Here is a 72,089-nt window from a genome sequence, read left to right as displayed (position 1 = left end):
GAATAGTATTGAAAGGGGAATAATGTTGGATGGGTTGTTACATTACTGGTACCAACTACCAAACAGGTACAATAGCGGAATAAGGTGTTACAAAGGACATTGGCTGCAAGTTCTGTGTTTTGGGTTCAGATTTTGTCCAATTCAACTGTGCATCTCATGTTGGAGGCATCTTAAGGAGAAAGATACAAGTAATTATTTGCCATATTCCTGTTGTCATACATGGGCTTTTTGTACGATGGTAATTATTAGTTCTGCTGAGCATACCCAGGCTAGACTAGCTTAAATGGGAAATAATATTAAAAACACGTACGCCTAGCTTTAAAGAGGTAAATAAAATGTTGCAGCCGCACCAAAGTAACATTGAAAGTCAGCCTTAATACAATCAATTAATTTATAGAGTCAGGATAATAAAAATTCAAAAAGGTGGTGGCTCCACTATTCATGTATGCCACAAATACTCTATGTTCACTGGATTTTTCTAGCCATAACATAAGCTATGACTTGTACATACCTGCTTGTACTTACATACCTCTTCCTGTTAAGATTAAGATTTACTTCTTCCTGGAAGTTAGAATTCCCAATGCCACCAGAAAGCAGTCAGAGTTGAGCCAAAAGCTCTTATTTTCCTGAAAGATGGTAATGACAGATGTAAGCTGATTCTTTCATCTATAAATAATTGCAGACTTGCTTAAAGATGATGGACTTGAGACCATGAGTTCTGTATTCCCCCATCTAGCTTTATAGTATTTACTGAACAGTCCCTGATATTTTTTATTAAATATGGTGTTTACAACCTGTTGTCTTATATGCAGACTGATAAACAAGGAAAATCACCTCATCAGAGCCTCACCTCATGTAGCGTATGGGTGTTCCTCTGGTAGTTCTCCTTTCTCCATCATGATGATCTGTACCATATTCCCAGGCAAGTAGGCTGTTGTCTTGTTGTATCGAACTTCCTGCTAAGAGATCACCTCTTTGCTTTGTATGGAGGCCACCTTTATTTTTGCATTATACAAAGATATCGAGGATCAGTGAGGACATCTGGGCTATCAGATTATGTCTGTTTATTCTTAAAAACAGAGCTAGGGAGGTCCCATTTGAAGTTCTTCAGTTCTGTATCACATTTTCCACCTTCACACCTAAAATGTCACAGCTGGAATTTCATGATTTGGGGCATAGTGAGGAAAAGAATAAAATGGGGTTGGTCTTAGTTTCTCTGATCTGGGGAGATCATATGAATAACATAACTTTTGGTGTATTTTATTATATGGTGGGTTGACCCTGACTGGATGCCACATGCCCACCAAAGCCGCTCTATCACTCCCCCCCCTCACCTGGACAGAGGAGAGGAAATATAACAAAAGGCTCGTGGGTTGGGATAAGGACAGTTTAATAAAGCAAAAGTTGCATGCGAAAGCAAAGCAAACCAGAAGATTTTATTCTCTACTTCCCATCAGCAGGCAATGTCCGGCCACTTCCCAGGAAGCAGGGCTTCATTACACATAGCAGTTGCTCTGTAAGACAAATGTAAATCATTAATTCCCTGCCTTCCTCCTCCTTTCTCTTAGATTTTATTGCTGAGCAGATGTCATATGGTATGGAATACCCCTTTGGTCAGTTTAGGTCAGCTGTCCTGGCTGTGTCCCCTCCCAAGATCTTGCCCACCCTCAGCCTATTGGGGGCAGGGGGGGGATGTTGGAGAGCCAGCCTTGATGCTGTGCAAGCACTGCTCAGCAGTAGCCAAAACACTGGTGTGTTATCAACACCTTTCTAGCTACCAATGCAGAGCACAGCACTATCAGGGCTGCTAAGGAGAAAATTAACTCCATCTCAGCCAGATCCAATACAGTCATAAAATGTGAACATTTATCACAAGGCAATAAATTTAATGCAAGGGTTGATTCAAACGATCAATGTAAAATAGACTGACTTTTTTTCTGAATATACTGTCCAAATAAAGAAAAAAACAGAAATGTTTCTGTGTCTTACAAACTTACTCACAACTGTTTGAATTGTATACACATTTGTGTGTGTTTTACGACACATTTCTTTGTATAATTAACAACCTTTGATGGACGCTTTTTCTGAAGGCTTGTACAGTCTTCCTTTGAACTCATGTTAACTTTCAGCATCTGCAACACACTGTGGCAAGGAAGAGCATAGCTCAGATATCTCATGCATGGTGTATGGTTGCCTTTCGTTTGCTTTGACCTGGGTCCTTCTAGAAACATTTGATGCTCCCTGATTTCTTGTAATAGAAGACAAAGTGAACAATCCAACCTCTCTATTTGTGACGATCATGAATTTGTAGACCTCTGGCATAATGTCCCACAATTTTCTCTTTTCCAGATTTCTTCTTTGGTTCTTGTGGTAGGAGCCATTCCATACCTTTTACCAGCCTGGTTGTCCACCTCTAAATATTTTCTCAGTTTTACTTTGGCCTTTCTGAGACAAAGAACCAGAATACACACACAGTGTAAGTAAACCGAAGATTTATAGGTGGCAGAATTTGCTTTGTGCACTGTAGCTTGCTTCTCCATTCCTTTCCTACTAACTCCTAACAATTGGTTTGGGTTTTCTCTGACTGCTTCTGTGCTCTGAACTGCAGTTTCATGAGGCTGTTATTCACAGGCCCAACATCTTACTCCTGAGCGCTAATTGTCAGCTCAGAGCTTAATTTTATAAGTTACAATTGATTTTCTCCATGTGAATCATTATCTATTTATTTACATTGACCTTCTGCCATTTTGTTGTCCAGTCATGTAGCCCCTCTGCAGTTCTTCACTGTTAGCCCTCATCTTTGCCATCTTAGATAACTTGGTATCAATTCACAAGATTTCCAGCTCACTTATAACAGGAATAATAATGTTGCTTCTCTTTCCAAGAAGAAATGTGAATGTGATGATAATGGGGGCAGAAGCAATGTTAGAATTTCCTATACAACACACATGCCAGTTGACCAACACTAGCTGTGTTCTACATATTCTCAGCAGCTGCCATCTGCAGGCTGCCTAGGGCTCTGACCTCACTCAGAAATATTTCACTGTAAGTGAGCATCTCCTGTGGTGTCACCTTCACACTGCAAGAAGAATTATCTTGTCTTTAAGGTGGTGATGTGGGACTTCAAAGAGCTCAGATCAGTTTCTGTTAGTCCTGTGGGCATAAGTAAGCAAGTAATTTCATCTTTTTGTACCTTGATGTCTCATCCGTAAAACAGAGATAGCAACACTTCCACGTGTTTGGTCTGTCTTGTCTATTTATATAGAGAATCCCTTCGGGCAAAATTTTGTTACCTATGAAAGTATCTACTACAAAAGAGCTCCTGCCTCACATGGAGAGTTCTTAATGCTACTTGGTAGGTGAGGAACCTGTTCATTCCTACCATGATCTGTCTTAAAACCCCAAGATGTTACCATCCTAAGATACTGTAACCAAAATTAGTAAAGAATAGTTGTCCTCACATATTCACTGGTCCATATTAATTAGAGTACTGCAGCTGTGATCCGGAGAACCTAGTCCTTTGAGTAGAGGAGACTTTTGCATCTAGGGAAAATGTCCTGATGTCCTGGTTACAAATTCAGTCAGTTGTACCAGAAATGAAGTGGAAATTCAGTTGGTACTTGCAGTACTATAGGGAGATATCCCTTTTGTCTTTCTATAAGGCTCTGACATGGATCTGCAGCTATCAGTAGCTCCTCTAGGAAGTTAGGAGCTTTGCTGGAGGCTGGAAAGACAGTATTTCTTTCTTATGGTCTTCATATCCATGACACTTATCTTGTATTAGGAAAATATTCATGCAATCCAAATGGTGGTAGGAAAGAGAAGGTAGCGAATGGAAGGAGAAAAATGAGATAATGGCTTGGGAAGTTTCTATGGAATGGGAGGAGTGGGCTCGGCCTCTGTTCCTGTGAATTTTCAGCTATACAGATTGGAGCAGCTGGAAAATTTTGAAACATTTTATAGCCTGGAGTTAGGCCATTCTCTTCAGAGCTATGGTCTGAACGGTTCTCAGGTAGAAAAGGGAATTAGCCTTGATTTTCTCCATTCCAGGTAAATCCGTAACCACTGTGCTAATGAGTAAAAATGTGCTGCCACTGTTGCTTCTCCTTTGGGCATTGTCTGTAAATACTGTTCTGAGAGTTGCCTCAACAAGGGAAGTCTTCATTTGTTAATCTTGCTGGAGCTTTGGTATAGTACTGATGCCTGGCTGATCATCAAATATTTAGAAGACTCTATGGAAACAGAAGTGTCTTCCGACTACAGATAGAAGCATAACTAGGTGACAGATAAGTGTGATATTTTGAGCATCTACAGTTTGGACTTAGGTATTTAAAGAAGGAGATAAATGTCTAAGTTCTTTAATGGATCTATGGTGATTAGTCAATTCAAAGACTCCTGCATACTCGAGAAATGGTTAGGAAGAGTCCATTTTCCTTTAAGACAGTGGAAAGTAAGTAACTGAGAGTGGCCATGGAAGTAGTTAAAACAAAGAAAGTAGTTAACTCCTTTACCAAAGCTATAAGATAGTTTGATATGGAATGAAATATGTTGGCGAAGGCGCAGCTGTCAGAGATAAGATTTGAGCTGAAGTCACCTTGTGTCTCGGCAAGCTGTGCAAGTGCTGGAAGGCAAAATTTCGAGTGTGTTGCGTATTTCACCATTTGCATACTCAGCTCCTTCAAGGAGCTTGCTGATCTTTGTGAGGAGTGAACATGAATGTTTGCGTGTTCTGAGTCACTCAAGAAAATGCATCCACACTGCTGAGAGCTACAGAGAACTCAAGCCCAGTAAGTAGCATCTGGATCAGAAAAAGACTAACAGCGACTTGGTGAAGATTTGCTTTTCTCTTCTGTTGCTTTCATGCTGATGGCACAGCAATCCTAGCTGATTTTTATTTTGCTCACAGGAAGTGAAAGGAGAAATTCTGAATCTATCTCATACACCAGCTGAGGAGATTCTTTGCATCACCAGTGACACAAAACCATTTATTCAGACAATTTGCCATTCTCATCCTCCAAAGCTTATTGTCCATCAACTCTGCTTTTGACTGTACCTTTCCAAAGAGAGTGGTGACTGCCTGCTGAGTCACCCTTGGTAGCTGCCCATTGTGTGAGAGATGTCAGAAAGCAGAAGGGGAAGGCTGCAGAGAAGAGATGCCTACAAACCATGTAACATAGCAAAGGAAGTACACCTGTCCGCTTGTCTCCTGAGGAGGGATGAATAGCTTATTGGGAAGGCTTCAGTCCAGTAGGCTGATACTAGGACATGGAATTGGTTTCAAAGCAGGCATCAAAAGAGGTTTCCTTAATCGAAGAACTACCTCATACTGGAACATATGAAAGTATGGTAATGTTCTGATTAAAAGCCCAATAATAATAATAACAATAACTCCAGGATTTACAAAAGGATCCGCCTGAATACTGACCCATCTCCTGACACCTGACTTTTGTTCCACAATTTTTACTCCTGCAGGAAACTGAGTGATCACTGCCATCTATTGGTAACAAATAAGCTAACCTTATGTCCCACTAAGGTAATGCACTAGAAGTTACATAATTTACCTGAAATTGAACATGCTACACTGTTGAAGATGATGATATGTCTTCTCAGCCTACTGAGTCTCATGATGATTTTTTTTTTTAAATTAAAATATCACACCACATGAAATTGCACCCTTTATGCTAGCTTTTCTTGGAAGTTTTTGTCTGTTACAACACAGCTCTCCATTTATATGATTCATATGAGACCATGCTCTTGTTTTCAACAGAAAACAACCAGCCCTAAGCTCCAGGGCATTAACAAAATGGGATTCCAAAGTATGAGATAACTTGGTTGCCTAAAGGAGAAATTCCTTGCTTATGGCACAAATCTTGTGAGAAGAAGTACTGTGAGAGCTTCTCAACGAAAGGCACTGATTGCCACATTTTTGTTTATCATTATCACATTGGCCTGGATAGAAAAAAATAGGGAACCACTTGCGGCATGAGAGTTCTACCCATTTAAACATGTAAAGGAGAATTATCCCTACCAGCACCTATGAAATTAATCAAAGGCAAAGCAAAATAAGTGACTAACCTCTTATTAATACATAAAACATTTATCATCTCCAATGTCTGAATAGCCTTTAATGAGGGTACTAAATGTACAGAACTAACAAACTTAATAATGCACTAAGTAATTTTGTTCAATGTCTTTATTTTGATTGTTGAGCATCCAGAAGATTTGCATACCTACAAATAAATAATTCAAAACTAATTTTAAGCACACCTTCAATGGCTCAATGTCACTAACTTTATTAGAAGTTGTAGCTATTTATGCTAGAAAGATGATAGCATAAATTTACCATGACTGATGCCATAATTGCAGCTGTGTTATAACTAACACAAAAATAAAGTTTTTTGCTGTGTGTAGCTTTATACTTCAATGATATTATTTGGACTTTAGATTAGGGAATTAGGCATAACAAATTTGGAAGAAAGAACTTTTTTTTTCCATTTTTTAGTAAATAGCTTATAGACCTTCCTAAATACATCAAGAGAAGTAGGTTCTCTTACAAATTAACTGATGTATTTTGTCAGAAGCCTCAAATTTAATCCATTTTTGTGTTGCCAATTATAAATTGGGATTTGAATTACTTCAGCTGACATCTTTTTCTCTAAATAATCACTTTATAATCTAGATTCACCAAGATGAAAACTGATACTCTATGTAAAAACAGAATAGTGATTCAAATAGATAGCCTAAAATTCCATTTCTAATTCATTAAAATGAGTGTTTCCCAGGTCCTTGGAGCATTAAACAAACCTTTGGAAACTTGAACCCCCCAAAAAACTTCAGACCAATCATGAGAAATAAAATGTGTTTATTTACAGTTCAAAAAACTAAATGGATTTAAAAAAATTGTTTCCGGCAGTATTAAGCAGCTATATGTCATAAGAATATATGGAAAATTATTAGAGAATATTTATTTTATTCTTTTTTATATAGGAAAATCTATTCTAAAATAACTAACAGACTATTTCCACATATTTTGGGCCTGCTTCTCTCCTTTTTGTATCCAGGTAGAAGTGCACTAAGCTCCTACTTGACCCTGGGAACCGCAGTCAGCCCAGGGAAGATACTGACTCCACAGAGGCACCAGGGCTGCTTGTTAGAGCTACGGGCTGAGCAAGGCTTGCACATCCACAGTGGCACTTACTGCAATGTGTGTTTGTGCAAAACAAGCACACGATGTGATGTCACACTTGTAGTTTAGCAGAGCAAGAGATTTTTGGCATCACCTTGGAACTGTCCCCAGGAACTGCTGCTTGCTTGTGTGAGGAAACTGCTCAGCACAGACCCAGAATATCAAAGTAAGTCGTGCATCGTGAAAGTACAAGGCAAAGCAAAGCTGCCTGACAAGCTTTATGAATGTTTGTTTGAATTTTGTAAGAGAATATTTTCATAAAGTTGTAATCCTTTTATCTCAAAAGGATTGCTGCTTAAAGTACTGTTAACAAAATCAAGAGTGGGAGGCAACAGAGGCCTGCCAGTATTAAGAAGATCAAATCATGTTGGCATTGATAGTTATATTTATGTTGCAGGTTTACTGTATTAAATTATTTAGGTACTTTAGAAGAGAAGAAACATTTCACTATCAATACAAGGAATATTATATTGCTAACTTTAGTTTAAACTATTTCTTTTTTTCAGGAGAGTGTCTTTAATTTGCCATTATCTAATAAATAAGATTTGAAAAATTATTTCTTTAAAAGAAAACAAAATGTCATGGGTTTTTGTACTTGTTTAAAGCTTAGGGGAAAGAGTGGTTTCCACATCCAAGACAACAAATTCTTGAAATGAGGAGGCTTCCTGCTTCTTATATACTTCACTACTTTCATGTTATAATTACCCCTTGTCATATATACAAGGGGAGGCAAACAGTTTTTAAAAAGCATTAACTGTGGCTTTGTATTGTTTGTCCTTCTGGTCAGTCACCTGTGCTTTCAGGACACCCATGTGTCTGCCTCAGTCTTCTCTCTCTCCCCTACTCTGTACATTGGCCAGACGAAACCAAGAAGGTTTGGTTCAGCCAGCTGGGACTGTGTCCCTCAACACACTACTTGAGCTTTTGACCAGCTGAAAGGAACATCCTTAGCAGATTCATGTGGCTCTGTTGGCCACCTCCTTCAGCAGCTGTCAAGATGGGCAGCTTGCTTCTCTCTGCAGCAGTGATTCTTGTACTAGACACAGACCACAGTGTTTCCTGCTTTTGCTATTCTTTTCTTTAATCTTTCCCTTAATTTGCCCTTTGGTTTAAAGAACCAGGATCAGAAAGTCCTCAGAAAGAGCTCAAGATCTTCTCAGATCATGTTTTATCTTCTTTTCTGGAGACTGTCAAACTGAGGAATTTTTTTCTTACAAAGAATAAGAGCAGGAGAAAGGTAAGAACAAATATTGCTGACACAGAAGCCCTACTTTACATACATATATATTTGTAAATATCAATATATTACTTAAATTTATTTCTTCTTGCCTTCCTGTTTTCCTCATACTTAATATAGCTTTAAAAAGCATTCAGTGATGATTGGACTAAAAAAGCTACACTCTCTCAGTTTAACCCCATCTCCAGGATCATATTTAATTGTAATAATGTGCATTGACAATGTCATGACATTTCCTTTAATCAGCTGGGGTCCCTGAAATTAGCTTCCCTAATTTTGGCCTCTAGTTGCCTACTTAGAAACTTCATGGCAGAGGACAGCAACAATTCGTTTCAGCCAGTTGGAATAAGGATTTTGTTTCTCACAAGAAACAGCATTTTAAAATAGGTGTCATATACATAGGCATATATATATATATAACCTTTTTTTACATACATATAACTTTTTTTTACATATATATAACTTTTTTTTACATATATATAGACATACATACACCCACATGTGTATATATTTCCTCCTGGATCAGGATGAAAAGTCAGAAACTTGACACTTTTCATGGGAATGAGATCCCTCTAATGTCTCTCTTGATTTGCCAGCTGCCAAACTCCTTTGCTTCCCACCCCTCTGATTGCTTTCCTGGATGCTCAGCTGCCCAGCTGCCACGCTGGCTTGCTGGCTGCCCGAGGAGCCAGCTGCTCCCACAGGGAAGTGGAGGATCCCGGGGAGCCAGCAACCTGCCCACCCCGCTGCCGGCCAACTGGCTAGTGCCTTGTCAAGGCAGGCTGCCTGGAAACCTGTATTATTTCTGTTGAATTTTTTGATGGATTCCTGCAGGATCCATATGTCCTGTTTAATCAGTACTCTCTGATGGAGCAGTATTTCTTCAGGGACAAAAACTAACGAGCTTCAGTGTTTTTGTGTAGTTTATGTAGAAGTGCTCTTCTCAAATGTGTCCTTTAGCTATGACTGCAGTAATGCATGCTCAACACACTTTCAAGATGTGCAGATGTATCAGAACAGTATTCAAATAGGGCTCGAGAAAAATGAAGAGAGAACTGTGGAGGTACTGGAAGCTGATGACAGTGAAAGGCACTCAGGTATTGCAAAAAAGTCGCAAGCAGGGCATTTCAGAAGGATAGGAATGATCTAAGAGAATGGGGGGAATTTGGGGGGAATTCCTGACAAGCTAATGTCTTTAGCTTTTAGACATTAGAAAGCTATGAATGTGTCATGCTTCATAAATGCTCAGAGTCAATTTATAAAAGCTCAGGATTGTTACACGAGTAGATAATAGCTAAAGAACATCATCTGTGGTTATGCAACAGCAAAGCCAACTTCATCGTCTTGCACTTACCTCAGTAGCAAGCCAAATGCCAATATAATGCCCTATGCCAGAGAAAATGTTTTGCTTTGGGATTTTTTCAGCTAGTAAATAGCATAAAATCCAACTAACATACCAAACAAAATCTATTTTAGACAATTCGTATTTGAGAAGAGTGTATGAAATGTATCTGACTTATCTGTATGTGTTACAGGTATGTATTTGGTGACATTTTGTCAATGGTCTTTCTACACAAATTATTCTATTTAAAGCAGTATTTCTCTTGTAAATGCCCCTCCCCCAGTTTATAAAAGGTTGTTGGGTTTTTTTATTTCCCTTTTCTGTTGGTCAACTCCAACTTAACTCTTCCTGTGGAAAGACCCCTTTCTAAGAAAATAAGGTGAATGTAATATTTAGACCACTACCTATATCCCTCAGCTGCTGCTTCTCCATATATCAAACACATATTTTTTACTTTTTCTAATTTCCTCTCCTACCCCAGCTCAGTATCATTTCTTCTTCTCTGTCCAGTCTGTTCCAGTTCCTTCATTTCTTCATTTGCTTCAGTTTCTTCACATTATAGAGAAGGGGTGGAGTACAACTTCCTTCCTTCAGCCTATTCAGGATTTTCTCTGTCTTTCCATTTCTTTCTCCCTGCCCTTCTGATTTCACTGTAAGAAAATTCTTCCTTCCTTTTAACATGCAACTTTTTGATTTCTTCTTAATCACCTCCTCCTACTCTGCATTGACTCAGACTTTCTTTTCCTCCTCTCTTAACCCTTCTGTGCCTTGCATCTTTCCTTCTCCCTGCAACACTGCTTCTGCACTCACTCAACAGTCCTTTCAACAATTTTTCTACCTCCTCCACCTCCACTCAGCTTGTTATCTTTCCTACTTAAATTTTTTCCTTGACTCATTTAGTGTTATTATTGTTAATAATAATAGTAGAAAAGCAGCTTTCCACAGAGAGCAAAAGAGAAGGTCTCTGCCAATGAACTCAACAATATAAAAAGAGATTATAGAGACAAAGATGAGGTGAATAGGGCTGAAAAAGGCAATGGCACCTAATGGGACAATGAAGTCCTTGTTGTTTAGCTCTCCATCATTTTGTTGTTTAAGTAATCTTCTACTAGAGGAAGATTGAGCTATGGATTAAAGTACCTGCGAAGCTCATTTTAGATAGGTAGCTGCTTCAGATAACTGAGTGGGAGTGCTTCAACTGTGTCACTGGAACCATTTGTCAGAGACATCTATATTCTTCTTCCTTCTCAGCATTGTCTGCAGTATTTATTCTTCTGCCCTACAGAGCTGACACTGTGTCATACAGAAGGAAAAGGGGAGGTTGTTGGTTTTGTTTGTTTGGGTTTTTTTTAATCTGCATTACTCTCCAAATATTTAGTAGGGCTTACATCCAAATAAGTTAAACCTGCTCAGATCAGCTTTAGTAAAGGTCCATATGCTGCAGGCAGGCCGTGTGAGAGGCTATCCCTGCTCTTAGTCTTCCTCCTCAAACAGCTAAGGGTCTTTGTCTGGGCCAAGAAGATCTGCTTATCTTAGATCCACCAGCTTTAGTAACACATTTTTTCACAGTGTTTTATAAACTCTCTAAAGCATCACGTCTGGCAGCTGAAATCTGTTTTATAGTTTTTTATTTAGAAGGGGAGGGAAGAAAGGGCTTGGGAAATACAGCCTTTGCCTAGCCTTCAGTCGGGTTTTGCATGTCTTGGTGCTGCGTAGCAGGTGAGTGCTAGCACAGCTGGTGCAGCAGCCTTGTGTGGTTTGCCCAGCAACATATTCAAATTCCTGTGATGAAAATGAAATGAGAATTGTGGAGGAGGGAAAACAGGCGATGAGACAGGAGAGATGGAGCAGTAGCGAATGCAGTACTGGGCCCACCTCCTGCTGAGTCAATTCTCTCTTGAACTTCTGGGAAGGAGGGCAGAAAAGCAGGGCATCCCTCATAAAGATTTTTAGTTCATTTCACACTCCGTGCACTAATGAATTGCTCCCTCTGTCTTTGGCTTTTATGTTTAGAGAAATATGAGGATAACTTTATCTGTTACTACACATTGGTCAACATAGTTGAAATGGCCGCTGCACTCAAATGCTGTTAGGACGGGCAGAGGCCATCATGGTCTCATCTGCGGCTGCATATTTGTGAACACTCTAAGTCAGCATTGCTTCTGGAAGATGCAGTCCTGCCTCTCCCTTGCTACCAGCTCTTCACTGACATCTCCATGGTACAGGAGGAGTTGTTAGCTATACAGTGCGCTGCATGGGAAAACTAGCCATTAGGAACTAATTTCAGCTTGAATCAGTATCTTGACCCAGTCCAGCAAGCAACCACCTGAACTCCTGTACCAGCCTAACAGCTCAAGGGCAGAAATTTGGTGGCCAGAGGCATGCAGTGTATGGCATTGATCTTTTTGGCAGCCATTTCAAATTACATATTGGTTTAAATTGTGCATGAAGATACAGACAAATAATGTAATTGGGTGAGAATTCACTGCCTCAGGAAAACAGGCCAAAAAAAGAAAGATTTTAACAAGGTATAATAAATGTTCATGTTGCTTTCCAGTTATGAAGACAGGAGTAGTGTTGAGAGGCAAAACTGAGCAGTGGATAAATCACTGCAGGTGGACTTCGTAGGCTGTCCTCTCTGTCCTTCAGGTCAGGCACATAACTGCCATGGCCATTCTGGTAAAAAAGCCCTTCCAAATAGGCATTTATCATCCAAAAAGCACTCACCAACCCAAACCAATAAATACCCTTCCCTGTGTCTTGGGATGTTCCCTTAGACAGGGCAAGCCTCCCCTATCCCTGTGCCTTTGATTCATCATCTGGGAATCAGATGCTCTGGCCACTTGCCAGTGCCTACATTCTGCTGTCTGTCAGAGCAGGGTCAGCAGCTTCGCTGAGTCTGGGAAGGGGGCATTTGCAGGCAATACTGCTTCTGAGCAGCCGAGGGAGCACCTTTAGGGCTGTCTTAATCTCTAATGCAGCATCATGGTGTGCCTCATATTAATCCTGCCAGTGATTGGGAAGAGTTGATACATCTTTGGTTTTTTCTTTTTTTCTGCTCCATTTGGTCCTTTCTACGCTGTCTGAGTTCCCTTTTTGTTACTGGATCCCCAGTTTTAAGAGAGAGATGACACTCATGCAAAGTGGGTTACGTGAATTGAGAAGCCTCTTCACTGGCGCACAGAAAGGAATCCAATGGAAGCTATCAGATAGGCACAGCTTAGCTCCCATAGGGTCACACTGCCAGGATTTGCGGCAAAAGATGCAATCATTCAGAACATGGAATGTACAACCTCAGCACAACTTCCAGTTTTAATATTGGTTTCAACTAAACTGAAAATAATCTCCAACAACAATACAGCATGTAATTAACACAGCTTGATTTTCTGTCAGTCAATCTTTATTCCCTTAAAAATGTCCAAGTCAATTTGAAAAAAAGAACACCACAGAAAAAAGAAAATATACCAACAACAATAAAAAATTATTAAAATTTAAACATAAAACCCCATAAAAACTGTTACTTACTTTGTTTATTAAATTGTCATAGTTCATGTTCCAAGAAACAAATGTTTAGCAGAAATTCTGTGTGTGTTTATTATGGTTTGTTCTTCTTTTCCTTGGTAACAGAGAACTTTAGTATATGGCTTTCTGTTTGTTAAAAATACAAGGGACGTGTAAAAAACCGCATGAGTGAACGTTTGATATTTCAGCTGTAGTGTCATGTGTCATTTTAAATGAAAAGAAAAAGAACAGCATGGGGGATGCATGGCTGAAAAGGGGAAGGCAGGATCAACCAATGTGTACCAACAAGAAACTGAAGCTGTTGAAGTAACAGGTAAGGTGAGTATTTCAGATGTGGAAGTACCATGACAGAAAGGGAATAAGAAAAGACGACAAAAAGAGATACAACTGAAAAGAGTTAGGAAGATCAAGCTCTTTTTTGGGGGGTATTATTTTGGAGCTGGGTTCTGCAATGATTCAATCTTGCCATACAGGAGAAGGGAAAGCAAAACAAAATGTTTGTTCTTTTCAAACTTATCAGAAACAACACATTTACATCATGTGTAATTTATTAGTGCCACTCATGATCATTAAAAGCTTCAGTTGGGACCACAGATATGGCAAGGTCTTTAAAAGGATTTGAAATCTTTTAATTTCAAACAAATTAAACAGTTTATTTCTTTTGTTTATAAGACCCAAAGACATTGATATAATTTGTTATAATGTGATTTTCTTTGTCATTGGCTATAGACTTTTACAAATTAACTCTTATTAAAGGACGGACATCTTAAAAATAGACAAAATCTACTATCAAATATTCTTCCAAATGGTTATTTGATTTTTGAGAATTAATAAAAAAGCTGGGGGGGAGGGGGGAGATAAAGCCATTGGTCCCACTGCCTCTGTTACCAGAACTGTGCTGCACCTAGAAGTAGCCCGTTAAAAATAACCAGTGGCTGTATCCAAGTGAATTTGGAGGTTATAGGATCACTGCTCACCTATTACAGTTCTATTGCTTTAACCCCATGTTTTTACTAGCCACCTGATGAAAATAGGGACCATTCCTTAGGATCCCTTTGATGCCTTGTTTGCTTCAGGAGGGGGAGAGGAGGAAAGGATTGGTATTTTTCCCTTCTTTTGAGTCACTGGAGACTTTCACAGCTGGAGACAGTATGTCAAAAAGATCCATTAGTAATTCATTAAATTCTCAGCTGCTTGGCTAGTGTATCATAATCACACGCTCAGATATAAATCAGTCACCAGGGCTGGAGTCATCATGAAATTTTTCCTCTAGATCAGGTAGGCAGAAGCATTCTGACATTCATAGCAAGGGGATGACCTGCTTCCTCAGGTCAGTTTATTTTAAAAATTCCCTATTCCTGCAAGGCCTTAAGGCTTTGGCATTGCTCTTGTTTTTTTTCCTTTATGTACCTTCAGACATTATAGATCTGTCTTTTTGCCTGTTACAGGCTTTTTAAATTTGCTCTAGACTATTTAAAAATATTGTGTCATCCAAAGTCTGTAAGGGCATGTAGAGTGTATGTTTTATACTCTGTTTGAATTAGGTCTCTATTGCACTCTTACTTGCAATATCAATTTTATCAACTGAATGACCATGATGGTCTTTTCCAAATTTATGTTCCTAAATTAAAGAGTTTCCTAACACCAAATTTCTGTTTTCTGAGTAGATATTTTTAGGCTAAGCTCAAGGGTCTCTTTGATAAGCTTGAGTCTCTTGCTTTAATATATTTTTTCCAAACCTAAAAACATATTCCTTATTTGTCTCTAGTTTTCATTATTCTTCCTAAGGTGTGAATTGGTGATTCAAGTACAAGACTTGAGCAGCAGTCTCAGTGAGAAATAGTATTAGTTGAGATTCTTCTTTCTGGACACCAACAGCATTGCTTTGGCCAGTTATGACTTGGGGGTTTTTTTTCAGAGCAACTGTTTTTCAGGTAGGAACCCACCCTCAGATAGCTTCATTCTCTGCATCTGGCGGCATCCTGATTGATTTTGTCCTTTTGGTCCCAGCACCCATATTGGCCTGCAACAGAGACCAGTTTTCTTTATTGCTTGCCAGTCTAAAAATCCAATCCTGCTGAAAATCTCTTCCCAAATCAACACTGATATGCATGTTATTCAACTAAATGAGGTGACCCCACAAACATTTTTATTATGAAGCTTCTCAGTGAACCAGTTGTTAATCCACTGAATTCAGGCCAGGTTAACTTTTGAAGTTTGTGACTAAACTGTCACGTGGCACAAAGTCAAATGCTTCTTAGAAATCTCTTGCATTGACACCATCAGTGTGCAGCAGGTCTGGAAACTTTGCCAGCCTACTGAGAAATCAGACAAGAAATCAGAGGTCAATCACAAGAGCCCACTGTGGAAATCTCCTTTATGTAATACATTGTCAGAAAATGTCTTTGCTGTAGGGAATGACATCGAATGTCTGAACTTCTGCTCTGGAGGTGGCAGGAGCCTGAGCTGGCTGACTTTCTCATTTGGGGTGGTCCCTACAGTTCATTTTTCCTAAAACTCTTCAAGCCCCCTCTTTCATCACTGACAGAACATTTCCATCAACATTTTCTTTCTTTTAAAGACGATTATTTCAGCAGAGGGGGTCAGTGAGCTCTAGACTCAGGCCACTCTGATGCAGCACACCTGCAGTGACTCTCCATCTGCTGTGAAGGCTGCCATTGAACCTTTCCCTCCAAAAATCCCTAGGTCCAGGTTCCCCTGATTGAAGGCTGTCATTGTGAAAGGAAATCAAACTTTTTTCTTCTGAGTCAGAGACTCCAAGATATGAATGTAAGGTCTTCTGCTTGACATTGCCCTAGTAGCCAAGCCCTGAAAATGCCACTCAGTTTTTGGTTTTGTTGAATGGAAACAGATCTGTCTGTTTAGATGATGGTCCTCATGGTGGCCAGACAGAACTCTTCAAGGAACCCATGTCACGTGCACAGTTATTCTGGTCACCAGTCAGCTTTCTGGTGGTGTCACTAAGTTGCTGTCTGCTGTCATGAATCTGCTGTCATGAAGGGCGCATGATGAAGATGTCTTCTGTGTCAGGCAAGAGATTCATTTTTGACCCACGGCATCTGTAAATTAATTCTTTTAACAGCTATAATGACAGGTGTAATAAGCTGTCATTACCTTAGAAACAGGACTTTGTCTTCTGCGCTACATCCAACACAGCTGAGAATCCAGGATTGGGTTCAAAAGAGAAAGACTCAAACCAGCGGGACTATTTGGTACCTATTTTTGATTTGATGATGGGGTAAGGTAACAGCAGGTGCCTGCAGCAGGACTCTTGAGGGGGTGTCTGCTACTTCCTTCTTAAATGTAATTCTGGTCAAAATCAGAAGCTGACAATAAACCAAGCAACTATTGGAGATTTTCTAAGATAAACTGTCAGTCTTCAGAGTCATGGTAATACAAATAACTGCTTTCAAATCACCCATGTCACAATGTTTGTGAAGGACTGCAAGCAGTTCAAAAGGGTCCCTTGGTCAGACTGCTATTGCTTGGCCCTTGACACCTGTTCTCTTCCATACACCACTCTTGAGTCCTGCAAAATCTGTCAGGGTTTTAAAGTCTTTCCATTTTTCTTCTTTGGAAAGTTTGCAGATCTTGTCCAGGGGACAATTTAAAAGGCAAGCAATATTCATTTCTTGCTATTAAGTTCCCAATATCAATTGGCCTAAGAGAGAAACTACTTGGGTTAGATTCTTGTGAAATAATATCTATACACCCAGACTCTACTTTTGAACGCAGTAGTTTTGTCCCATATGCTGCCTTCAGCTGAATAGTCCCAGCTGTAGACAGTCAGTCAGATGGTGCAGGAACAAAACCTTCACTACTGAAACTGTTTCAGGAAAAATAAAAGTAGGAAGGACTATTTCACAGTCCTACAGGACTCTGCTCCTCCCAGCTTTCTCCCCTATCCCCTCTTTGCTTACTGCTGAACAACTTGTAGGTTAGTTTTTGGGTTTTTGCTTGAAATACCTCAGCCAGAAGCTGCTTCATGTTTCCGGCTGAGCCTTCCAGGGTGCAGGGGAGCCAAAGGTCCTCCAAAAATGACTCGCTGTGTCTTAACTGCAGGTGCAAAATGCCCCCCAAACCCACATGGGGATGACTTCAGGGTAGAATTTCTTAATGATAAAGCCAGTAAAGATCATTATAGCTCTGTAGTACAAAAAATATTTAGAAATGTTTGTACTAATAAAACTAAGCTGCTATTTTTAATTGGAAAGACAATGGTCTTTATTTTATGGAATAAGCATTTGAAGCTGCTACCTAAAATTCACTTAAGAACATGCCACAATTCTCTGCTGTGCTATTTCTACAAAAAAATGCTGAAAAAATAGCATCGAGTTCCAAGACGCACTAAGTTTTAAGTTATGATATGTATATGGCACACTGATTCTCACATCTCTTTTAGTAATACTGTTTTACTTCTTTAACTGTATGGCCTTCTACTGTTTGCCAGTTCATTAGTGTGTCCTGTGCCTTAAAAGCTGCTTGCAAAAGTACTATAGATTCATAGAAATAAAAGACTGTAAAAGGTATTCAAGAGATCATCTGATCAAGTCCTCTGCACTGAGGCTGGACCCAGTATAACAGCCTCAACAGGCATATATACATATGGCTGTTTAAAACCTCTCATTTTAAGGAAATAGTGTGATCTGAAAACCAGCTGGAATCCTCTGTTACTTATCAGAAATTACAGCAACCATCTATAAATTACTGCCTTGGCTAATACATTCATATTTTTGAGGTAATTTTTCACTTCCTCACCTCTCCTTTAGTAACAACCCTGCATTAAATCCCAGCTCAAAAAAGTCAACAGGAAATTTCCCATGGACTTTAACAGAACCAGGTTTTCTCACTGTTTTTCTTCTTGATTTAGATGAGTGGCCATGGAAATCTTTGGCTGACAGATTTATTTAGAAACAGTGAGACACCTAAATTTTAAATCTTTGCTTTAGCCTGTCTTTTCTTTGAGTGTGTGCTTTGGGAATACATCTAGATAATTTTTATATTTCAGTGTAAATCCCAAAGTAAAATGTCACTACTAACCCATCATTTACCAATTTTTCATTTAATGGATTTGGGTTGAAGTGTTGAGCTTGATCGGAAAAATTAAAAGTTAGGTTTTTTTACTGAGCCCTGATGACATAGGTACAGGTGGCTCTGCCTTGGGCAATGGAAAGCCCTAGATCATCTCTCCAAGTCCCTGTCACCCCTATGACAATTTAACTAGTTTGCTTTTAACTTCAGTCAGACATAGACTTGTGGCTAAGACAGATCAGAAAATAAAAAGAACATGCCACATGAAAAAAATGTGATGTATAATCCATTGGCTACAAGAAGCAAATAACGAGACTTATTTAGGCTCACTATGAACAGATTTTTAGTTCCTAAATAAGATACTGAGTGCAGTCTTAAGATGTTCTCTTTGATGTAAATCTCATGCTGAGGTTCTTTCTCCATATAATGATGAGGAGGGACATTAGAGCTACTAACAATAGGGCCAATGTAACTGTGACCCGAGAATTGGTTTTCAACTTGCCAGAATTGCCTGGGATTAGCAAAACAGTCATCTTCCTCTGGTTGCCATTCTTTCAAATGCTCTCTGAAGAATTCAAATATCCAAACAACTTAAGAGAGACAACGCTTTGCACAATCATAGAAAATAAATCTTTTGTTTTGTTTTTAAATAAGTCTTTATTGTTCTTGGGCATAGAAAGAACCTGAAAAAGCTACTTAGAACTTGTGATTTAGATGTGCTGTGGCTCTAATTTTTTCTTTTCATTTTAAGTCTTGCTCCAACTCCTACAGCAGTGAATGGGAATCATTGCAGTAACTTCAGGGCCTGACAGATCTGCCTCTCAAGCTGCTCTGCAGGGACACCCGCTCTCTTGTTTCCTTGACTTCTTGTTTATTCTTTCAAAAATACACAAAGAATAACATTTAAAAAATTTAAAAAGTAAAAAAAAGTTCTGGTAACAAATGAAGCAAATAACCTGTCAGTTTGGTTTAATTTAAAACAATAATTAAAAAAATGTTTGTTGCCCTCTGGATGGGTATAATGTCAATCCAAGGAAAGAAAGATGCAGCTCTTCCAAAGGAGGCAAGTGAGTGACAGTGGAGATAAAGAAGGGTAAAACTGGATGGCTCTCAACGGTAAAGAGCCTAGCAGGGTTCCAATACGGAGCTTTAAAACCTTAAATCCTCATCATGTAAGCTAAAGAACAAAATTTAGTGACCTTAGTGTTTGCAACAGTATTTATATCTTAGAAACCCACTAAATGTAAGTGACATATTAGACAATCTTTGCTTAAGGAGTGACAAACTTTCTCAAACTAGCAGCTCCAGGATGTTGTTTATCAAGCTTGCATAGTCTGTTATAGCAGTTTGCAGACCTCTTAGATCTTTTGGGGGGATGTAAGGAACAGGAGAGGGGCTATTTACTTGCCCTTGGCAATATTGCTTTTAATTCTTGTGAGTATTCTGCTACCTGCCTCAAACAGACACCCAATGAAGACTTTGATTTTTTTATGAGCAGAAAAATTACTCTGTCTTAACAGTGCCACAGATTTCCTTCCCGTGTGACCTGCTCCAAGGGCTAGAAGAAGATGTAAACCTAATCCATGACTAGTTATGAAGGTGGGCAGAGGAGCTCGAGTTAAGGTAACAGTTTGGTCATTTCTAGAGGAGAATTCAGTCTGATTCTGTGGTGGCAATATGTGTCTCTGAGGACAAAATAAAAGGAAAGAAACAGAAAGCAAATGGAGAGAAGCTTTGGGATTTGTTTTCGAGCTGGTAAATTAATATCCTGCTTTATTTCTCAGCTTATCACTGCTCTCTCTTTTCCTCACTCAACCGAACCATCAGCTTGACCAAATAAAACTCCTTATATGCCCCCAATAAAGAGGTAAAAGCAGGAAATCATTTTGTGAGGAAAAGACTGACACTTCCCTTCTGTTACTCTGAGAATCCACAGGTCAGACTAGTTTATCTAGTGCGGTACACTGACCTCTAAAAAAAATTGTGTGATAAACCCCTTTGTAACCCTTCATTAGTTAAATTTGGTTTGATCCCTGATCTCTGTGGTATCGTCCCCCGTCCCCCTTCAAGGTGAGTGAGGATGGCACAAGAGTAGGAGGATGTGGGGAAGAAGCTGGCTCCCATCACCAGCGATGATGCAGCCCCTGTGAGATACGGCCCTGAGTGTGCACTGCCTGAGATAACCAGAGAAGGGTACGAATGTACAGTTTTGGGAAAGAGACAGAGTTTGTAGGGAAATGTCCTATGTCAGACAGATCCAGAATAGTTTAAATCTCTTTCAAATCTAAATTCCCCATTTTCACATCTTCAAGGATAGCTCAAATCCTTTTTCTTTTTCTCCCGCTCTTATTAAGTAAATATATCAGTGGTACCTTCTGACAAAGAGTTATACTTGCAAATTTGGTCATAATGTGAAATAATGTCTGGTATAATTCTAAAAATTTGTATTGCTTTTCAATCTACCCAGACCACCTGTATGCACTCCTCTCTGAAAGTTGCGATCTCATTCAATAATTGTTTGCTTACATATTTAGGGCTCTAGGAGGCAAGTTTTTTAACCTATGGGTTCAATGGTTTCATTAGGTCAGTACCTTTTTTGCTAGCTTTTCATTAAGTCTCACTGTCAAAAATTTAAAAAGCTGCTTTGGAAAAACAAACTTTGACAAGGTCCCTAGTTTGTGAATTCACCTGCCAAAGAGAGTCTACCACCTTCCTTGCCATCAAACCAGAACCAAATTTCTAGACACTTCAGACTTTGCTCACAGCTTCTTTGTTCAATGAGAAAAGGGGGGGGGGGGGGGGGGGGAATAGTTCTCTTGCTGTATTCCCAAGGGAATCCCGCTAAGTTAAAGCACATTTTAATCTCTTGAGCCGGCAGCTTTATTACTAAGCGTTTCCCAATCTTCAGGGAAATCTAATTTCACAGATAGATCAGAGCCACTTCAAACGCAGCTTTCAGTTGCCATCCACCGGGGGACAAACGGGGAGGAGGAAGTTTGTCAGAAGAGACCTTCTCTGAGCCCAAGAGTGATTACCAGAAGTGTCTCCATCGACTGCCACCCACCTAAAGTCGATAGTACTCAAATGAGTACGCCGGTGCGGACTATATAAGAGAAGCGCATGGCCCTGGAGGGCGCATCCCCCCTCTCCGGGCGCAGCACCGACCGCCCCGCTCCGCGCCCGGCGGAGCCTCCGCGGGGACACGGGCTCCGCGGCGGCGGCCGAGGACGTCCCTCCCCACCCCGCACGCACTCAGCCCGACTTGCCTCCGCCTGAAGGTAAGCAGCCGCCCGCCGGCTCTCCGGAGGGGGGCCCGGGCGTGGAGCGAGGGGGTGCCGCTGCCCCTGCGGCGAAGCCCCACGGGTCGTTCCCCGGCTACTCGCCGGCTTTGCCCCGCGCCCCGGCGGCGGCGGCGGCGGAGGGCGGGAGGGAGAGAGAGCCCGGAGCCGTCGGGGAGAGCCGGCTCCCTGGCGGCTCCGATTAACTCTTTCGCCCAAGAGGATTTGTAAGGGAGGCCAAGTATAAAACAGTTCGTAAATAACAGAATTTTCCTCCCTCCCCCTTAATCCGAACCGTTTGCTATAATTAGAATAGCTTACTTAGGGGCATTAAGCACTGCTCGCGAAGCCTCCGCCTGTTGTAACTGTTTTTGCCCTTTATGCCCCGATTTGCAGCAGTTCCCGATGCAACTCGCCCCTCACCGAACTCCGTCCAGCCGCCCGTCCGCCCGCTCTCGCCCGAAAACCGCCGTGCGGCACTGCCCGGGCGGATGGCGGGCGGGCTGGCCGGCCGGCCGGCCGGCCCGCGGGGGGTCCCCCGCCGCCCCGCTCCGCCGGCGCAGGCAGGAGGCAACCGCAGGCGCGGGAACGCCGCGGGCACAGGGAGCCGAGCAAATCCCCCGCAAAGCCCTGGACCGCAAATATGTGCGGCGGGGTTAATACCCTTCCCCTAATCCGCGTCTATAAATGCGCCCTCCGGGGAGCCAGCCGGGAGAACGCGGCGGGGCTGCTCGGGGGCTGGCGGGGAGGCGCGGCGGGGCCGGCCGGTGGCGGCCCGTCGGGTCTCCGCGCCGCCTCCGCCGGCGCTCTGCGGGGCTGCGCCCGGCCCGGGCGTGCGGGAGCGGCGGGCGGCCGCGCACCGCCTCTGCGCCCGCGGGGGTGGCCCCGGGCGCGGCATGGGGGGCGGGCGGGCGCGGGGCGAGCCGGGCTCGGCGCTGACCGCCTTCGCTCTCTGCCTCCTCCTCCTCCTCCCAGCGCCGCAGAGATGCGAGGGGCGAAGAAACGCCAGGCGCTGCCCGCCATCGTGCTCCTGCTGCTGGCCTCGGCCCCGCCGCCGCCGGGCGCCGAGGGCAGGGACGTCCCCGCCGCCGGACCCGAGCGGGGGACGCTCCTCGACCTCCTCCTCCACGCCCTGGGCGACGGCGGCCGCCCGCTGCCGCTCCGCCCGCCGCGGCGGGAGCGGGTGATCTCCCGGCGGTACAGTGGCAGCGGCGCCCCGCCGCCGGACCCCCGCGCCATCGCCGCCGCCGTCGCCGCTGCCCCCCGGCCGCCCCCGGCCGCCGCCGCCGCCCCGCCGCCGCCGCCGCCCCGGCTCTTCGCCGCCGCCCGCCACGGAGGTAAGAGCCAGCGCGCTGCCCCGCGCGGGGGGAGCCCGGGGATGCCGCCCCCTCCGGGTCCCGTCCCTGCTTCTCCGCCGGCGGCCGAGCCCGACGGCTCCTCCGCCGGGGCGGCCCGCTGCAGGCGGGAGGGGGGCGGACGGAAAGCGGGGGCGAGGGTGCGCTCCCCGTCCCCGAGGCGGCGGCCCCCGGGGAGGTTTCCGCCGTTGCGGGGGTCGAGCCCCGCTGAGGGCAGCGCAGCCCAGCCCCGCGCCCCGGCAGGAGTTCAGCTGTGGGGGGTACCCGAGACGCAAGGGGGGCGAGGGTCCCTCGGGCTTCAGCACCTTCTGCTCTGCTGGGAGGTCGGTTGCCACCGCAGTTGACCTACAGGCAGGCCCTCTGAGCAAGCCTCACAACTTCCCTGCGTTGCAACGCAGCCAGCACTGAGGGAGCCCCGTTTCTCCCCAAACTTAGGACTGCTCCTCTAATTTGCACCAAGAGGCAAAATGACTAATCTGAGAGACAGATATCCGGACTTATTCCTTTAAACTTCCTCTTCAACTTGACGGCTTCCCATGTGATGCATCTTCTTAGTTTTGCCGCGGCAGGTGCTAGAGATCCGGGCTGTGCTGGGCATGGGGGCTTGTTTCACCTTCAGGAGGATGCTCAGGCTGGGGCAGGGAGCCGTCTCCAGCACTGGCATGGGTCAGGGCTGGCCTTGACAAGCAGGGGCGGTTCAGGGCCAAGCAGAGCTGCCTGGTGATATTCACAGGCTGTGCTTGGCCAGGAGACCGGGCAGCAGGTCACCTCTGCTGCAGCTGGTTTTGATGCAGAGCCACGCAAAACATTTCCTGCTAGAGTGGAGCTGCCCAAGGGATTTGTGTGGGTTAGGATGGTGCGGTTCAGCAAGGAGATTATAGTGACTGTCTTTTGGCTGTAGCCCACTAAGATTTTTCTCTTGTTGCCTGCCTACTGGAGAGAAACCAAGATGAGGAAAACTAGGGAAGTTTGGTTTCTTAGGGATTTGTGTCCCTGGAGAGCACACATGTGGCTGATGGCTGGTAATAGGTGAGGTCGAGATGCAGCCTTCCCCAAGTCACACTGGTAGACTTGCTCTTCTCTGTCCAGTGGTCTGTTTTAAAGGAAATTAAACCCCATTGCAGAAAAACTTGAAGTCGGGTGACAAGTTCAGAAGTTAGTAGGTGAGTAAGTGATTGGTAGGGCAGGCACTTGTGCCATGAGATTGCTGCACAGTCTAAGGAAACTGGACTAAAAAAAGACAAATCGAGCAAAAAGTAATTAATATTCTGGCCTTGGAAGCTTCTACGTGTGATCTGCCCCAAGTACTGAGCAGTCCATCAGTAAGGGGTTGTAGTGTCCCAGCGAACTTCCAGATATTCTTGATTTTTCAGAGCGTTAAGTCTCTGGTAGTTAACGGAAAGCCAGCCCAAACCAGATGGCCACAGACTTGTTTGCTGACTGGAAAAGATGCTGCTGGTTATCAGCACGACTTGTCATGAGTGATTACTTACTGTGGCTTGAATTCTTTATGTGCTGTGAACAAACCCTCAGTGTATACTTCTCCAGGAAAAAAATTTAAAAAGGTTCTTTTCAAGGTAGAATACTTGAAGCCTTACATGTGTCTTCTTTTCAAGAGAATGAAATATAAAAAAGTATAAACCTGAGAGCAATAGTTACTAGTATCGGGTGGCTTGAGGAAAAAGTCTATTGTGGACAACAGTATCTCCCATTTGAGATGTTTACTCCTAACTAAATAGTTGTATTGAGCTAGAAAATAGAAAGTATATATATTTCATAATATTTATATAACTTTGAAAGGGACTTTTCTTGGAATTCATCAGTATTATACATAATAAGGCTTTGTTTTCTATTACTTGTTAGTTTTAGTAACTATTTGTATACAAAAGGAGTGGAACTTCTGAACATCCTTAGAGGAGTTCTCCAGTTGTCCCTGGCATAGGTGCAGTGTCCTGTGGGCAGCCACAAAGGTAGCTTTCTCTCCAGCCTAGAAAGGGCAGATCTGCAGTTTAAATAATAGTCAAGTTTTCATATTCCGTTTTTTATAACAAACAGCAAGGATACAAATTAGTACCTGTTGTGATGGTGTGTGTTTGTTTTTTGGGATAGAGAACTGTGACAAGGCTTTTCTTACAAGTCGTCAACCCTTTTCTTACAACTCCTCTCACCAACACGTTAACAGCAGCTTTTTACTCCAGCTGGTAGTACCTGAGCGTCAGCTGAAGAGAACTGTTCATCTTCCCCTCAGTCAGGAAAGGTGTTGCATTCAGTTGAGTATGCAGCCAAGCATTTAAAACTGGTGTTACATATTATTGCTTAAAATCAAACCAAGTGTCTGATTTAAAAGAAAATTGAGCAGCTCAATTGCTTCTTTTGTTTGAAACAAAAAGCATCCAGAACAGTGCCATATACAGAACAGAGCATGCAAGGAGCATCACTTCTGTGTGTTTTCTCTTTTTTCTTTTCTGAGGATGCTGCTCCATATTATCAATGAGCTGAATAGCAGGAGGGCTGAAATGTGCTTCCCCTCCGGTTCTTCTCTCTTTCCCTCACTCTCAGGACTGGTTCTAGCTTTAGTCTAACCGCACGATGAACTAATTCAACTCGCTGAGCCTCACCTCCACACACACCTTTCTTTTATTTCATTTGGAGGCTTGGTTAGCTATTTGCATAGTGAGAAGAGCTGGCCTGGAGTGCCACCGGATGAATTTTAGGAGCAGCACAAGGCAAGTGGCTGGAGCACGTGACCAGGGGTGAGGTTTGAGAGGGGATGGGACCTCCTCCTTACTGCCATGGGGACCTGCTCATTTAGCTCTGGCCATAACAGAAAAGCACAGCATCATAGGGTGTCTTCAGTGAGGTTGGAAAAAGAAGGGTGAGGCACTAACTGTCAGGCATCCTACATGTACCACTCGTTTATAGATACATAAATAAGATGTAAAAGCAAGAGTGGTTGGTCTCTGATGCCCCATCTGGCTGTGGCTTGCAGGCGATTCAAGGGCAGGTCCTGGACTAGAGCTATGTCACGGGAATAACAGCTGTGCTCTGCTTCATGCATGTTCCTTGGGGGGCAAAGGGGCACAACAGCACTGAAATAGGATGGACACGCAAACCTGACCTGCCCGGCCCTGTTGGGGCAGTGAGCTCTTGTGACATGCCTGGAAATGACTCTCTAGGTCTTTTTTTCCCCTTAATAATCAGGGGCATATTCCGTGTCATGTGCTTCTTGTCCATATGAAGATTTGTATCCTGTATCTTGTAGGTCCCAGAAGGACACCCACATGAAATAAAGACACTAGTTTCACTATCACTTTAGCTGTCTTAACTTTCCTCTTTTAGGCCTACATGTTTGAAGTCTTCTCTCACACAGATCTGTACCTGTTTTTCTTGGTGACCTGATTAATGAGAGTGAGCATTTACTCTGAAGAGTCTATTCAGAAGAAATAATGTATTCCAACTAACCAAAAAGCAATCTTCATCTTTTGCTAGGATTTCTAGTAGGATGTCACTAAAAATACAAGCTGTTCCTTTGAATTATTATATCTAGTGGGATTAAATTTTCTGTCACAACATCCTTTACTTGCCTGATTTTCATGAAGTTTCTGTGCTTGAGTGTGGGGTTTTTTGCACTAAGTGGCGGCTCATAAAGTTTTTAAGCTTAGAGATGAAAGCTCCTCAATGGGCAGTCTTTTTCCTAACTATCCCCTGCTTCTGATGTGTAACTGTGGTCAGGTTTTTTTACAGAGAACCAAAATAAATATGTATTTTCACAAAGATGATTCAGCATCAGGTTATTTTTGAATATCACATTGGGGGAACTAGAATAGTTTGGCATTCTTCTCAGATTTTCTTTGTTACCTTTATCCATACACTTTCCACAGAACCAAAATAGCTTCCATGTAATTAGATTTAAAGAAGTCTTGGGAAATAAAGAAGTCTGCATTAACTGTTCTTTCTTTACATACTCCCCACGACAGTGGAGAAATGAGCTATCTAAACTTACAAGGGGTAAGGGGCTGAAATTTGTCTTTGTGCTGGGAGACCAGCAAGACATTTTAAAACATTTTGATTAGTTATTTTTCAGACATGAAGGAATGAAGATAAATATTGCTCTCAGTTTACCAGTATGTTCAAATTAGCCTCCTGAGCATATCTACTTCAGATTTAGAATAACATATCAGAGAAGAGAATCTGGCCCTCAAACTATTTAAACTTTGAGGTTAAACTTAAGAGTTCAATTTTATGCCAAAATTCCTTACACATCAGCAGAAGAAAACTGTAAGTTGTCCCATGACATGGTGCTAATTTAACCATTATTCATAATGACTTAGATTTGAAAGATATGTTTGAGGTTTGTTTTAGTTTATGGTTGAATCAAAACCATGTAACCTTATGTAAGGCATAAGAAAACTTCTGTTCTTTTTACACACTTAAAAAATCTCCTGTAGGTGTAGTGATAGTTACAGCTGGAAGTCCCTAATGCTGGAAGACCTGCTGTGCCTAATACTAAACTACTTCAGTGAATGTAATTACAGATCTGGAATAAAAAAAGGAGTCCACTGAGGAATGTAAACCTTGTCTCTAGGAAATTAAAGTGTATGGTACGGCATAACACAGAGTCCTTTGTAATACTTACGTCTTGTCCAATTATTATTTCTATTAATAAAATAGCATGCTTTTTTTTTTTTTTTTCTTTTCATTCAGGAGGCTTAAAAGAAGATGAGAGTTAATAAAAATGACATTCTCCAAAATCACGTTTACCAAAACAGACATTACCTCAGAAATTAGTAAAACAGTGGAATAAATTGTTTTAAAAGAAGAATAACTGTTACATTAAAAAATCAAAATAAATTTTGTTGGCTCATAGTAATTGTTCCTGATTCCATATCTGAAGTTTTTGAATAAATTATTTTTACAGTGAAGTTGGTGGGTAGGCTTTTCTGGAACAGAACCAGGCAAATATATTCCGCTTTCAAAAGCTTAATATAATCCGTATTCCAAACGGTTAAGGGACTTATTTTTCTTTATTTTTATTGAGATGGACATGATAGGCAAATAAATTATAACTCTGCATATTCAAGATCTAGTAATTAAAAGAAAATGTATTCTCATAAATTAACAAACTGAATGAATCGTCAGGTAGCAGAATTGTCGACCTCAGGTCTCCCGAGGTGCTTTCTGCTGGAGACTCCAGGTAGGGCCATTCTCCCCGGCTGTGGTACAGAGCACATTTTTAACATCTTGTCCTGCCATATAGATGTGGCAGTCTTCATGGGAGAATGCAACTGGCTTGGGTATTGGAAGCAGTAAAGATGCCATAGGATAATATGCTGCCCAGGCCAATGGTTACTGAGGCAGTATCAGAGGGGCTGCGAGGATCTCACGACACCATGATGCAAAAATATGAACAGTCCCAATGAGTTCAATGGAAATAAGCATTATCTCTGCTCGTACCAAGATTAGGTGTCAATTCTACCCCCAAAATACGAGTAGGCAGGATAGATTTTTGTTACCTAGTGTTTCATTTGGGTGGGGAGAAAGAATTACTTTTCATTAAATGTATTGATAGCATTTTGATCTCAAAGCCGTCCTCAAAATTTCGATGATAAATTCTCCTGAACAAGTTGATATTGGTCACTTTTTAATGGCCCATTACTTACTGTTTCCTGTAAGAAATACATAGTTCCACAAACCGATAGGTTTAATTGACAAGTGCATATTTGTAACTGTACTTGTATTCATAAGCATATTTTGCTTTTTCCACCATTTTTGCTGTTTTTAATGGAATAAGCCTTGACTTTACTACCTTTCATTCAGGTCAGCTGTTATTTATAACCAGCATTTCCTTCCAGAAAGTGTTACTTTTGTACTAGTTCCCCAAACTGTAAGATGTCCGGGATCTCAGTGCCTCTAGTTTGCATGCTGGCTTTCTTAGTTTCTAATTCAAGTAAGTCCCAAATGCTGCAGAGAGTATATTCCTTTAGCCTTCAGTTCTGCGCAGGTGCTTGGATCTATCATTGTGTCCTGCTCCTTCATGGTTATGACACCTTTACGACCTGTAACCCTGCTGCTACATTTCTTTCCTTGACTGCTTGGGTTTTTAGGTGTATTGTGCACTATGCCTTGTAATAGCAATATTGTGTTTTTGGCAAACGTGACTGCCAATCAGTAGAGGTAGGCCGCTGAAGAGAAGGCATCTGAAATCTAGGATAAGACAGAAATCTTCCATATCACAGTGGAGAATGTCAAGCCCATGGACCAACCCCAACAGCAGATGAGTGAATGATTAAAGACAAAACATAGTTGTTACGTACATGGAGGTTTAGATTATAATGAAGTCCATCAGAGTAGTCCTTCAAATGAAATGATGATGCTGGCTCTCCAAGGGGCTCTGCTCTCACTTCCATTAATCACAGTGCAAAACGAGGGTGCTCGATGCCTTACAGTATCCACCTGATGTGGCGCACTCTCCTGGCACGTGAAGGGAGAAACCTCGTGGAGCTGCAGTACGCCGCCGGGCAGCAAGCATTTCAGATGGCACTGTGCTCTGCCAGGAGCAAGATAGGATGTCAGCATGTGGAAGAGCTTTTTTGTTGGGCTATTGTGTACAAAAAGTCCGTGACTTTTTCTTTATTCAATATGGGGAGATCTTATGGTTTTTGTTTTAGTTCTATTTCATATTTTTATAAAAATTGTATTTAGTGTGACAAGAGACACAGTTACTAATGTGTACGGTTCTGGCCCCAGAAAAGTGAATGTCAGAATTTTCACTGAATTACACCAGGATTGGGCCTGAAGTACACCAGGACTCCTCCAATATGCAGGGAAGTGAATAACAAATAAAACAGAAGTTTCACTTCAAAGTAGATCCAAGTGCATAACTGTCTGTAACTCAGGAACTATAGCATGCATTTTGAATTAGTCTAGCTTGGCCCTGAGCCTGTGAGCAAACTGAAGAGTTGATATATTTTGTATTCTTTTTCTTTACTTTAGGCATGATTTGATTTTTCAATTAAGAAAGAATGGCAGGTCTCTGTGTTTTCCTGGTTTGTTATTTCAGGTGTTAATCTGCTAGGAAAAGCCTCTGAGAGATGAGCGAATGGTAGTGCACAGGTGTAAGACTTTGCAATATTTTTGTGTGGTAAATATGCTTTAGCCTTGAAAATACACTGCTTCATGTCTGGAGATGATGTTGATTTTTAAATCTGTATGTATACAGGGAGAAAGATTTAAAAAGATGAGAAGCATAACCATGCATACATACATACATGTATATAGGCACACACACTTATCTTTTAATTAATGGGTTTTGAGGGCAGGTTGAGGGAGAATGATGCGGTGTTTCAGACCTACACGTGATTTGAAAGTTACAAAAGTGGCTTATAAATGTAGACTGTATTTTCCAAAGTGCTTACAACAGCATAAAAATCATTGCATAGTGGTAGTCATTGTGCAAAGCTATAAGCAAAACCTCATAATCATTGAGGGACCTGAGAAAGATGCACCGTCTAGGAAAATAGCCACCGGAAGGCTGCAGAGAGAGGAGGTGGCTGGTTCCATGTCTAAAGTATATGTACTGCCACTATCCGCACTGGGATCATTTTATTCTTAAAGATCTCTCCAGCTGACCTGAAAGTAATTTGTAGAAGGGGGAGAATATCCCCCTTATTAACACTTACCTGTTTTCTAGAGAACTAAAATTTTCAGTGGTGTTTATCTAGTACTTTTCACTAAAGTAAAAAAAAAAAGACTTAAAGGTGAGTAAATCTTATGTTACTATTTTGTAAGACTTGCTTTAAAACGTACCAAATAAATGCACTTTAATAGCCATAGTAAATACCTTCTTTTTCAGTAGAAGCATTCCGCTGATGTTATACTGAAAAATAATTTTTTTTGTTAATTTGTTGCTTACATTTGGTTTTGATGTTGAGGGAGAATATTAAAGCAGACTGTTAGAAAAGAATATAATGGTTTCTGAATGTATGCACACATGAACAGTGTTACACGGGATGAGATATATTTTTTTAGTTGGAAAAAAAATGTATTCTCTGGGACATTTTTTTTTTGTTCTTTTGACACTTAAGCAATTGCATATACTCCCTGCCCGTGAGACCACAACCAAAACTTAACTCTGGTGAAGAAAATATGTCAAAATGAAACTTGCAAAATGACTTGAAATCAGGAGAAGATACATGATGGAAAGCATTTTGCTAGGAAAAGTGCAGCTGATCTCCTGTGTTAGCCTCAGTTGATGGTTAGGCTTTTCTATTCAATTTAAGGATGAGTGATTCATTTTGTCACTTGTGAATTAGAGGTTACTACTTTAGTGGAAGTCCTACAGGCTATTCATTCGTGTTTTGGGCATTTTTAATGTTGGTGAATTGGAAAACACTTGCTCCAGTGAGGGAATTGATTGACTATTGATTACATACTGAGGGTGCAATTCTTTATCCGTAGGGTATAAACAAGATTTAACACATGAAGGATCCAAGCATTTGATTGGTTAGTGGCCATTTTTTTGTTATCCTATGTTTTGTTATGTCTGCTGGGCAAAAAAACCATTGATGTGCAGTGCTCCACTGATGTTACTAAAACAGTACATAAAAATGTGTTTGCTTAATACAGGCTTTAACACCAATGGAAAATACTGTTTGGAGTTACAAATTGTGGCTATGTTTTAATCCTAATATTTTGTTTTTAAACATACAATTAAAATGGTTATGTAATCAAACAAAAACCACTTAGGATAAAGGGACAATTTTGCATACTAACAATATTTAAACTTTTTTTTCTAAGGTTTCTTTTTTAAAGCCTGTTAGGTCTTTTTTTGTCAATTCAAGTAAATATTGGTTAGATTGCATTTTAGTACATGTTCTCTTACTACGTGATTTGAAATCTGTGTCTTTGGCTTAAAGAAAAACATTTAAAGTTGCATCAGTAAAGCAACTATAGTCATGTTGACAGCTTCAGGAATGACATGTCACAAATCTACTTAAGGCTTTGCTACTTAAATTATGTTCTCCTTTTTACTTGAGCCTGTAAAATAAAGGTGAAAAGCAAAATAAAACCCTGCTGGAAAACAGTCAGATGCCTTTTTTCCTTAACCTTTACTGTTTATGATATCAAGCTGTATGATGTGATGTGTTTCAGTAGAAGCAACCTTTGAAATGACGTGTTAGGAAATGCATCCGCATCAGTATATGTGGCAGTACTGGGTATATGCACTGGATTAGTAAACCCCTTAAATCCCATTGGATTCAAATAACTGAGGAGATAGCTGTGATGTTATTGCTGTAATCGTGATAGAGTAATTACTTCTTCCTTGTCTGTTAATGGCATAGGATGCCTAACACGTGAGAGACTTCTCTTTTGCCACTGAAATTTTAATTTAGGAAATTTAGGAAAAATATTTTCAGAACTCATCTTCTACACGGTGGGCAAAACCTTACCAAAACATACCAATGTGAGGATTTCTTGTGGTCTCTGGGGAAATCTTCTGGGTCAGAAGACAATCTAGAGCAGGCTAATCACTTTCATTTTATGCTGTGGGCCTAGAGTTTGAGTGGACCTGTTGGTCAGTACTAATTTAGCAAGATACCCCATACAATTTGTGTTTCCCATTATTATATGATCAAATCCCAAGTTTGTGTGTAAAGTTAACATACACAGATTTCCCCCCCTCATTCAGTAACAAGATGCTTTTCCAGATGTCAGGCAATTTTCAGACTTGCAGAAAAGGGATTACTACAACATAAATCATTTTTGTGCATAAGAAAGATGTGCACAGGTACAGCAAATTTAACACCCAGATGTACTGCTTATGAACAGGGTAAGTCTACATCACGTGCGTGGCAGAGTCACTCTGTGTGTACGTTTGTGGTTCAGCTGCATGGGACTATAGAGGGATCCCTTATCTAAGCTGCAGTCAGGGCTTTCAAAATCCTTAAACCAGATCCAAACTGCACATTTACACTGAAGTCCACTGACCCAGAACTGAGCAGCACCTCCAGAAAAGCCTTGCTTCTCCTTTACTTTTGTCTGGGATAGCTATTCCTTTCTTGTCAGAGCAAGGAGTGAAATGAGTAAATCTGGAGATTAAATAATACTAACAAGGTAGGTCTTATCTTAGAATAGATAGAAAACCTCTTGAATATTAAGGGTAACAGTTCCTTTTCTCTGCAGTTACACTCTCCATCTCAGAGTACCAGAACATTATAACAGCGAGAGCAGTATTGAAAAACAGAGAAACATTAAACTTGCTCAGTCCCAGTATATGGAAAGTGTTTTCTGGTTTTTATTTAAGACCAGCACTTTCTGCTCAGCACATTTTGGCCCACTGAAATGTATGGTTTGCATGTATTTTACACCTACTTAAGACCCTCAAAGATAAGACCTCCAATATTAGTATGTCTATAATAGCTCACTACATTTGATGCATTTATATGTAACACTCAAATATTTTTATCCCAGTTACCATTCATAAGATGTCTCCTTATGTAACTGTGATAGGGAGAAATGACCTTAGCCTGAGCACAAACATGGCATATGTTCACTGGGAACACCTTTAAGATGATAACAATTTAGAATAAAGTATTTGTAAGGAAGAAACAGTGGATTATTAATCTGTTATGATAGTTCTGAATCTGTTCTAGTTCGGAAAGAAATAGAAACATTTCTAAAATAAGCACAGGAAATGTAAAGTACAGTTAAACATTACCATTTGCACAGCACTCAACCTGGAGCCTATTCATATTTCAAAAAGAGCAGGGTCTAATTAAGCTCTGGCAAACTCAATTCTATTTCCTTTCACTACGATAGAGTTTGCCTATGTTTGTCAGTGCTGAGTTTGGCTTGTATGCAGTTAAGCACATGTCATCAGCTTTCATTCAGATGATTCAACTAGTTCATATATTGCTTTTGATGTATTGCAGCTGTTCTTGTGTTTAATTTATGCAAATATTCTAGAATCTACATTTATTAGCAACCATGATAGCTAAAACAGAATACTTGTATAGAGTGCTGCAGAATTGCAAGAAGTGAATTTCCTCTTCAAATTTATCAATGTGTAGTCTCTATATCTCATTCTAAGAGTGGTTCTGCCTTCAGTCAAGAGCTCTCCAGTAACTTTCCAGCATAATTTGAAGTCTCTGGATTCAGCTGAAATATCTGCCGTGATAGTTCAGTGATTTCAAATAGCTGATAGATGAATGAATGGAAATTGTTATCTGTTACATAAAACCCCCTTATGAATAGGAAAAGATAGCTTCAGTAAATTAATGTCTTGAATAGTTTGGCCAGTCTTACCTATACATCTTATTATTTTCAGTGAATTATCCTTTTATAGTTTAATGAACAATTAGTATTGTAATACATCTTTCCTCTTGGAAAGAATGAAGTACATATTCACAGCTTAGTATTCAAAATAGTGAGGGTTTCATAATGCCATACATTTTCTCATTTGAATTGCTCGAGGGATATCCTTACCTGTTTATTAGAATCTCTTAGGAAAAGAGAGCTCTTTTGCATAAACTCATACATCAGGTCTGTAATTGTTTTGAGATTTTTTCTTTTACTTTTCAAAATAGATATGTGCTTCAGTGTTTTCCATGTTCATATCGCTGACAGAGGAGAGAAGAAGAAAAAGGGTGGTTTTGAATTATGCACATAGTGCTTACCTGTATGTGTGTGGTGCTTCTCAAGAGGCTTGCAATGCAAAGTGTAGTTGCTAAATTCTTTTTTACATTTCTTTTTCAAATGTAAAACTTGTCAGAATATGTTAATCTAGATCTATATCCATTCCAGTTCTGTTTTCTAGAGTGATCTCTAATAGTAATAGCAGAAAAGTCATCATATACACTACGTTTGGCTTATTTCTTGATCCCACAGCATTTTATGATGGAAACAGGGATTTACAGAGAGGAAAAAAAAGAAATCCATGCTTCTTAATGTTCTTTTGCCAAACAAATATAAAGGTCTCCACAGGCAAGGATTAACTAATACAAATATGCTTTCTGAGCAGCTATTGAAGAATTACTAATAAACATCATTATAGCTAAGTTCAAGATATTCATCCTTGTAAATATATCCCGTTATAATTTCATTATGGTTGGCTGAAGCCTTAGGAGAAGCCAATGTTTCAACCTCTTTGTTCAAGTCTTAATGAATTATTGGAAAGTGGCTGATTAGAAAGCATCGAATCAGAAGGGGCCACTGCATTCTGAATGTTACTGTCTTTGATGTTGTTTACCTCCCAAGTTGACTCATTTCTGTGGCCAAAAATCTTGGTACGCGAAGCTGTGAGCCTGCTTTGCTGGGCCATTATATCCCAGTGCATGTCTGGAGGTCAAGTGTGGTAGGCAGCTATTTAGTGAACATTGTAAGTGTTCATTGAAGCTCACACCTTAGAATAGGATTCTGCCCAGAAGTGGGGCACTACTGTATTGTAGCTAAAGGGGATACAACAAAAGAAGTGGGATGTCCAAGTAGAAGTTTAGTTTCTCCTTAGACTAGACATGCTTTCAATACTTGCTCCCCTACTTTTTTTTCTGTGTGGTGGATCTGCTTGTCTCCTGCTTCCAGTTGCTTCTGAACTCAATGCCTCTTCAGCTGTCCAAGGCAGAGCCTACACTGTAATGTGAAAATACCTGTTTGTGACACTCAGGCTGCTGCACTCTGCTGGGTAAGGGCTTGGGCCTACACTATGTATCAGCATATACTTGAGCTTTCTCTTCCAGAGAGCTCCAGGTTTTAGGTAACGAAACATGAGCACAGGCATAAAGGATTAGGATATGAGTGCATCTCATCTTGAGACTGGAATCAGATCCTTGACTAATTCCTTGACAATGTAAACGTATTCAAAGAGGTGGATGAAGTTTGAGTAATTGGTGCTGTGGCTTAGCATTGTTCCACTGCTTCCCACAGCATACTGATGGGGCAGTCCCTCTGTGAGGATTCACATTTCCCAGCAGATCAGTTCCACACTGGGATGCTGCCTAAAGTAAACTCAAATAAGAGCAGTGATAAACTACATCCTGGTCTTTTCACCTCCATTAAACTAGTCTCATTTAAAGATCTTTTCATTGTGTACATCACCTAAAATAATGTAAATGGAGCAGCCGTTAACCACAAGGTTCCTCACTCAGGCAATGGTTGACAAACACTCTAATCAAACAATGTTTTTTTCAGTTGATCCCATCTTCAAGGTACCCCTTAACACATCCTCTGCTCTCTTGGGGTGGAGAGGAGGGTTTCAAAAGTTGGCTTGCTTGGATTGAGGGTCTTTTCTTTAAGGATGACCTTGCAATATGATAAAATTCTTAAGCATGGCCTGCACAGATAGGAGTGACCTATAGTTTAAGGGTTCAGAGCTTTTGAGACGTCTCATTGGTAACATGCCTCAGACGGATCCTCCGTTGTACGTCTTCTGAAATACCGCAGAAGGAGCATCATAGCAGACTATGTTTTCACTTTAGTTACAATAGCCTCTGGATTATTTAAAATTAACCACATATAGCTTTAATTTGAAGAGGCAAGTATTCAGGCTAAGAATATTTGAAGCATGGTAATGAGGGCTGTAGCCAGGCCTCTTACTCTTTCACATAAGAGGATGGCGAAGGTTCCGAGGGTGCAAAGGAGGAGGAAACAACATGAAAGCTGGTTTTGCCAGACAGGTGAAGACTTATTCATGCTGGGAGAATCTCCAGCTGGGAAAATCCATGGTTGTTATAGCCTTTGTGCCACCAGAATAGAAAAAAGGGTTGGCTCAGAGAAGAGAATCTGGCTCAAAGAACTTAAAATAAATATCAGATGTCAGAGCTGTGACTTAATTGTTTAGCTAAGTAGATCATGTGAATTACACACAGATTGAGGACCTGGTTTTGCTTCTGCTGAAATCAAGGAGAACAGAATCGGGCCATACTCTCCTTCCAGTGTCTTTCAGCTCTCAAAACTGTGTTATTTGAGAGTACGACAGCTCCTAGAATAATTTCTTGTACCAGTTGGGAATCCAGAGAGCTGCTAGTACCCAAGTACTTTATGTTTTATTACTGTAGACATAAGCTAAGACTCTAAACAGAATGCATTTCCTTAGCTGCTCTTGGTTTTTATTTCAAAATTTGACATTCAAACAATGGCTTCTGTGACTCTAACCGTGGAAACTGGAACTCCAGGTTCAGACATTGGTTTCTGACAGTAGCCAATTTCAAAGAGATACATTGAGATGTACATGTATTTTCCCCCTTTTAATGCAGTCTCAGATTACAGCTCTGACAGTCTCAGAATTAGACCTATGCCCCAACACAAAGACATTAGCTTATAAATATCCCCTTGAGAAACTGGGGTTCTGAAAGCCTTATAACTTTATAGTGAAAATTTATTTTTTCTTCCTTAATGAACATATAAGAGATGTTTGTTACCTTTATGAATAAAAGGAAGTAAACCATTTTTTTTCTCTTGTTGTTACACTATTGCATATTTCCTTTAGCATTTTAAAATTCTCTATTAAATGAAAAAACCACATGTTTAATCATGAAGGCTTTGCAGGAGTGAGGAAACTATCAGAAGAAAGACAGTGGCAGCTGAAAACTTGAAAGCATTGTTTAGTTATAACCAAAAATAAATTACCTGGAGCTGACTGACAATCTTACATTCAGGAAGAACGGAAAGATTTTGGGAGAAGGCTTCACATGTGCAATTGAAAGTACATTTCCATTACCTGGTGAAGAGCCTTCACATAGTTCGACTGACAGAGTGAAATATTGGTAGACAGGTGACAAAGAAAAATGTTTAGAAAGATCTACAGCCAATTTGCGGACTGACATGTATTTCTACAAATTCTGTCTGGATGATGAATGACTGTTGGTACAGCATGTAACTGATGACATTATAAATGAACGGAGCATAGAGAAATTACCTAGTATCATATTTCTGGACATACTCAGAAGATACTGTGGGAAATATTCTGATTTAGATAGGGCAGTTTTTAGCTGCTGGTTTCTGCATTCACACTGCAGAGGGCATCAGAGGGTGGCAAGCACCTCTGTCCCCTGGCCAGGCAGGGTTCAGCCTCTCCAAGCTCATGCTGATGATAATACCATTACTGCAGTCTTTTAACCAGCAACAAGGTGTGATTTCTTTTTCTGAAAAGAGAAGTGAAAGTACGGTACAGTGTCCAAGCACTTAGCAAGCAATTACTTTCCCTTCAGAAACGGTGAGTTAAGCAAAGAAAAATCGGTTTGAGGGGGAGAGAAGGAACATAATATTACCAGTGTTGAAAAAGCTGAATAGATCACAGCAGGCAAAACTATCCTCCCCATCCTCTGTCCGCCTATCCTGACACTTCAGACATGATTAAATGCTTCTTCTGTAGCTCAAGCGAGTTAGCTCCCTCCAGCCTCAGGTTATGTCCTTTCCATAGTTCAGTGCGCAGGCTTGGAGGAGCCAACTCTGGGGATAATCTGTTGCCCTTAAGAGGGTGTTGAACTGGAGGCTGGCAACCCTTTTCAGGCTGTAAATAGTCATTGCTCTGCTGAGGTAGGAAGGCCTCCCTGGAATTACTGTTCATGCCGTTGGTTGTCTTCATAGCAACGATTGCTGCTAACTATTCTTGTCACTCTCTGTTCCCACTCACAGCTCAGCGGAAACCAGCCAAGGTGAGGAGACCAAGCAGAGTGCAAGGGAGGGGAGAAGGCAGAATGCAATGGCTGGGCAAGAGCAGGGCATGGGCAGGGAAGAGTGGGGACAGCAGCTGGCTAGGTCCTTCCTCTAGATGTGAACAAGTCTTTATCACCCTCCCATGACTGCAAGTCAGCCTTTTCTGCTGCTAAGACTACTGGAGAGACTTGGTTAAAAATAGTTTTCCTCCATAGCTTCTGAAGAATTGACCTAGGTATGAGTGAAGGTAGGACTGATAAGTACATGTCCTTCTCCTGTGCCTTGTATCCTGTGAAGGTGCTGCAAGTGATACAAGATGAACACCATATGCTTCCATGTCTATTTCTCCTACTTTTGTTCTCTTACCTCTGGATGTGTTTTCCAGCTTCCTCCATTGTACTGTCACAGGTGCTTTCACTTTTGTACAGTATGATAATGTGGAGCACAGGGAGTCGTAAACTGAGACAACATGAACAGTTGTGGTATCTCAAAGATGGTCCTGTAAGTTCAAGTCAGAAAGTTGGGTTATAAAGGAAAGAACTTTCATATCCTTCCCAAGTAGCAGCATAATAAAATGAAAAAGAGCAAACCCAAGTAAAATTAGTATGTATTTGCTTTGTTTACTCTTACTGTTTTGATTTTGTGAAAGTTTCTGTTGAAGGACTGATTTCACCTGTAGCATAAAAAACCCTAGAGACAAAAGTTTGTGTCAGAGGACTTTGTATCACTTCACCGCCTTTCACTTGCATGAAAGAAGGCAGGTCTCCCAGTGATTGTGCTTGGGAGGGACTGTGTTGGGAAGAGTGCCGTGATGCTAGCTGTAATAGCACAGGAGCTTTGACTTGGGAACTCTGCTTCCATTATGTCCTATGAGATCCGGTAGAGAGGTGCAAGGATTATGGGACTACAGGTCACACTTTCTTAAAAAAGAGGACAAACTTCACTTTCATTCACTTTCTACCACAGATGAATGGCGAGAAAACTGCGGCAGTGAAGAAAATTCATAATACAAATGAGCACATAACGCCTTCTGAGGCAGCATCACAATTGTGGTTCTGGTGTTTCAGAAAGAGAAACTTGAAGAAAGCAGACTCTTTTAAAAGTTGTCTGTCTCATGATGTACACCGAAGTTGAATTAGTTTTCATGAAAACAGCAGTGTTTTATGATCTGAAATGTCCAAAAAGGAGCTAGATAATGGACATTTTTTCATAAAAACTAGCTGAATCAGTAGGATGTTACTTATGGATTTACCCTGTGCTAGAAATGTGGCAAGGAGCTTGAGACATTTAATTTCTAATCCCATGTACCCCTTTGTAATTTAGTAATAAATAAATTGAATTAATTCAGAAACTAACTCCATTTAATGATTTGCAGTAAACAAAGAATGAAGGAGTTAATAATAAAACACTATAGCAAGCAGATGTATTTCTTCTCAGGGTAAAAGAGCATGTTTTGCATGGTTCATTGTCATATATTTACAAGCTTGCATAGTCTTTAGGTAAGACTTAGCATTTAATCAAAAGGACTCCAATAGAGTCAGGAGTAGTAGGGATTCCAGGAGAAATTTGTCCCTCTTAGGTGCTCATAGGCCATGACCCAATGGGGATAATAGCACATAGAACATAGCTGAGATGATAGTTATTTGTTGAATTAAAGCTAGTATTTCCCACTTAGAATCATATGGCTGGAACCTATTGGATTTATTAAATCCAGCCATCTGCTATTTCAGGCAACACATCTTAGAATCTTGTTCATAACCTTTTCAAAGAACTGGAATGTGCCTAGCTAATGTAAGACTTGTCTTGCCTGTTTATCAGTTAGCAGAGATAAATAAATATCCCTTTCTTCTTGAAGAAATGTCCAAGTTACATTAGCCTTGCTTTTTTGTGTTACTATTTATACTATATTATAGTATATACAGAATCTTCCATACTATTTATAACAGCATGTTGCTAAAGCTTACTGCCCCATTGCGCAAATAAAGGCTGTACATCCAACTGAAATCATGTGTCTAAAGTTAGTCATATGTTTTCTTGGTACCCACCTGAAGGTCTCTGTAATAACAACACAGCTGAAAAATATTTGGATCCAAAAACCTTTCCATAATTCCCTTGCAGTTACATTAATGGGGTGTTGATGAGTGAGGAGGACTACGCAGCCATCAGTGAGAGTGGAATTTGACCCTGATCACTATAAAAAGGCAGCATTTCAAACTATTTCAAGACTATTTTTAGAAATCTTAAAATAAAATATAAAATATTTCATTACAAACAACGGGTGAAGAACTAGAAATTTGAAATACTTCAAATCTACTCCAAACTGTAGTGCACAGATGTCAATCCATCAAACAAATATTATGAGGACATATAAACATATAGTTCTACATACAAAAACAAGGCATGCTGAATTAGGAAAGCAGTATGCCTTTGCTCTTTATATGTTTTTTAATGTGTTCATTTTCTGACTTTACTATGGTTTTAGCAGGTGTCCTTATCTGTTTTTATTGCCAGTTTTAGGAATTTCTTCGTACAATACTTTGTGCATTTTTAAAAATGTTCAGTATTTGCAATACTGCAATTTTGGTAGAACCAAATAGACTGCAGTTACTCTCTTGTCAATGACCTGTGAATACTAATCCCCCTGGGTTTAAGGGAGCAACTGATGTAGATAAAGCTTACAAGGGTGAGTAAAAGAGATCTGACATAGGTGAGTAGAGACTTTGGGATAAGAATGAATGGTTGGCACTGCATGTGATGGATTGGCAGAGAGAAGAGAGGCAAAAAATAGAAATGGTGACTAAATCCCAGACTGAGATTTTAGAAGCTGGTGCTTCCTTTTATGCCCATCTTTAGCACATTTAAGAATTACACTGATATTTTTTAATGTAGTGCTCTTGCCAGTGGTGACTAACATGGTAAACTTTATCAGCCGTAATGAAAGCAAACCCTGTTAGGCTTTCTCTTTGGGGTCATACCATTGTACTTCTAAACTGACTGATGTCACAGCCCACTTTATTGCTCAAGTTCCTGATGAATGTTACAGAATAAAGACTTGTAATTTTATATATGTAACACCAAATATTGTATTCATAACTAAAGTTGGGAGAATTTGAGGTTGTATCAATTACTCAGCATTTAAAAGGAGTATTATTTGCCATGCTCACATCAGAAAAATATTACTGGAATGAATACCAGGGAAAGTAAATGTTCAGTCACTAGTTTGAGTATCCTTAGAAGCACTGTTTCAAACCTGGCAAGTAAATGAGCATGGAAACATTTATTTGACATGGGAGCAGGACTAGCATTTTAGGACTTGACTAATGAGGTACAATCATATATCACAATGTGCATTCCAAATATTGTCTATAAATAAAGTTGAAATACCGAACAAAGATTTTAGGGACAGCAAATAAATCCAAAGAGATTAGAATACTGTTTATGTCTACTCTTTGAGAAGCAGAAGATGAATTGACTAAAAGTCATTCATTATGAATTTTTAATTGCACTCTATTTGTAACCCTTGAGCTCTAGAGTACACTTTGTATTGTGAGAACTGAAAGGGCTCCTGCTAGGTGGAGTAAATGGGAAGCCTAGTAAACTCTGCTCTCAGAGCAGAAAGCTATGCATGAGTACATTCAGCATATTCTACGTTCAGTAGATGGCAGTGGTATGCAGTTGTAGATGAATTCAGGATTTTCTCTTGAGCAGATGCTTTCATCTCTGTGAATCCAAGCAGTGTTGATTTGAGGGTTTATTTGAAGCTTTTTTTTTTCTCAGAAAATACCGAGATACCAGATAATTTTTCACCTGCTAGAGCAGACAGTGGTAGAAAATGCAAAAAATTTTGCCAATTTGTTGTAATCTTCATTACACAGCACTTGGAAGAATCTGGTAAATTTTGAATTTCAAACAGCGGTATTACATACAGAAAGGAATGCGTCTGTCTGGAGCATTGACTCATTTTCCATCTATGCCCTGTGGAACTTAGTATGTACACATCAGTCTCAAAATAAAAGTATTCAGTAAGTGGGAACTGTGTGTGTTACTTAACAGGAGTAGTAACACAGTGACGTCTTGGAATAGTGTGCACAGAAATAGATATTTTCCCTTGTCTAAAGGAATGAATTGCAGATCTATTTGGCGGAAGTGGAGTGTGCGTGTGTATAAGCAAACAAATTACTAAGACAATTAGAAATTATTATAAAGCTTTTAGTTATTGAAAACTGGAAGAAAAAGAACAAAACAAAAGCAAAAGTACAGTTTATGTGGTAGAAACCACAGATGAAGAGGCTAAGAGAATTAAATTACATCATTTAAGTAGATATTTTCTCATATGGCAGTTATTTCTAACACAAATAATAGGAAATGTTTAATGATTTATGATTGTTAATAATGGAAGGAGTTGCTCTCCATTGCACAAAGCAATGTTTTTTCTTGCGTCCCTATGGGAAACTGCAATAGAAAGTGCATTAAATATATCAGTCAGTGAACTGAGTTGTAACACAACCACAAATTTATCCTAAGGATTTTGAGCACTCTTGGACAGACCCCAGAATCAATTGATGGTCCCCGAGTAGGGAATACAAATGTCACACATTTTCAACAAAGAACTGCATAATCTGTTTCTCTGCTGTATCAGACACCACATGAGAATCCAGAGGAACATTTCAATCTGTATTAATATGGCTATTGTTTGCAGAACAAAAAAGAATACCATTCTGGTAGCAACGGAATAGCAGCATAAAAAAAAATAGCATTTCTAGCATAGCCAAAGCTGCTGGAAATCCTCAGTTTTGCAGGTAAGAACTTTGCCCAGCCACAGGCCCAGAAGTAAAAGTTTTGTGCAATCTGGTCACAGCCAAAGTATAATAATGAAAGTAGGAAATTAAGATCTTTTAATTGGTCAGGGTACTGAAGAAAGAAGTATATGTTAATTGATCCAACTCTGCTTAACATCATGTGCTGCTGAGGGTTGCGTTAGGAGCTGTTCTCCCGAGCACAGTGAAACCGTAGTGTGGCAAATGCCCTAGCCAGAGAGGGGGATTGACTGCCTGGGACAGCAACCCACAGTGGTGACCACGTATTTCTGTCTACCTGCAGCAGAAATACCTGGGTCAGATCTCTAGGTGCATGCTTCATGCTCCATTTATTCACAGGGTATTTTACCATGTGATTCCCATGTATGACACTGTAGTCAAACACTATGCTTTACTGTCCTGGTTTCAGCTGGGATAGAGTTAACTGTCTTCCTAGTAGCTGGTACAGTGCTATGTTTTGAGTTCAGTATGCGAAGAATGTTGGTAACACTGATGTTTTCAGTTGTTGCTCAGTAGTGTTTAGACTAATGTCAAGGATTTTTCAGCTTCTCATGCCCAGCCAGCAAGAAGGCTGGAGGGGCACAAGAAGTTGGCACAGGAGACAGCCAGGGCACCTGACCCAAAGTGGCCAACGGGGTATTCCATACCATGGGATGTCCCACCTAGTTTAGGAACTGGGAGGTGGGGGCGGGGAATCGCGGCTCGGGGACTGGCTGGGTGTCGGTCGGCAGGTGGTGAGCAATTGCACTGCGCATCATTTGTACATTCCAATCCTTTTATTATTACTGTTGTCATTTTATTAGTGTTATCATTATCATTATTAGTTTCTTCTTTTCTGTTCTATTAAACCGTTCTTATCTCAACCCACGAGTTTTACTTCTTTTCCCGATTTTCTCCCCCATCCCACTGGGTGGTGGGGGAGTGAGTGAGCGGCTGCATGGTGTTTAGTTGCTGGCTGGGGTTAAACCACAACATTTACTCAATACCACACCGTACTCTTATCAAAATGAATGTTAACATTTTTTTCTCCACTAGTATGCCTTATCTTTGCACTGTTTTCTATTTTCATTGTTGAATTTGAGCAAAACTTGTTTGTTTGGGTTTTTTTAACTGAGGCAGTACATCTCTTCCGAGGAAATGGCCTCAAGTTGAGGCAAGGGAGATTTAGGTTAGATATTAGGAAAAATTTCTTTACTGAGAGGGTTGTCAAACATTGGAATGGGCTGCCCAGGGAAGTGGTTGAGTCACCATCCCTGGAGGTATTCAAAAAGCGAGTGGACAGGGTACTCCAGGGCATGGTTTAGGGGGCATGGTTAATGGTTGGACTCGATGATCTTGAAGGTCTTTTCCAACCAAAATGATTCTATGATTCTATGATTTGTAGGAATTATTACATATGTAAATTAAGTCATGCAGAAGAAGGATCATTTGGGTCATTAAGGTTTCTGAATATCTTTTGTGGTTTTTTTTTTAAAGTACTGCTTTTGTAAAGATTTCATGTATTTTTAAGACAATCAAGCTGAGGATACTTTCATCCTGGCATTGCAATGTCATTCCATTCACTCATCTTTCTAGTATATCGCTTTACTTGGGTATTTTTCTCTTGTTCTGGTCTAGTTTCATCTCTGTTGCTTAAATTCTTCTGATACTTTATCAATTTCTTTATGAATTTACATTTGAAAGATTTTACTATCACTTTTATCACCATACTTTTTTTTTTTTTTGCGTAAACTAAATCCATCTTGACATTGCTGAATGTATGCAAACCTACTACTATTACTACTACTAGTGTTTCACGTTGTGGTATTGTCACAGTAGACAACGGTTGCCATCTTTAGGCACTGCGGAGAGTTTCTAGTAAAGAAAAGCTCCATCCAAATAAATGGGACTTGTTTATGTAAGTACTTGAGACAGTTTTGCTGACAGTGTTCCAATATTTGTAGAAGCATGATATTTCAACCGCTGCAAGATTTATTCCTATACTATGAACAAATACAGACTTTGCTTAAGTTGAAGCTTTGGAGAGTCTTGTCCTTCAAAACATCACTTTTATTTAAAACTTCATTAACATATACTGTGTTGTAAGCAGTTTCATGACATGAAATGATCTTTTTTAAAAAAATACTAAAAAATCACATGCTATTTTCATGCCAAACCAAGTCAGCTGCATCTTACTGCTGACAGTTGTCTTCTGCCATTTTACAGCTAGAAAGAAGAAAATGCACAACAAAACATTTGTTTTCTAAATGCCATAGTTATAAAATAACTTTAAACAAAATATGTGGGGATTAAGATTTGCATAAGATTGTATGTGTGACAGTTGTGCAAAATTTAGATAAATCTATATTAGACTAGGAAAAATTTAGTGTAAGTTTGATAATACAAGACTTGCTGAAATGTATTGCTTTGTATTAAAATTAATTTGGCTTGAAAAAGATTAGAAAATAAGAGAAAATATGACTAGGAAAGAAGAATAAAAAGCAAAGAAAAAAGAGTAATTCTAAAGCATTGCTCTTTCTGAAGAACAATTACATTAACTCAAAATGGCTTCACCAGTGTGAATAAAAACCAAATCAGATCATATAAACATTGTAAGATATAATAAGATATATTATCATTGCTATTGACTATATCATGGACTAAGCATTATATTGTGAACAAAATTCTGCAAGATTATAATACTTTGAACTGCCTAGCTCTGTTAAGTAACTTATTGGAAGTGCAGAACAACATAAACCCAAGAAATGTCTGTTATTCCATTAGGCGATATGTCATTTCAAGGAATGTTGTACAACATAACAGTGGATGTTCTGAATTAACAATGGACATGCTGGAAAATGAATTATTAAACCTGGCTAAAAATGCTAAGCTTTAAATATTGTAGTTGAAGTGTGTTGTAGAGAGTACTTTAGCACCTTCATGTAAATCTGACAAATATCATTTAGTTGGCAGACAAAGGTGTAGTGACAACCGATGTAATTTCTGTTTTTATGTCCTGTTGGATACGCTTACATTTCCCTGAAACATTTACCTGCCATGGAGAAGTTTTTCACAAATGCTTTACAAGTTGATTTTTTAAATTCTTTTTTTTAAGTAATTGAGGAAAAATTGCTTTGGATTTTGTTGGGGTTTTTTTAGATGCATGAATATTCTTACAAAAAGAGATGCGTGATGAAGACTTTTTTTTTCTTACATAGGAAGATTAAGGCACTTGGCCAATGAAGCAGAGCCTAAGCTCTGCTACTTCACATTTTCTGCGCTTGCCTACAGTACAGCCTGCAGTGAGACGTTGTAGATCCCCTGGTGTAGACCCGAACTAGGCCAAGAGCAGGAGTAATTTTCACTGGCTGATTTACACTGCTTCTTTCAATAAGCTAAAAATAAGCAAAGGCTGCCTGTTGGGAGCATAAACAAATTGAGATCTTGATTTTTTCCACCAAAGTGATATCATCTGAAGATGTGGATTTTTCATGCCCCAGGCCAACAAACAGTTGTGGGGATTTGGCTTATTTCAATGCCACGAGCACAGCTCTTGTTATTTATACTCCAGCAGGACATGAATTTTCCAGGCACAGTTACGGTGACATGGTGCTGGAGACAGTGCAAACACAGGGTAAAAGTCAGCACCTGCTGTCACAGCTTTGCAGTCTGAACAGACAAAACTTAGAGAAACTGAAAGCACAGAAAGGTGAAAAGCCTCATCAAGGGGAAGCAACTATGTCTTATACTGCAGGTTTAGCAAATGCCTGAGCCCAGGGCTGTGGCTTATTTAGTCTTCTACCTCTCTGTAATCGTGTCCAAATTAGTGAAAAATTAAACATTCATGTCAGCTACCAGGTGCTGAATAACAACTGAAAAGACCACAGAATAATTTTCTAGGGCATTAGCTTAACAACAGTGGTTTAAATCAACTTTGGAAAGTTTACAACAGAATGCAAGAGTGGGGAGCCAGAGCAGCTGTTGCTTGCTGCTTCTTAGCTCAGACCTTGCTAGCTCTCTCTGTCATCCCATTTATCCCAGAATGGGATAAAACTCGGGCAGATCCTGTCACCTTTTACCTGAAGCCACCAGACCTTCTGTGAAGTGTCACAATTTGAGAAAATCATCAGTATGGATGGTTTAGAACCAAATTTGCAGTATAAACTTAACCATTCTGTCTGTGAAGCAGAGCTGGAAAACCCTCTAAATTTGTCTTGTCTCTAGATCTTGCCATAAATAGTATTTTAGACAGAAGATCCAGTAGTAAATCTGTCCTAGCACCATTTAATAGTTGTCCATGACCATTGCTGTCTGTGGAAGGGGTGTAGGATGGGCAAGCATTTTGCTCCAGATGAGTAATTATCTAAGGACACACAGAGAGCTCCTAATGTAAATAAGAAAGAAATCCTTGAACTAAGATTATTTATGATTATAAACTGAGATTATACCCAGAACGAACCCAGGGTCAATAGCACAAGTGCCTGTTAACCTAGATGTACTCTCTCTGGTGAGCAGTGCAGATTTTGTAAGCCTGGGCACAAGAATGCCACAGTCTGAATATTCTCCCAGCTGATTAAAAAAAATCAGTTACTATATCCCATGGGATACATACTGGCTGTATTTTACTAGTTTGTGTAACATGGTCAAGAATGGATTGAATAAACTCTGTGGGTTGCACACTTAAAACATTTTATTCTTTCATTTTCCTGTTTCTTTTATGTTTTTGCCCAGTGTGACTCTAAAGTGTTTTGATTTTAGTAATGCTTTGCCAATCTTTCTTGCTATATTCATGTTTCTGCTTTTCCTTTGTGCAATTAATATGCCAAAGGAATTTAACTTGCATTGTGAGGATGTGAGCGTACATTGTGAGAATGGATATTATGCTATCTGTCTTAATAGGTGATAGATATCCCATGAAATATGACTGGAGTAACTAAGAGCTTGTTAGAAGCCAGGAAAAGCTGGCGTAGATGATGATGTGATGATGTGATGATATTTCACTGCTTTCTGGAAGCATCCTCTATGGACTTGAGATCTTGCTTTTGGCTGCACTGTGATCTGATCGGGAGTCAGTGATACATATTCTATTCAGAAAAGATGTCCATTAGTTTGATTGAAATACTGAGTCCTTTGAGACCTCAACTTCACAGTTGTGTACAGATAGGAGGGCTCGGCTATGCTGCTGGAAGACAGAAGAAGATTACTGTGCTTGTGTTGGGCAATTCATAGTTCAGGCGGAGTTGCCCCTGCCGTTAGAGCCAGCGGACAGAAGTGTTCCAGTAACCTGTGCTGCCCGTGATTCTCATACAAATGAGCTTAAGTTGTCTTTGTGGAGAGCTAGGGGCTCACTGTGCTTTAGCAAGCAAATGCACTGTACTATTAAAAAACCAAACACTTGAAGAAAGCTGAGACGTGGGCACATGTTGAAAAGCTGATTGCTGCCTGGAGGGATGGCAGCCGCAGCAGGGGAGGAGCAGGCACGCACTCAATATCATTCAGCCGCTTCCCAACACACGCCTGACCTAGTTTTCCCTATTGGGACAGGCGTAGCCAGGCTGGTGTGAACCTTGGGCCAATGTAGGTTACTCGTGGGAAGCAGCCCCTGCAGCGTTCCTTCTCAGGCTTACCGACACAGCTACAGCTGCAATTTTGTGCTCGCGATGCCTAGCTCCTTGCCTGCGCATCAAATCTGTTATCCTGTTTTACCTTCCGTGCATTGAGGGGTGGGGTTTTGGCTGTATACTGTATTATGGACTTTTCCTAAAGAATTTTATGGGGCAAAAGGCAGCTACTGTTCCCATAGAAAATTCAATAGACTTTGAAAGGACCTGGGTCTAAATGTCCTTTGTCAGAGCAAGAACGGCCAACCTTCACCAACCAGGCTTCGGTTATTCGTCAGTACTGGTCCACTTGAGGCATCTCATTCAAAATTCACACAGATTGTTTCACTCTTTTGGCTTTTCATATGCTTCATTCTGTGTAATTTTAAACTACCTGACATTTCATGTCAGTAAAATTCTAAGTTTAATGGAGAAGGGGTGGTATTTCATTTGCAATAAAGAAACAAGTTAGTTAAAACAGGTTTTTGAGGAATCTTAAGTAAATTAGGTCCCCTAAACTTGCTGAGTTGAGTAAGACTTGGACATTTTAGCTTAAAATCCCAGCCTAAAAATACACTCATGTGACCTCTGAGAAACTGCCTAAAGCCAGTGGTAAGAATTTATTTTGGCAAAACATCTTCCTATAGTATGAAAGGAAACTTGCTTTCTTCTAAGCTAAATGTTAATTCAGACACAGAACTGAAAAAAAACAGTAGGAGAATACAAAGATTTAAAATTACATTAGCGGTAAGGAAATATTTTTAGTGAATAAATATGTTTAGCTGCAGGTCCTAATACTGTGAGTTAATCACATTCCTTGCATTAGTGCTAAGAAAGGCATTTCTTCTGAATTTAGCATAACATGCAACTGTTATATACAGTCACTGTCTGCAATAATAACCGCAGTTATCCAAGAATTTTTTAATACAGTTTTTCAGTGAAAAATTTATGAGATTGAGGGGAAATGTGCTAGTTCTGAGAATATTTACTTGCATCAAAAGTTTCTGCTCTAAGCCAGAGGTGGCATCCCACTGCAAAAACCCAAAGTGAGTAGAGTTTTTCTGTTAGCTCCGGTTTCTGTTCTGCCTGATTCCTTTGGCTGTTCTGAGACTTGTATTTTCTCTTATACTTTTTGGAAAAAATACCATACATGGAAAGGGAATATTTTAAAATACACAACAATTTTCACAGGAGAGGAGTACTATTTTTTGACTAATAGTGCAATGAAAATATGCATGGCCCATATCTTTCTTAGATGATCTGTAGGAGACTTTTCTCTTCAGGTATCTTTTATTTCAAAACCTCAAATATGGTATTTAGTTTGTATTTATCTAGGTATTTTACATAATTTGTTCAGGTACTCAAATACTTGTCATAACATGATAACTTATTTATATTATTTATATAAATATTTCTAAAATTATAGCTCAAATAAGACCTAAGATATGTAGAAATGTTTGTCAGAAAATCTGACAGAGTGTGTTGTAGGATGACCATTTGGTATTCATCTGTGGATTACTTGAAACATTTCACAATGTTTTTTATACACACACATACAAAACTATGAAAATTAATTTCATAGTTAATTTGGGAACCTATTGGGTGTCTTTACAGCAGACATCTTGGCATATTATGCTTTCAGAGCTTTTACTGTAATTCCTATATTACAAACATTTTTTTTTCTTCTATCCTCAGAAATTTTTCCAAGAGATTCCAGTCTAAAAGACAAATTCATAAAACATTTTACAGGTAAGGCAGCTGCTTGCTCTTAATTTACCTACATGTGAATATTCTAAGTAGCCACAAGAGTCACACCGTTAGCTTTTTTGAGGTTATTCACCAAGTTTAACATTGTGAAGTTAAATTTACATTGTTGAGGAGTAGAAGATTTACAGAACTCTAATTATGGTTTGAGTCTCTCTTTGAGTAATCTAGCCTAAAATAACTTTCAAAACATGGTAAGTTAAAACATTCATGATTTAAAACCTATTGTTTTATTTTTATCAACCTATTTTTGCTTGTTGTTTTGCAGCTATACTACAAATTTAATAGTTGTAGGTACTGAATGTATACACATCTGTATGCTCTAGATACTGCATTGTATATCTACGTGCAAGCAATTTGCAGTATGGTGTTAAAAATGTGATATGTGAGCACTTATCTGCTATCTCTGGCAAGTAATATTTTAATGAGAGAACTCAGTACATTTGTAATTTTAAATGTTTTTTCCATAATTTTTGTCAGTCCTACCGAATCTGTTTTCAAGTTCACTAATTTTAAAACTTCTCGTTGGACTGCATATATCTTTCAGAAACAGACCTATGTGGCCATGTAAGTTTTCACTGTATCAGGGAAACACATTTTGTCTTCTGTCTCATGATGTATACTTGTGGATGCAAACAAATAGAACAAGGAAGGATTAAACAGTGTAAATCAATCAGAAAAATCATTTGCTGTTTCAAATATAAAAGTTTAATATGATTACAGTCAAGTACTTGTACTTGAAAACTGAGATGGAGTTGTATAACGCACTTACCTTTGGGACTCTATTTTGTAACTGGAAAAGTATTGTACCCTCTCAATATAAGCATAAAGAGTTGCCAACAGTAAGATGCTTGCACTGATTCTTTACTCTCCAGTTCCAAATGTTCTGTAATTCAAAAAAGTGAAGGTCTCAGAGTATGACACTGCAAATCTGTTGGTGATTTTCAATGTTACTGAGATCAGTGAAACTAAAAACTAGAGAAATAGTTGGCAGTTGGAGCATGAAAAAGAGAACTGGAAATAATTGCGCATTTCCTCTTCGCTGGAAATTTCAGACAGTCCTTGGCAAGAAAGGAAAGAATTTGTTGTCTCTTTTGCATGGGGGAGGTGTCCTCAGACCTTTAGGATATGCACAACTTTAAGGATCTTTCTGCCAACTGCTAACAGCATCTACAAGAAACATGCCACAGCCAGCTGGCCCTTCAATTCTACAGTAAACAAGAGTAATTATGAACCTTACCATTTTCAGCCCATATGAGAAAGAAATGAAAAGAACATATAAATTGCAACTATGCTATCTTATACAGCACAGGAATACTGAAATTTCCTCTCCTGGGGAGGAGACACAAAGAAGGTTTGCTTATATTAATAATTGCCTATTCATTTTTAACTTTGGAAACTGCTCAGATACCATAAAAAAGCTCAACATAAGAATCTGAGGAAGCTAAATAATGAATACAGCACAAGTTTCATTACTCAAAAACAACAGTGAAAAACAATGATGAGTTTTACAGAAGGTATTTTGAGAATACTAAATCACAGAAAAGAAAAAGAGGAAAAAATACTTGAAGGTCTGTTTCTGGAGCCATTCATTAAATTAATAATCCTTTTCTCCATGAGTTGTTGCCATCAAAATTGCTGAAATTATTTGACTAACATTAGCTGGAATCAATAAGGAAAGCAAGTTCATTCCAAAATTCTTGAAGTTTGTTGGCTCAGAATTTCTGCCTACATCTTTTTTTCTTTTTTTTAAATTATGCTCCTAAGATCATCAGTGATGGGCTTTTCTGCCTGGTTTTTTTTTTCTTTTCCACAGCTTTATTAGGTCCTGTAATCTGCAGGCATTTTCTTAAAATACAGCCTAACATTGTTTTTCTTGATTCTGTTCAAATCATAATCCTTCTTCTATTAACCTTAGTTAAGTAAACTGTTCAGATATAGTCCTTACCAGTTCAAGAGTGAGAACATCCTAAACTAATGAAGTTGTAAAAAAGAGAAGAGAAGGGGAAATCAACATTATCTTTACAGTCCATAATCTTTAAGTTTCAGGGTTAAGAAAACTATTGTACACTTTTAGTATGCCAATAGTAGACACATTTTAAAGCCAAGTAAGAACCATATGTAACAGTCCTCGACTATAGGACAAATCATAAATAATCTTGTGAGTCATAAAGCTATCTATCAATTCAGCTTGAAAAAACAGCTGACAGTGCTCTGTAAGGCACAAATAAAATTAACAGCCTGTATTTGATGGCAAGGAAGAGAGCTAGTAAACCATGTATTATCTGAAGGGACATGGAATTTATTTATTGACAAAAGCTGATGTTATCTCCATATATCTTGGATAATTTCAAATTACATACTTTCTCTTGAGCCTAATTACTCACTCAGATAAAAAATGGCAACAATTTTCCAGTTCCAAGTTGCAAAGGCTGCTTTGTCAGTTTATTGAAAAGCTTATTTGTGACTGAAAAATCTCATGAAATCTACATATTACTGTGAAATATATCTAATGTTCAAGTGTGTTCACTGTCATAGAGAAGAATCTTCTCTCAAGCTTGTGGTAGTTTGGCTCCACTATCCAGACAGAATTGGCTTGTTATGTTTTACCAGGCTGATAAGCCACCTTTCAAGTTGTGAAATAATTTTTGCCCAGAAATGCTTACTATCTTCCTCTGACAGGAAAGTTAGTCAAAGCAGCATGATTCATATTGATCCTTTTGTAGCGCTGCTTGAAACAAGCTCCTCTTATTCAGGGTTTCTATTTGTGCTGAATTTAGAGGATGCAAGTTAAATTTACTCGTGCAGTTAGTGTCAATTTATGTCAGTGTTTTCTGTCCAAATCACGGGAAACTCATCCCCAGCTGTCGGTGGTTGTATTCCTAGGCAGGTTACATGATGCAAATACTACATTTTGCTCTGCTTTTCAACTGGGATGCCATCAGTAATACCTTCCCTGGGTCATCAGAAATTATGGAAGGGCTCTTTGGCAACTTGTTACCTTTAAGCCATGTTTTGGAGACCAGTAGCTTATCAAATACTAATGTGGGCAGATGACACATATCCAGAGAAGGGAGCACATGCTGGTAGAACAGAGACACGGCATGCTAGACTCTGGGCACACAGGGCTTTGCCTCACCCAAACGTTGAAACACATGCTGCCCTCTGCACATCTGCACCCTTTCTTGCTAGGACTACTTTAACAGGAGATGGGTTCCTAGATGCTATTCAACTGTCATTTTTTTTCCTCAACACCCACATTGTACATTAGGAACTTCATGAACCATGTATGTGCAAATTAGAAGCATTAGTACATGAAGCTACTTCATCTTTCCAGGGCTTAGAAATTTATATTTGCTTAAAATGTATCTTTTATTTATCTTTAGAAATAATACCTGCATTCCATCTACATTATTCCTTCTACATTAGAATACTGACTACTGAGAACATGAAATTCTGTTGTAGTTGCACCTTTCTATTTTTCACCATATAAGAAATTTTACTGTTAATTTTGAATTACTGGAATTTCAAGGCTAAGCTAGTCCATTATTTCCAAGGGCCATTTTTCTGTTATTCAGATCATGAGCATAATAGCATAGCAATAGTATTTCTTTCTGTCATTTCAGTAGCATTGTTATACTGTGTTGCATCATATTTGTTTAAGGTGTAGTAAAAAATTAAATGTGAATTTGTCAAAACACATGGAAGTTAATTCTATGTGTTGATGTCATTCATTGAAGCTGCAAAGCAGTGGCACTGAAAGCTTATGGTTGACTCCTGCTTACTTTCAAACAGGGCCAGTCACATTTTCGTCAGAGTGTAGCAAGCACTTTCATCGACTGTATCACAACACGAGGGACTGCTCAACACCAGCCTGTAAGTAGTAATTAAAGTACCTTATAATGATAGCTGTGATGCTTGTTTAAAAGCAACCTACCTTTCCTACTAAGTGTTTGATGTGCTGGTACTTTTGTAACTGTTGCTCTTTACTTTAGCACTATACTACAAAATATACCCAAGGTCTTCTAATATACAAAGATTTTCTATTAATGCACTTGCAGTCAGCTGCAAATAATGGAGTTCCTTCAAAGTGAGACTAGCAGAAATGAAATGAAAACTACACCCTGAAAAACCAGTCAGGCATGCTTATGCAGAGGGCAGATATGAAGCCATATTCTCCTTCCTGCTCCCTTTACCTCTACTTACTAACTTGTGCAATAAGATAAAATTGAACCATTCTCTATCATCTTCTCTTAACACTCAATAGTGTGGTTATATCTTGTTTTTTTAGAATATTTCAGTTTGTGATGATAATTTTCTATTATATGACCATTGTTAAAGAACACAAAGTCAATTAATTCATCATTTCTGTTATTGATACTTGCAGTTCTTATCAAACAATATTCCAATATGAGATCTACAGACTTGCTTTAACACAGCCTGAATGTAATTTTGTCAGAGATTGAAAAATAAAACTGTCCTAAGATGTTATTAAATGGATAAAACAAACAACAAAACCAAACAAACAAAAAACCCCAAACAAAATGGAAATCCCTTAAAAAAAAGTTACTTGGGCATTCTCTAGTGCAATGGACAATTCAAATAAAGTGAGTGGAAAATAAGCAATACCATTTAATTAGAAAAGGTGAATCTCATTAGTCAAGTGTAAGCACAAACTGTGGACCAGGATGCTTTGGAAATTTTTCAGGATTTAACATGAAAAAATAATGACACTTCTTGTCTGCATGACTTAGAAAGATGGTAAACACTTTTTGTGAGCAGCTGAGATGCTCTCACCAAAGCTCCACATCTCAGAGGATCTGGCTTTTGAAAGGGTCTGCAGCAGCCCTCGTCTCCATCCGCCCTTACACTGATCAGAAGTTGGAATGTAGAAATCCATGGCTGATCCTCAAAAGATATACGTATAGCTTTGTAAGTAGACATATGAGTAGGCTAGACATATATCTATTACATGCTGCATAACAAAAATACCATGTGTGTTGCATATTGCATACCTTGATACATGGATCCAGAGTATATGAATATTAATTGGAGTCCCCTGTATTGCCTGAGTGCTTCCCTTTATTTATGAAGAAACACAGTCATAATATTTCTCTTCTAATTAAATAGCTTTTCTCTAAATTTAAAAACAGGATTGTGGTTAGGACTGTGTGAAGAACTGATTTTTAAGTTCAACTATCAAAGCAAAATGTAAAATAAAAAATGCAATTAAAACCAAAGCAAGTTTTTTTTCCTCCTTTACGTCAACCAAACCCAAAGCAGACAATGATTTTCAATCAACTTGAAATGTTCTCTTGATCTGAAAAGGAGAGCTAAACCCTCAGAAATGTCTCCACCTTATCCGGCACTCAGGGTTTAGAATTGCTATCAAGGCTGATCATAGCCAGGATCTTTTCCTATCTCTTTGAAGGGGTTTGATATTTTCTTTCAAGGCCACCTTAACCACCATAAGATGTCTGAGGATGAGTTAATTCCTCTCCTGCTGACATGGTTATATTCTGTACAAACATTCCCTGAAGAACTGAACTCGGGTTAGCAGTCTCTTGCTGTTTGACACAATTTCTATTAAGTTTTATTAAAATACTTATCAAGCAAGAGAAGAAAATTTCACCTAAGTATTTCTTGTTACCAAATAGTTAGATCTTTCCATCAGAAAGAATGGCAGTGGCTCAGGGGCCACTTGAACCAAGTGGTTATTTGAACCAAGGACACCTGAGAGAGAGACAGCAAGTAGGACATGAGTATCTCTAGTCTGATTATTAGGAGATGTACTTAGACATGGCAAATATGGATTTCCATCAATATTAATACTAAGTGGAACAATAAAAAAGTTTGAAAGAGCCTGACCTCAGACAACCTCATAGTCTGCTGGTTAGAATAGCCTCCCAGTTAATAAGTTAAATTCCTTCAAGTAAAGTTAGGAGTTGAACCAGTACTTCTACACCTTAGGAGGAAACTACATGGTAGAAAATTAATTGCTACCATCACTCACATTTCCTTTAGAGCCCTAGCTAGGATAAGGTACAATGTAATTTTACATCTTGCACACATGATTTCATGAATTTCCATCAGAGAATGTTTTCACTGTGTAGAGTGTCTGAAATTCTAGTACAAATTCTACATTAATTTTATGCAGTTTTTTGAGGGTATCTGGTAACTGAGATTCATTATTGCTGTGGGTAATTTTGTTTTATAGATTATAAAAGGTGTGCAAGGTTGCTAACAAGATTAGCAATGAGCCCTTTGTGTACACAGTCCTAGGATGTTTGCTATGTAAGTACCATTTTTCCCACTCATTTTCTTATTTGTTGAATGGTCTAGTGATTTACTTCACACTTGTACCTTGTTATCAGGCGTGCATACAGAAATGTGATATTAACAGGGTACATCAACATGCAGCTCTGGCATTGCTATAGGGACTGACTGGTTCCTCATGGAAATAGAGAGAAGCACAGATACCTCTGATAGGCCCCACTGTAATTTCCTACAAGTCACTTGTGGCACCATAGTCCATAATTATGTACTGGGTGACCTCGTACTGTTCAAAATTTTAAGGAGTCTGGTTGGTGAAAGAAAAATGCATGAGGACTTCGTCAACACATTTATTTCAGGCCTTTCAGAAGAGGGCTTTGTTGTTAATCCATGGAAGAAGCAGAATGTCTTGGTCTCAGGTCTGCCAATGCAATTTTCATAGATACCCTGTCACTATATTCATCTTTGGGACCACTTTTCATTCCCAGATTGTCTCCTGAGAGTTTTTCTAAAGATAATACCACTTCATGGTGGTGGAAGTAAACTGAATATAAAGATGTGACAAAGCTAAAGGCTTCAAGTAACAGGCTGTGGAAGCAACCAGTCCATTCTTGTTTATGAATAGCATGTTAAATGTGTTAAATAGCATTGTCACTGATAAAAGGAACATCTTCAAGTGACCTGTTTCCTCCAGTTGTTCAAATATCAATAAGATGGTTGCACTTCCAACAGTAATTTGAAAAACAGCACTGGTTATTATTGACCAATAAAATATAAAAAATCAGTGAATTTAATTTATTTAAATTTCTTCAAAGATGGTTTCCTTTCACCACCTCCTCCTGACAAGTACTGCAAGCTTGGAGTTTGGGGGAGTTGTGTATGTCACTTCTTCCTGCATCAAGACTTCAATTCATACTAATCAAGAATAAGAAAGGAAGAGTAGGATATGAGTCAGTGTTAGCTGATTTGATTTCCAAGTGGAGGTGGGATTCATTTTGGTGGCTGTGAGAAAATGCTTTGACGAAGATGGCAATATTTCAATGCTGAGAAGAAATGACATCATTTCTTTCTCTTCTCCTTTTCTTTTCTTAACTATTTTCAGTCTGTTTGGCCTCTTGCCTTCGAGGTCTTGCAGATAGTTTTGAATATATCAGGGGCACTGAACCAGAAACTGACTAGGGATCTCATTACTTTGCCAGGATCTCCCTCTCATGACTAGGGCAGGAATCCTTCTCTGAATGCCCTTTTTTTAATAAAGTTTGGGTTTTTTTTTTTAAGGTGTCCAAATTCCTGTTTGTTTGTCAGTGTTCTCTTTCAAGTCTCAGCTTTCTAAAACATCCCAGCACTCTTTCCTTTTCTGCACTTTCACCTATTTAGCCTGTGTTTTTCCCTCATCTGTATCCCTTTACACCCCTGGGTTCATAGCTCAGGGCTTTCTGAAAGATTTCTGGGTGTTCCAATACTTTCCTTCCTTTTCTTTCAAGAGGATAAGTCAAAGGTCTGCCTCCATATCCACAGTACAGAAGCATCTATCTCATCCTATTTCCAACTTTAAAATACAAAAGGATCAAAAGTTGCTATGATTTGCAAATCCAGGTGTTCTAATTTGCCTGCCAAAAATACACTCAGAGAGATGACATGTGGGGAAGGGAGGGTTTGAACGGTAAGCAATGTTGGCAGCTCATGTTCACTTTAAGTTTTATCTAGGCTGACTTTCTCTCAACTTTGTTAAAAATAGAGAAAACATCATAGGAAAAAGTAGAGCTATGATCTGAGTGTTTCCCAGCTGCCTCTGTGCTCCCTCACCCTGTTCCTTCACCAAGTAGGTAGAAGTGGCTAGCTTCCACTAGAGGTAAGATGGGCTTAGGTCTTCCTGTTTACTCATATCCAGTATCTTTTTGGAATGGAAACATTTTCCTCAGCAGGATGAAGAGTGGCAGGAGTCGCTCTCTCTTCCCTCCAAATAGATCGGGCAGCACAGGAGTTATATATGTTCATCCCTCGATAACACTGCATTTCTAGCATGATTCTGTGACTGCTTCTACTCCATCTTTTGGCACAGAGGATCTGTTTTCCTCACCACCCTCACACTAGCTTAGAGAGGACATGGTCATAGTTCCTGTTTGCTGTAAGGGAATTTGCCTTTGCTTTAACACCTGAGAGACTCTTGGAGATTCTCGGTTGCCTTGAAGAAGGAGGCTCTCCCGCTTGAAGGACTGACAGCTATTTTTAAGCATTTCTCCCACATGCACTAAAATAGGCTGCATTTTCCTCATAAAAAAGAGCTGCGGGGCTATTATGCGAATATTTTCCTCCCTCTCCTGGAATTGCCCGGGTACAAAAAAGAGACGTGCCCTTTTCCCGTTAGAAATGAAGTTTTGCCGGGGAAAAGCCGGTCTTCCCGCGGGAGTTGCGGGGGGGGGGCGGCCGTGGTCTGTTTCAGCACCATGGAGAGAGCCGCCGCGGGGGCGGTGGCGCGGGCCCGGGGCTGGTGTTGGAAGCACACCCTTCGGGGCAGGTACTGGCCCTTACGGCTTCTAGGTTTGGTTTTGGGTTTTTGTTGGGGTTTTTTTTGTGTTGTTTTTTTTTTTTTTCTTCCTAATTCAGATCCTTGTAAATAGAAGTAAAGAATTTGGTGAAACCCAGAATCTAGAAATGCCCATGACTCTGTGCATGGGAAGCTTCCTTGTACGATGCAGCAGCATGGACCACTATGTGTTAAACCTCCTAGCATCGACGCTGAGGATTTGCCACGGAAAAAACTCATTAGTGTTCACAGGAGGGCAAGACCCACTGGCATTCTGGAGTTAATCTTAAGATTTACGCAATCCACAGGAAACTCTGATTTATAAACAGAATGATACTAAGTGGACTGCCTCTGTGTTTTGAAACTAGTTATAAAATGGCACGTCCTTTTCTCTTGCAGACTTTCTACTAAGGAGAGAATTCTGATTTGCCAAGAAAGTGCCTTGAAATCTTCCAAGACAGAGAAGACATCTTTTACCTTTTTGATTTACAGTGTTTTGTTACTAGATGCATTTTATTTTCATATATTTGTCAGACATTCCATGTTTGTGTGAAACATTATTTTATTTTAATTTGTAAATTTGTTGCCTATAGTTCAGACAAGCCAATTATTTAAATACATTGTATATAAAGAATACTAATGATATACTGATTAAACGTTATAACCGTATGCAGGGAGCTGGTAAAATTTTGCTGTTTCTCTTGTTCCATTGTATTTACATCATTCTGCTCAGGCTCTTACTTTCATTATTTGCACTAACTTGAAATGCAGAAGTCTATGTAACTGAAATCTGAATACGCTGTAAGTGGGGAAGTTTTACTTGCCATGGAAGATATTTTATATTATGAAGCTTTGTTAATATATACATATATATTATTGCGCATCAGAAAAAAAATTTGCTCAGAAATGCACCTTGCTTTCAGGAACATTTGTATGACTATTCTGGATTTTCATCAGTTACATTTGTACTGGCACTTACGGAAGGAGTTGCAAATAATGTAAATATAAAGACTGGAAAACTGCAATGCAGTTTTGGTGGAATAAAGAACATAAAAATAAACAGTTTTCCAGGAGGGGTTATTTAAATTTATTAAGAGGTTACTTATTTAATATATAAATTTAATTTATCTGGTGAACTTGAAATAATTTTCCATGGAGAACTTCAAACTTGTGGCTTTAGTTTTTTACAGCATTTCATTTTCAAGTGGTAAATTTTATTCAGATATTCATTCTTCAGCTGAACGAGGTGCAAACAAAAATGCATCATGCACCCACTGTGAACAAGAGAAACCTGCTATGAGGATGAAGAGAGGGCAATAAAATAGCCCAGTAGAAGAGAAAATACTTTAAAGTATAATATCTTAAAACCAAGGGGTATAATGAATTAATTTGGCTGGTGACACATCAAGCTTAACTTTTAGGGAAGAATCCAAAGCACAGTAGCTGCATCTTTCTTATTTAAAATCAAATTGTGATGATAACATTTGCTACCCATTTGTCTCAGCTCTTTTATTGCAAGCTTATATGATTGCTTTACAAAGAAGCCAGTATGAAGTGACGTTTTTATGGTCAGGCCCAGAGTAATTGACAACACACATTGATTACTGTGCCCAAATCGCAATTCTTGTGATTAAGTGACCATTCAAACTAATCCCCTCAGATTAGTTGTTGCCTCTATCCTTTCCCTCAGTGTGGACTTCCTGAGCCCCTTAACTCCTATGGCCAGCACTTTTCCCTCTACAGAATAGCAGGGAAGCTCTGCCCTGGTATTCCTTGTCAAATACCAAACAGCTGCCTTATTATCGAAAGGGGTTTTGTTTCTTCTTTCTACATTGTTCAGTGTGTTTCAGCACCGAAGTTGTGCAGTGTCCTACGATGCACCAGGCAGTCCAACCCAGAACTTCTGCAGGTGCTATCTATCATGTTCTGTCCGGGCAACAATATATTACAGAAGGTGTTTCTAACCAGCTCCTTAGTCGCAGGTGTTGAAGTAGTTACTCCCTCTGTAGTCCTGGCTAGAAGGTTCCCCTGTGCCATTTGTATTTATGCTTAACACGGTTGTTTTTCAAACTTTTTGCCATCATGTTCTTTTGGTAAGAGCAAAGTTTTCAAGCCTCATTCTAATCCATGTTGGAGGCGGTATTCATACTGAAGATATACTAGCATATGGGAAATCCTAGTGGCTGAATGGTGAGATGGATAACCTTCTTTCTGTGTGAGTATCATACTTCATAGAAGGATTATCAACCAAAACACTTCAGCCAGAGGAGAAAGGATGAGGCCCAGAATAGAGATCAGAGGCTCCGAGAAAAGCATCTGTATTTTTTGTATTTTTTGTCCTGCTTTTGTGATTCCACTCTGGTTTGTTTTCTCAATTTTTAAAAAAGTCCCTCCTTTCTCTCCTCAAGGGACTAAAAACAATGAAAGGAGAAGCAGAAAAAGTGGTTTTTTTCTGACAGTGACTTTTTGTGATATCTGAATTCCAATAAGAAAACGTAATTTGGGTTATTTAATATAATTTGGGGCCTCATATCTAATGTGCTAAATCAAGAGCTTCACCTTTGTGAAAATAAAGGCATCCTTTTCCTATTGAGTAGAAAAGTGATCAACTCTCTATCTTTGAGAAGATTCACAGATGTTACAAAGATTCTAAGCAGAGATTAGTATGGCAAGTTAAAATGTTGATGAAGGAAAAGAAGAACTGCATTAACTGAATAAGAAGATTAAAAAAACAGTTCTTCTAATTTTGCAGAAGTCATATGGCTTAGATTTTTTCTGGAGGCAAGTTATTCTTTGAGACAGCTGTGGCACAGATTCCTTCTTTCTGTTAGGCCCTAGAGACTTTTTGATGCTCAGTACGCTCTGAATGGCTGGAATAAACCCCAGATTTTCTGTACCCTCCCTCTATACATTCTTTTGGCACTGTTCATCATAGTTTTTAGATGCAAAGCTACTAAAGTTAGTAGTACAAAAATCACAAAGTAGCATAGCATAGCCACTTTACTATTTAAACTGAAACATACCTTGTATTTCTTCTGTTCTAAAACTTGTTAATGGGCCTACTTTTGGGGAATCAAGTCTAGAGTGTAGTTATTTGGAAACACAGTAAAGAACCAAATGCCATAGAAGCTGAGAGGAGATGATACACGTTTAAGTAAGCTGTGTTTTTTTCTGGGTTACATTGATTTCACACATGATGGTTGTCTCTTCCAGCTTTCCTTTAATTTTTTCCATATGATTAAATCTAAATAATATTTTGGCTTTGGAAACAAGGTGTGCTTATAGCTTTTCCCATAACCATGTTGTCCCTGCAGGTTCAAAAGGTTCTGTCTAATTTCTGCCGTGATGGAGAATATTGGATAGGGACAGGGCCAGCAGCTACAGTAGTGCCTTATCCCTGTCTTTCACTCCAGTTAACTGATTACTTTTCTCAAGCAACTTCATTGCTCCAAACTTCTGAATTTTTAAAGAAAACCAATGTAGGCAAATAATATTGTTCCTCCAGCATATTGCAGAGGTATTCACAGGGCCACCAGCAATTTAATCTGGATCTGGGTGAAGGGAGACTATAAAGCAAAGTTCAATTTTCTCTCTTTATTGCTGAGACCATCTTATTTTTTTTATCACAACACTGTAGAAGGTGTCCTAGTCTGTGTTTTGAGTTCTATGCAAATACAGGACAAAGACCCTATTCTCATTTCAAAGATGTTAAAGCCATAGAGTAAAACAGTGTGAGGAAAGTGTATATGGAAATAATGACCTTGTGATGATCGGTGAGGTGGATAATGGCTCCGCTGCGGGCTGTCTAAAGGCATCACTCAGAGATTTGACAGCAGACAGCAAGACAGCCAAGCAGTTTTATAAGGAACTCTTCCCATGAAGAGTTGGCTCTGATCAGAGAGTGGATTATTGGAAGCTTTTCTAAAAAACAAAAAAAACAACTCTAAACCTACATAGGCAATAAGTGATGGTACAAAAACTTTGTAAGGGTCAGAAAGTGAACTTTCAACATTGAATGAGACATGAGTTTTAAAAAGAAAATAATAACCATAGAAGACCTTGAAAATGAGGACAAGCAAAAATATAGAAAGCAAAAACTTGCAGAATCACCTTGGACACAGGCACCTGGTCACCTTTTGTGAATACCAGTAAAAGTGATGGTGGAGTAACTGAGATGTAAAATAACACCATGAATATATGCTCAGATCATATCTTAAAGATTATATAAATGGCTATAGTGTTTTTCATCTGGGGGGAGGCGGGGGGGAGTTGGATGAAGTTGAGACTTGGTGACCAGATAGATGAATACAGTGGACACAGGAGACCCCTGATGTAGCGACCCTAATTATTTCAACCTGGCCAAAGAAACCAGCACCTCACAGACATCCCTTTCAATCTCACCTGATCCTCCTGCCCCACCATGGGATCCCTAACGCACCTGGGTCAGAAGCTTGCATTGGTCAGCAGAAATAGAGACACTGCTCTCAGACATGTCAGAACAACCCAGCACAAGATGGTTTAGCATGAGAGACTCTGAGCTGCAACATCTGGTTGGTGCAGAAGGCTAGGATGAGTGGCTGCCATGTTGGGAAAGAATCTGCCTGACATATGCCCCACTGCTCTCACCATCCCATGGCTAGGTGCTACCTGCACTGGACCTGAGCTGGGAAAGATTGCTAAGGAGAAATAAAGGAGAGGTGCAAATAAAAGGAGTGAGGGTAGGCAACACTTCCTGCACTAGAGTATGGGACTGAATTCCCTATGCTAATATTTGCTGCTGGCCTACATTTCATTTCTTTCCTCCTCCATTAACCATCTAACAACTCAGCTTGCCGCCCAGTCTTGGACATTACCTCCTCATTGTCTCCATGAATACAAAAGCCTTATCACCTGCTCACAGACGGATGTTAAAAAAAATCAGATATAAGCTATCATTATTAAAAATCCACCAGGTCAAGATTTATGAGTGCATAAAAGAGATGACTTCAGAGAAAAAACAGGGTGCAAAAAAATTTGTGAAGCTTTCATGTAGCTTCACTGTAAGAAAATAGTACTTAAATACTTCAACAGACAAGTTTATACCATTTGGTAGCATGAGTTTTGCTTTTTGACCCAAGGATGTGTATTATTTTCAAACATACCAGCATCACTTTACTGTCCATGTAAAGTGTTACTAATGTGATTACATTACATAATGTAATGAGTGTAATTAATTTAGCTTTGGTGATCATTTGTCATTATCAGTCCTATAATTCTATGAAAATGCTGTAATTCTGCCCTTTGCTTTAGTATCTGATTCATTTGCGTACTTGCAGTATCAGAAAATTTCTGTGCCCTCTTATTAAAGACATTTCTGCTAAAAAGAATAGTCTTGTCATTGAAATTGCTGTCCAGTTTTATGCTGAATATGGTGATTTTTGTATTTTGTATATGAAGCAACAAGTTCAAGGAATGATTACTACCTCAGTTACTACAAACAAAACTGATATCTTTTATTTGAAATGTTCCTTGATGGTCATACACTCTTACTTACAAAGCACATTTTGCAGTAGTCTTCTGTTCTCTGCAGTATGAACTCCATTTATTCCATTTGCCTCCCTTAGAACACATCGTCTAAATAGTACGTATGTTAAGTGTTTCCAATTCATGTAACCGATATTTCTTTCTTAGTAACATTCACTTGTGTTACTGCCGAGCAATGAACTTATGTTTTCATGGAAATATTTCACTTCCAGATCTCACCCTTTGGTAGAAAATGTTGGCTCAAAGCCCATCATTGTATGTGTGCGTAAGTATGTAATACGACTTTTCTCATATGCATTGCTTTATGATTATCCACACTTAATTTAATTTTCTAGTCATTGCCCTGTCGCTCAGGTCTGTTAGCAAACTTTTACAGGTCAACTTTCATCTTTGATACCCAGTGTGACTTCTTACCAGCAACAAAAATATTTACGATTGGTCAGTTTTTGATCTTGCTTCATAAGAGAGGTGTATATTTTGCATTTGGTCATAAGAGAGGGATAAGAGAGAGAACAGGCTGCAGGCTTTCCTTTCTTCCCTCTTTTGAAGCCTACTCCTCCCAGTAAATATGCCTCTGTCTTACAGCGTTCTCCCTGTTCCAGCTAAAAGGTATAAAGAGCCATATAACTCATGCATTTTCTCCATGGCGCCTTGAATGCTTAGGTAGAAATATGGGTGAACATACCCTCCATAGTTCCTTTGCAGATTGCTCAGATGAAGGGATAGGACATAAATATTAATTTCTTCCAAGCATGCTTTTGGTTACGTAACACAAGCTGATGTTTCCCCACCCATTCACCTTCATTCTGTGCACAGATAGGATTGTACCAATGTCTAAAAACTGGAGTGTGAAGATAAGCTGTGACAACCGCTTGCAGCTGACTGCATAGGGAACTCAACAGTACATACACCAGCTCTGCCTACACTGCTGATAGAACTCTTTTGTGCCACCTGCCTCAGTGCTACGGCATTCCCTCTGTCAGGGGGTCTGGACCTCGGTATTTCTTACTGTAGGTCTAATTTCCTGGGAATGTTGTAGAACTGGTACTCAGCGCTCTTTGGTAACGTTCCTGATACCTAGAGCAAGACAGTGTGAGAACAAAAGTAAAAATGCTCCAAAATGGAAGCTGTCGCTGATCCTTTAGGACCTATGGAAATCAGAAACTTCAGGAACTGGCAGGGCTTAATGTGAATACTGGTTTGGAGAAAATAGCTTGCGTGGGAAATTCCTATGGGAAGATCAAAGCTGCTACAGAAAATGGCACGACACTAATGTATAGCATGTGCAGGGGGGATAGCTATAGAGCACAGGATGAGGAGCAAGGTCCTAAGAGAGACACAGGCACTGAGCATTTGGATTCCTGAGATCTACAGCATCCCAGCTTAAGCAGTCATACTTTGCTGAGCTGAAAAGAGATGAGAAATTTTATCTCATACAGAAACACTAGTGTAGGGCAGAAGTAGAGCCACAGGTGGTCTTTCCCCGACTCTGGTGGGAACTAACCAGAGGACAGTCTTAATACCCTGCAGGGAGCCTGTCCTGGTTTCAGCTGGGATAGAGTTAACTCTCTTTCTAGTAGCTGGTACAGTGCTATGTTTTGAGTTCAGAGCGAAGAATGTTGATAACACTGATGTTTTCAGTTGTTGCTCAGTAGTGTTTAGACTAATGTCAAGGATTTTTCAGCTTCTCATGCCCAGCCAGTGAGAAAGCTGGAGGGGCACAAGAAGTTGGCACAGGACACAGCCAGGGCACCTGACCCAAACTGGCCAACGGTGTATTCCATACCATGTGACGTCCCATCCAGTACAGAAACGGGGAAGTGGGGGGCAGGGATTCGCCGCTCGGGGGACTGGCTGGGTGTCGGTCGGCGGGTGGTGAGCAATTGCACTGCGTATCATTTGTACATTCCAATCCTTTCATTATTGCTGTTGTCATTTTATTAGTGTTATCATTATCATTATTAGTTTCTTCTTTTCTGTTCTATTAAACCGTTCTTATCTCAACCCACGGGTTTTGCTTCTTCTCCCGATTTTCTCCCCCATCCCACTGGGTGGGGGGGAGTGAGTGAGCGGCTGCGTGGTGTTTAGTTGCTGGCTGGGGTTAAACCACGACAGAGCCATATGCAATTCCCTTCTGCTCTTCAGTCTTTTTTCCTACTCTCTTTGCCTTTTGGAGATGAAGACACCCATAAAGCCATAGGTGTTCTGCTAGGTTTTGGCTAGAAAGGGAAGGGCTGAGAATGAGAATCTCAGCAGATGGTAATGATAGAGGATTTAAAAAAACCCTTTGTAGCCTATTCTCATTAAAAAGGTCAAAAAAGAAGATGGAGAATCATCACGTTATGATGCCTGGATTTTTATCCTGATGGTTGCAATGCAGGAATTCAGACAAAGTATAGAATAGGTACTTTTTATGGACAATATATAATTTCAATTGCTTTAAATTATTTAAGTCTGTAAGTGAATGATTTTGAAACAGTCTGTCATACTCTGTTGTACAAAGATGCGTTAATTTATGTCACTGAAGAGGTCAGCTTGCCCCTGAACTAACCTAAATAATGTACTGTGGTAATGATAAAACTGCAATATCCCTCATGAGTAATTCTGTCACATCACATTAACAGTAGGCTCTCGTGTCTGTCCATTGCATCACATACTGTAAAGAGAATAATCGGTCCAGCAGAATAATGTACATCTTCATTATGCTTTACTGGGTTTCTACTGTGATCATTTTTTTACATCTCATCTGTCTTCATTTGAATTACCAACTGCTATTTGCACAATTAAGAGTTTGTGTACCTATGGCTTTAAATATTTAAAGCTGCAAGTTCTCAAGACCTGGCCCTGGAGACTCATAAGCAAGCTGATACGTGTGTCCAGTGGAACTTTCTACCATGGCAGTGCCTAACAGCAAAGTTGAATTTACTCTGATTTCTTTCTGGTTTTGATTGGAGGATTGAAACTTTTTATTGAACACTCATGATGCAAAAGAAACAAAAGATTTGAAAGAGGCAAGTGTAGGGGGAAAACTTTTACTGCACCTCATAAGGCTGGGCAGACTGCCATTTTGTGGCTCTGTCAGTTGTATATAATCATCACAAACCCAAAGCTGCAATAATTTTCTGGAAGTTAACCCTCTCTCAGAGCTTCTGTGTGTCTGATGTACAGAGATAAACACAGCTAACTCTCTGTCTGTATCCATCAGCATTACATCCGTCAAGAATGTTTCCAGTCATAGTAAAACAAAAGCTGTCCCCATTCCTATATTTTATCATTTCCATCTAAACTGTGCTTTAGTAGCAAAATTGACAATATCTGTTTTATAACACTTTAATTAAAAAATGAGTCCTTATTTCAGGGATTTTTTTTCTATTCTGCTAGCTCTCTGCTTTTCCCAAACAGCTCTACTAAGTACAGCTGAATACCTTGTTTCCAAATACTGGGAGGAAATACTTTCAGAAGTGCATAGGAGAGCTTTCCCAGGGAGAGAATTTCTCTGCACTTCAAAGTAAAATCCCCACTGAGCAAATAAGGTTATATGAGCTAACTCAGTCTTGAAGGTAGTGTATACGTAGGAATATTTTCAATCAAAGTGTCTTCATCCTTCCTTCCACCTGCTACATATATAAACATTTACCAAACAACCTACTGGCTTATATATGTGTACCTTATATCTTATTCTGTTGATCTGTTCAATCTATAACTTTTACCTTTATCTTTTTAATCAACATACTGATGTAATTATTGTCTCTTCCTTTCTAAGTTAATTCTAAGGTTTTATTAGATATTGTTTTCCAACCAGCAGCTAGTATTGCATTGTCTTTAATGAGCTATTTAGCACCTTGTATGTGAATGATAATTTGTCCTGCTTCCCAACGAATCAATTAATAGTGAAGGGCAGGGAGAATGGGTATTTCTTATACCCAAATATTTCATGTAAGAATGCATTTGGAATTAAGTGTACAAAATTGTGACATCTGAGTTTACTCAGTTTTGCAAATGTGGCCAGGGATGTTTGAACATGAATTATGCAGGTGTTTAAGAGGAAGTATTTCGAAAATATATTGTAAAGTACCCAATTTATTTTTAAATGTGCCAGACTGGCATAGAAAGATGTGACCCATTCAAAGATCTCTTGCTGGGTAAAACCAGTCTGGATTAAGAGATTCAAATTCTTTTCCATGATTGCCAGTCATCTTATATATCATTCTATATCCTAGCCTGTGAAATACAAAATGCTTGAACTTGCTGGGATATGCAAGTATGTCCCAAGTATTCTTTTACCAGGTTCTGGGGATGAGAGGTTCGAGCCAAATATACTACACAGCTAGAGGAAATCACAATTTGCTTCCTGAGTTTTTCACCGGGACTCATGGATACTTTGTAGGAAGTTTTAAGAAAATACATCATGAATGTCATGAACATCATGAACTAATCTATTCAGAAAGGAAACTTCCTAACTTGTATCAATTATATTTAATTTATTGGAAGTTTTTTTTTTATATCTCTTTTTAGTAAAACCAGAACCAAACTGCCCCTTTCCATTCAGTGTAAGTGGGAAGAAAATGGAGTCCATTCTACTAAAATGGATGTATCTTCTCTGGAGTGCTTTGGACTGCGCTCCTTATTAATCTTTATTAGTGTTCATACTAGTCATTTGATAGCATTGAAAATTTTGAAATATTGAGTTGAAACAAATTTCTCTGTTTTCTTAGAAAGATGCAGAAGCTAAATCAGTTCTATAAAAATGAGGAAGGTCTTCAGTAATCACTATCTTACATGGTTTTAATACTCCAGAGCTCTTATTTTTCTTTCTTAGCTTTGGTTCTATGTAGTAGTCTGTCTTTCAACCACACAGAAGTTCTTCATCCTCTGAGCACCTTTTCTTCTACAGACAGTAGAATTTAATTTTAGCATTGATGTTTTAAAATGTCAAAAAAGCATTTTAATTCTCCAGTCCGTCCTTCAGGGCTTGTTTAATTTATGGATAGCATTGTACAGTCGAACCTGCAAGTCCAAGAACTTATATTAACTGTTGAGGTTTTCTGAACTGAGTAGGTGAAGACATTTTAAAGACAGAGAAATGAGTTTAGTAGACTAGACTTTCACTTTTGAAAACATATCTCACAGTTGTTGTCATATCACACATGATCTCAACATCTTTACTGCAGTTCCCATACAGTGTAAATCGCAAACTCCTTGGCATAATTCACTATCTGAAAAGTCTATATGGTGATGTACTTTATAGGAGTTGGCTATGGACAAACTTTAAGATGATGTTTAGGAAGTCTAAGACACTAATTAGTTTAACTGTCAGATTCTGAAATGGCCTTTAATGGAAGTTTTTAACATTTTTATGATGGGACTCAATATGTTTATGAGTGAAAAGATTATAAGCTGCCTTCCTATAATAGCTAAATTCTGTGTCTCAAGAGGTCTCTCCCATTCCTATGCCACAAAGAAAGACAATAAATGAAGGTACTGGCATCAGAGACTGAGGTTTGCAAGATGCGGGGAAAAGGGTCTTAAATTTCACCTGCTCTTGAAACGTTCATTCATCTTTTTATACCCTGAGATTAACCTGTACCACTCTTACATGAATTGTGCAGCTTCCAGGGCACATTAAGTAGGCTTATGGTGTATTTACAGGTGATAACCAGGCACAAAGCATAAAAACACTGGTTCTGAACACCAGAGGTCTGAACATGCCCAATCACACACAGACCCAGGTTACATAGCAGACTGGCACAGCACATAAATCAGCAGCTTATATATAGTTGCCACCTGAATAACAGGAATATTTTTTTAAGTTTATAGGAGGCTGAACTCTTTTTGGTGAGACTGGATTTTGTCAGTTTATGCAGTTATATTGTATTTTCCCAAACAAAATAAGTGTAACCATGATATTGCTTGAATTCTTGCAGTTAATCCATACACAGGCTCACGGCTGAAGTGACACCAAACTCAGTGCCAGGCTTCTGAAGGAACTAGCTTGTTCTCCACTGTCTGATATCCTTGGGCCAGGATGGATAGCAGTTATTCAGGCCCAGTGCAAATTTAACAGCGAGTAGCAGAGTTATTGTCACTGCTTTGATCAAAGAAGGCTTTGGATTGAAAGATTTTTCTAGTCATTTTTCATTAAGACTTGAAGGCATCACTAATAGTAACAATCTGAGAGAATTTTCTTTTCAGTTTTGTCATCCACTTTGAATAATAACAAGAAACACTGAGTCACACTCTTTATCTTTTCATCACAATACTGATTTTTGGAGAAGAAGCAAGGAACTCAGAGTTTTATTAGCATGAGACAAAGGAGAGTATGTCAGGTATGACTTTTAGTTTATTAGACTAGAACTGAGTGAGAATCTCCCTGGACTCAAGAGACCCTGGAGACCTCACAGTATGGTGAAGACTAATGTGCTTTGAAAGAGAAGTAAGCTTTGTTTTCATATGTGTAAATTATTATTGGAAAGAATAGAGATGAATTCCAGACTGGTTCATGTTTGAAAGGAGGGAACGATGCTTAGAAATCCCAAAATTAAATTATATGCCTTTGAACTTGTAAACAGAAATGAAATGCAGGTGCCAGTAGAAAAACTTCTCTGAATAAGTCAGGGATGAGGAACAAAACCAATATTCTTGACAGAACAAGTGATCGTGGAAATGACAAAAGCTCCTGGAGATGACTAAAATGTAAAATCTAAATACAAGCCATCCTATAGCTCTGGAGGGAGAAATATAGGACAAATTATATTAAACCAAAAAAAGGGCAGTCCAAGATGGCATGAACGAGTGACAAAATGTATCATCAAGTATGCAGATACAAAATTTAGAGCATACTTATCTCTTTCCTAATTAAAAAAAGGAAGTAAACAGGACTGTAAAAGCTTTTCCAGATATTCAAGGCAAGCCCACATGGGAGCTGTCAGAAACCTGCTCTCTGAGGTGTAAGCTTAGTAACATGCATCCTCTTTTGGTGAATA

At 39.5% G+C, this 72,089-nt stretch overlaps 1 protein-coding gene across 2 annotated transcripts; it reads left to right on the top strand.

The window, feature by feature from the left end:
• The first annotated feature begins 21,300 nt into the window (after nt 1-21,300).
• ALKAL1 (ALK and LTK ligand 1) lies at nt 21,301-60,643 on the top strand. 2 transcript variants are annotated; one of them, XM_052787646.1, is made up of 6 exons: nt 21,301-21,617; nt 22,593-22,954; nt 50,715-50,768; nt 54,579-54,659; nt 57,001-57,077; nt 59,983-60,643. In XM_052787646.1, exons 2-5 carry the CDS (start codon nt 22,603-22,605, stop codon nt 57,063-57,065), a joined length of 552 nt encoding a protein of 183 aa, XP_052643606.1. In that variant the 5' UTR covers nt 21,301-21,617; nt 22,593-22,602; the 3' UTR covers nt 57,066-57,077; nt 59,983-60,643. The 2 variants fall into 2 exon arrangements, with proteins under 2 accessions (XP_052643606.1, XP_052643605.1); XM_052787645.1 differs by lacking the exon at nt 21,301-21,617 and having other exon boundaries at nt 22,050-22,954.
• The last annotated feature ends 11,446 nt before the right edge of the window (nt 60,644-72,089 follow it).

The sequence above is a fragment of the Harpia harpyja genome, chromosome 5 (genome assembly GCF_026419915.1).
Source record: "Harpia harpyja isolate bHarHar1 chromosome 5, bHarHar1 primary haplotype, whole genome shotgun sequence".
Taxonomy (NCBI): domain Eukaryota; kingdom Metazoa; phylum Chordata; class Aves; order Accipitriformes; family Accipitridae; genus Harpia; species Harpia harpyja.
Note: the sequence above shows the minus strand (reverse complement) of the source record. Positions and strands in the feature narration are given on the sequence as shown.

Coding starts and splice junctions, on each gene's coding strand:
- ALKAL1 (XM_052787645.1), top strand. CDS start 22,261: ATGTGCGGCGGGGTTAATACCCTTCCCCTAATCCGCGTCTATAAATGC. Junction 22,955..50,714: donor CGCCGCCGCCCGCCACGGAG/GTAAGAGCCAGC, acceptor TTCTATCCTCAG/AAATTTTTCCAAGAGATTCC. Junction 50,769..54,578: donor ATTCATAAAACATTTTACAG/GTAAGGCAGCTG, acceptor ACTTTCAAACAG/GGCCAGTCACATTTTCGTCA.